This window comes from Tamandua tetradactyla, chromosome 3 (assembly GCF_023851605.1).
Source record: "Tamandua tetradactyla isolate mTamTet1 chromosome 3, mTamTet1.pri, whole genome shotgun sequence".
NCBI lineage: Eukaryota > Metazoa > Chordata > Mammalia > Pilosa > Myrmecophagidae > Tamandua > Tamandua tetradactyla.
The window spans coordinates 63,380,094-63,452,182 of record NC_135329.1 but is presented as its reverse complement, the minus strand read 5'-3'; the positions used below and the strand labels follow the sequence as shown (position 1 = coordinate 63,452,182).

The following is a 72,089-nucleotide window of genomic DNA, read 5'->3' as shown; positions in this document are numbered from 1 at the left end:
GGAATCTAACCAAAAGTTTCCATCTTAAATAACAGGTCTGGTCTCACAAGATTGGGTTAGGAAAAGGACACGGTTTTCTGGGGTGCCATAACAGCTTTAAAGGGGCACCCCAATTATTCTTTTGGTTCCTAATTTTAGCTTCCATTGAGATCATTAGCAGTAGCCATTAGAACTGTGGTGCTGACCCCATGGTGATTTTCCCTTGCCTTCTGTAATAGTTTCTTAGAACTTAATAAAACCTACTACAAAGCAGATAAAAGGAAAAAAAAACAGCAGAAATTTATAATTTAATCTTTCAGAATTCTGAAGCCAGGAAATCATAAATCTAGGTGTCAACAGGGTTGGCTCTTTCTGGAGGATATTTATTGAATTATTTAATCAATATGAACTCATGAGTATTTATGTTTTAGGTTATAATCCAATATTATTGTTATTTAATTATTGTTTAAATTATTCTATTTCTGTCTATTGAAATCTTCTCAAGTTGGTTCCCCTATCCTTTATATATGCCTCTGCCAATTTTGAATATTTCTTTACTTCCCTGTACCTCAGGTCATCCCTTGTTTATCTTGTTCTTTAGCTTCCCATATCTTTTTCCAAGACTAAAAACACCCTTCTTTTTTTAAAGTTGCAGAATCTTGTTTCCAGTTTTAGTGATTGTTACAAGGACATGATTATTCTTAGCTCTATTAATAGTAAAAATTTGAAAATATATATATATATATATATTTACTAATATATGTACACAGACCTACATTAATTTCTCTGTCCATCTGTATATATATTATAAACATGGTATCATAAGATCGAGATACTATTCAACACATCAGTACTTATTTTAACTTTACTCTTTTCCACATTATTTTTTAAATTGTTGACAGAGAAAAATATAAATTTTATGATTCACAATATATTTACTTATTTGTTCTGTTCTATTTTATGCAAAAAGTGATTTCAGACTTGAAAATCAATACTTCTATGAAAAACAGAGCTTCTATCTAGAACACAATGCTTGTGTCCCTCCCTTTGTTTGTTAGCCATAGAGTATATTATAAAAATACTGCCTTCACAGGTCAGTTAGATTTGTTACTTACATTTAAATTCTCTTCTGGGTGGTTATGTTATTCATTTCTAGTAAAGTTAGACAAAATACTAGTTGTTCTTGTATTACATTTGGATTTTCTCTCCTATAGTAATGGATTTTAATTTTTATTCTATGTTTATAATATGTTGAGAATTGCCACATGACTTAGTTTTTTTACCATAAACTGTCCTTAAACAATGTCATTCCGTCCTCACCTGCACTGCTCCATTCCTACTCCCCCATTCTCTCTTCCTGACCTTAACTCCATGTCAGTAATGGATCTCGGTCCTTTCTGGCTATTATTTTTTTAGATTTTCTCTGCAAATAAGAAGATGCTTGTATTTTGTTTTTTATTCCTGTCATTATTCTACTAAATGTATTATAGGTACTTGGTTGCAGTGTGCTTTTTTCTTAACAATATAATCTGTAAATTGTGTAGTTATTCATTAAAATAGTTCCTTTTCCATAGTTTCCTATACTCCATTATGTGTATAACTCATCACCCATTAATCTATTCCTCTTTGCATGGATATCCAAGCCTTTCCAATATTGTGTAATTACAAACCATTCTAAAATGAATTAACTTCCTTATATGTATCTTCATGTTGTGATAAATGTAATAACAAAGCAATTGGACCTTTTCCTGAGCTGTCAGCATGTAAAATATTGTAAATATGATTCAGGGAAACTATTAAGTCTTAATTTCCACAATTAAGGTTAAATTTATTTTAATATTAAAATTATTGCCTGCAATGGGCTATGTTTAATAGGAAAACATCAGCAGTATCACAGCAACATCAGGGGTAAATAGTGCAGGGAGGGGAAATAATTAAGGGGAGAGTAGGCCATTTTGACTCGGTGGCAGAATTCTTCTCACCTACGATGCCAATTCCCACTGCCTGCCCATGAAAAAAAAAAAGAATTATGGGGAGGTTTAGATTTCTTATTTGTTAAGGGTGTGTTAATTGGGTATATTTCACTTGCAAACAATGATATGATTTAAAATTAAGAGTGTTGATGAACTATTGACTTTGGCAATTGTACATGATGCCTAATGAATGCAGGTGGCTTATGTTACACTGAATCAGAAGTAGATTGGTGAGCGATGGTGTATACCTGTAATTGAATATTGTGCTGCTTCCAAAAGGGATGAAGTTGTAAATCATGTAGTGATATGAATGAACCAGTGCAGCATTGGTGAGGCAAAATAAACCAGAAGCAAAACAACAAGTATTATATGGTCTCCTTTAGAAAATGCTTATAAGAAAACAGAGGCGTATATTGCAAGCTTTTATAACAAATACATCTAGTACTGAGGGATAATTATTACTTCTGGATTTGGGGTGGTTGTTTTATATATCTAGAACCTGATAGTTAAAGAAAAGAATAAAGCTGACAGGTCAAATTAAAGTAATTCAGAACACAGGTGTAAGGAAGACATTATCTGTATTTTAGAACTACACCTATTCTTTGAGACCAAAGAAAGAAAGAATTATTTTGTCCTGAATTTAAATTTTCTACAGCACATAATCTAACTCACCCTCTCTGGATAGCTCATTGAACCACTGAAATACAGGGAGTGCAGAATAAGAATGATGGCCTTGGGCGGGCCGCGGTGGCTCAGCGGGCAAAGTGCTTGCCTGCCATGCCGGAGGACCTCGGTTCGATTCCCGGCCCCAGCCCATGTAAAAAACAAACAAACAAACAAAATACAATAAAACAAGAAGATGTTTCCCTTTCTTCCCTCCTTCCTTCCTTCTCTCTGTCTTTCCTTCCCTTCCTCCCTCTTTAAAAAAAAAAAAAAAAAAAAAAAAAAAGAATGATGGCCTTCAATCCAGTAGAGCATAATGCAATGTCTGGATAAATCCCAGAACATATTAAGAAGACAATCAAAAAGTATTGTCAATGTCCCTTGAATGATTGGATAAAAACTATGAAATTATTGAATTTTACCACCAGGGGATCCCCTGATACTGTGTCAAACATTAGGGACACTGAAATCTATAGGCCAAGCCTGCAATCCTGAGTCTTACTCTTATGAAGCTCATGTACATAGCAGAGAATCTTAGCCTACCTATAGTTATGCCTAAAAGTTTCTTCTGGAGGATCTCTTTTATTATTCAAATGTGGCATCACTCTCTCTAAGACCAACCTGCAAGGGAAATCATTGCCTTCCCCCTTACATGGAACATGACATCCAGGGGTGAAAGTCCCCCTGGTGGCATGGGATATGACTCCCAGGGATGGGTCTGACCCAGGCACTGTGGGATCAACAATTCCATCCTGACCAAAAGAGTGAAAAGAAATGTAACTAATAAAGTATCAGTGGCTAGGAGAATTCAAATAAATTCGAGAGTAATCTGGAGGTCACTTTTATGCACACTTCAATTAGACATTGCTACCTATTATAACTTCCCAAATCCCAACCAAAACCATTCCAGCCAATCATAGAAAACATGTAAGCCAATATATGAGATTTTACAGAGATTCCATGTACTGCAGTAAGTTTCCTGAAACATACAGCATCCTGATAGGTCCCTGGACCACATAAGACCTGAAAACTAGAAGGACCAAACTGTCCTCTCCAGAAGATTAGCTAGTAATATCTATATTATTAACAACCCCTTCCAACATGAAAAATCTAAAATGACTATACTTCCAATACCCCTAAAGAGTGGGCTAGATGGAAAATGATGGTGGAGATATACGGAGAAGGTAGAATTTAGCAAATGAGTATGATTGATGAATCATAAAATTGATATTTCTTTTAGTCTTCAGTATCTTAGAGCAGCTAGAAGTGAAAATCTAAAATTGTGGAATTGCAATTGATACAAAGCTCTGAAAACTGTTTTACAAATAATTGTTCCATTGTGCTTTGAAATTTATTGCTTTTTTGTATATATGTGATTTTTCAGAAAAAAAGGAAAAATATCAATTGTGATGATAAAAATATTTATTCCTTCTAGCCTTATATATTCTGGAGCAACTAGAAGGAAAGCTCTGTGGAGAGCATATGGTAGTCCATGACAAACTTTGGGATCAATCATCTAAGTACTTTTTGAAGAGTGCTTATGTATGGAATCTATTTTGAGAATTTACAGTTTTGCATGTGATCTTCTGTTTGTTCTCCTTGTAAGAATAACAGGAATAATTTCTTACATATCAATATCCCCAAGCTGAGTAGCAGATTTCTTTATAATACCTCCAGAAATTTGAAACAACTGAAATACCACTTTCCTAGTTAAGTAGTAAATATATACAAGTATATATATATTTATTGAAATGCTACCTTCAATATCTTATTTCATCAAGGGAGAATAATCCCTATTCAATAATGTATGTAATTAGATCATCTCCCTGGAGATGTAACTCAATCAAGAGTGGTTGGTAAGGTGGATTAGCTGGAGATGTGCCTCCACCCACTTGGATGGGTCTTGATTAGTTTACAGGAATCCTATAAAATCAGAGACATTTTGCAGAACGTGGGAGACTCTGAGAGAGAAGAATGACATAGCTATGAGAAGCAGAGTCCACCAGCCAGTGACCTTTGGAAATGGAGAAGGAAAACACCTCTCAGGGAGCTTCATGATAGGATGCCAGGAGAGAAAGCTAGTAGGTGATGCCGTGTTCACCATGTGGCTTTCCAGAAGAGAGAGAAACCCTGAACCTATACACCATGTGCCTTCTCACCAAAGAGATAAACCCTGCACTTCATTAGCCTTCTTGAACCAAAGTCTCTTTTCTTGGAGCCTTAAATTGGACATTTCTATAGACTTGTTTCATTGGGACATTACCTTGGCCTTAGAACTATTACTTAGCAACTTACTAAATTCCCCTTTTAAAAGCCATTAAATTTCTGGTATATTGCATTCATGCAGCTAGCAAACTAGAACACCCATTCATGCAATTGAGTATCAATCTTGGTGTAAACAACCTGAAAATATGCCCACTTGGCTCAAAAGGCCATGGTTTCAACCCAAGAGTGACAAGATTAGAGGATTTCAGTATTTTCCTGCTCCTTCACCAAATACTTTGTTCCTAGGCTGGAGGTTTTTCTCAGAGTGAGCATGTGCCTTTCCATTAATAGCTTCTTAATTCTGTACTAAGATTTTGGCTTGGGTGAGGGGAAAAGGTGTTAAAATAGGTACTTCCATAGGCAGATACTTCCCAAAGAGAAGGACTTCATTGAAGTCCTTCTAAAGAATTAGTAGAAGCTTGAGTTAAGAACTCTCTTATAATGATGTAGTGAATTGTGGTGAAGTGAATTGGAACAAGCTACTATATCCATTAAAGACAAAGACTACATCAAAAAGCAGTGTTTATAGTTGAATACTGAGAAATAAGACCTTTTCAGTCACAAAAAAGCACCAAATGCTGACTTCAAAATGGATCATCAGAAGTACCCTAAAGTTGATAAGTTTAGAAATTAGATTAATTTAGGACTGAGGGTATAGTTGTAACAAGCAGAGCAATTGACCAAAAGTGATCCATGTTTAATACAGTTTTAATGTGGCCAGTGAAATTGTGGAGACAGAGAATAAACACATTTTCTACTCCCTTAAGTGGAATATCAGAGACATAATAAAGTACTGAAGGAATATTTCGCTAAATTTTTGCAGCCAGTACCTACCAAATATACAGGCAAATGACATGCATCGGTGTACCTGGAGTTGCTACAATACACTACCAACACTGCCTGAATTCCAATGAAATTTTGGGTTATACATAAACGCCACAGAAACTTTCTAAGGAAATACTTACATTTTGTATTTAACAAAGGAAAATAAGAAAGTGTGTATTTTAAATGTCTCCATAAATCTAACGGAAACTTGATGAAAGATATAAGGAAAATGCAAGAAAATTTCCTACCTAATATTCAGTATCAATTTATAGGTAGATATTTTAAGTGAATCAAATTGAAATTCTGGAGATGAAATTTCCAATAATTGATTTTGTAAAATTAACAGACACGTTCAAAAATGTTTTGGAAATGACAGACTATCAGAATGATTAGAAGTCCTAATTAGGTTTTGGAATCCAAGTAAACATTATGTCTTTAATTATGTTTACAAGGATCTCTTAAAATATTATATGCCAATAAATTGGGCAACTTAGATGAAATGGAAAAAAATCTTAGAAATACACAAAACAGTGAACCTAAGTTCAAATTAAATAAATAATCAGAATAGGCATATAAGAATTGAAGAGATTGGGTCACTAATTACAAATACCCAAAAAGAAAAGCAAAAAGGTATATTGCTTTACAGCACTATACTAGCTGCATTTAATATAAAAATTCATCATAATTCTTTGCAAATATATTTTCTATTGCAAAAATTGGAACACTTCCCAACTAATTTTCTATGGCCCATGTATGCTAAAACTAAAACCAGAAAAAATAATCAAAACACAATAAAAGAACATTCCAATATACCCTGAGAATAGGAAACAATATTCTCAACAAACCTTAGTCAAAAAATTTAGTAAGGTATAAAATAATTTTGAGCTATTGATGAATGTTATTTGCCCAGAAATGAGTGGTTGATTTATCATGTATTAATCAATTAATATAATGCTTCAAATGAACAGAATACAAAATAAAATCACATGATTATTTACTGAGACAGGATATGTATGATACTAAAACCAACATTCATTTTGTGATAAAAAACTCAACAAAGTAGGAACAGAAGAAAATTATTTATATTGGCAAAAAAACTGAAAAATGGCAAATAAAATCATTCTTAATGCTGGAAGCATAATGCTTTTTTACCAAGATGAAATTAAATAGATGGTATGTCAGTCCTGTTCATTTCTATTTGACATTGTTTTAAAGGTTTAGGGAAGAAAAGGGGAAGAAGAAAATAAGATGAACACATATTGAAAAGGAGGAAGTTAATGATCTTGTTTCAAAGTGCATGTAAGCTTTTAAGAAAATCCTCAGGAATCCAATAAATCTGTTGGAACTAATAAATGACTTCAGCAAGTTTTCATAAATCAAATTAAATAAATCAGTTGTATTTCCATACACTCCCTATGAACATTGTAAAATTTAAATTAAGATATTTCTGTTCAAAATAGCATCAGGAATAGAACAATAAATACTAAGGAAGAAATTTAATTAAATAGTCTTAGTTTATACTCTGATGTATATAGAACATTGCTTTCTTGTCTTTTCCTCATCTTAGAGGGAAGGATTTTATCCTTTCACCATTAAGTGGATATTCACTGTGTGCTTTTCATATTTGCTTTTTATAATGTTAAGGATGCTTCTTTATCTTCTATTCTGTTAAATCTAGGGAAGAACCATTAGGCATTACAATTAGTACTACTCGTTCTCCATGAAATTAAAGTGCAGGTCCCATTATTCTATCTTTTTCATGTCTGATGAATTAGATTAATTCTTTCCATTCTTGCCAACCACAGCCATGTTCAGGTTATTTCATTCCAAAGAATACCCTTGTCTTTCTGAAAAGTATGTTTTCTAATGTGCTGCAAGTTAGGAATCTCCACTCCATTCACTTCCTTCTCTTAACTAAAGCAAAGTGGTCTTCTATTGTTAGCTCCTTAATTTTTTCTGTCTATATACTCTATTATGTTCTGAAAATTAAATTCAAAAGCACACACACTCAGAATACCTACAAATACAAAAGAAGAGGGAAAAAATCTTTGAAATCCCAAACTAATTTAGTTGAATATTGCTGTACCCTTGACAGTATTTGGGACTACTTATAAATAAATTACATCTGCAGGATTTGTTGAAAAATTACGTATTACAATTACAGGTAAATTTAAATGTATTTATTATGCTCAATTATTTTACAGCTTTTGTGAAATACATGGTATCTTCATTAACCCAATTGCAATGACATTACCTTGGTAATTTTGTTAAGATATATTCATACACAATGCATATGATTCAATTAAGTTTAGAGCATGATTAAGTTTATAACATTTTCATTACTCAAGATGAGAAATAAAAATAAAACATAAAACACAAATCCTGCATACCTTTAATATCTCCACATTGTTCACTTATAGTACTTGTATGGAACTTTTGTTACTGCTGATGAAAGGATATTAAAATATTTCTGGAAAGTCTAGGCCAGAGTTTGCAAGAGGCTAAACCCTCTACTATCCACCCCTTATAACAGTGTCTTTAATTTGTTCTGGTTCGTGAAAGAACTTTTAAATATGTTTTATATTGTTCACAAGTCATAGCCATATGATTTACTATGTTATACATTCCCATGTTTTAACATCCAACTTACATTTAAGTGCTGCATACAGCTCTGAACTTCCTCTATTGGCCACTATCACACATCATTCAGTGTTGTTAATTATTCTCACAATAATGTGCTACCATAACCTCTATCCATTTCAAAACATTTAATTTCAATCTATTTAAACATGTTGCACATACTGAGCAGATGTTCCCCAGTCTTTAGCCTCTTTCTACATTCTGGTAACCTATTTGTGTTTTATATTTGTGAGTTTACATATTATTGTTAGCTCCTATCAGTGAAATCATAATGTAGTTGTGTTTTTGTGCCTGGTTTATCTCACTTAACATAATGTCCTCAAAGTTCATCCATGTTGTCTTATGATTAAGGACTTCATTTCTACTTAATGCTGAATAATATTCAATCCTATATATATATATATATGTATTATATTGTTTACCCATTCATCTTTTGATGTCCATTTGGGCTGTTTCCATCTTTTGGAATAATGCTGCTATGGCATCAATCTTCAAATACCGATTTGTATCCCTTACTTCAGATCTCCTGGATATATCCCAAGTAGTAAAATTGTCAGATAGAAAGGACTGTTATGTAAGACAACCTATATTTCTGAACAACCTACAAGCCAAACTCCACAGTGGGTTAAACATTGTGGATTCCCACCAGCAGTGAGTAATTGTTCCTGTATCACCATATCCTCTCCACACTTACAATGTCCTGCATGTTTATTCACAACCATGCTAGTTGATAAGAGATGCAATCTCATTGTGGTTTTGATTTGCATTTCATTAATTACCAATGAAGATGAGCATCTATTCACATGCTATTTAGCTATCTGGATTTCCTCTTTGGAAAAAATATCTATTCATTGATTTTCCCATTTATTAATTTGGTTATTTGCCCTTTTATTTTTGAGTTACAGGATATTGTTGAATATTCTGATATCAAACCCTTCTCAGATATATGGCTTCCAAATATTTTCTCTCACTACTCCTGTTGTCTTTTCAAGTCTTTTAACAAACTCCTCTTAAGCACTAAACCAGCAAGGACATCCCTTCTTACAACTGCTAATAAGCATTGTGCCAGAAGTTCTACCTAGGTAACTGAAGCAAGATAAGTTTAAAAAAGGCATAAAAAATGGAAAGTAACACCTAAAACTGTCAATATATTCAGATGTCATGTTCCTATATTTAGAAAGTCCAGAAAAGCAACAACAGAGCTACATGAGCTAATAGAAGTGTTCAGCAAGGTGGCAGAATACAGAGCAACACACAAAATTCAATGGTGTTTCTATAAACAAGTAATAAGCTCTCTCAGGAGTTAATCAATGAAAAAAACATATATTCAAAATAAATGGAAAGATATCCCATGTCCATGGACTGGAGGGCCAAATATTGTTAAGATATCAAGTATACCACAACTGACCTATAGATTCAATGCAATACAAAAATAAACTATTTTTTTCACAGAAAATAGACTATTTTACAGAAATTCAAAATCTAATGATCAGTTTTATTTAGAAGGGTAACTGTGCCTCAAATAGCCAAAAACTTCTTGAAAAAGATTAATCAAGTGGGAAGTCTCACACATAGTGAGCTTAGATCATATTACAAAGCCACAGTACTCAAAAGAGCATGACACTAGTCTAAACATAGATCTATTGATCAATGGAATAAAATTGACAGTTCAAAAATAAAACCTCATGTCCATGGTAAATTGATTTTTGAAAAGACTCTCAAGTCCACTCAAGTGGGACAGAACACTGTCTGTCCATAAATAGTGGTGGGAAAACTGAATATTCATAACAAAAGGATGAAAGAAAGCCCATAAATCACAACCTATACAAAGATGAACACAAACTGGATATAATTACCCTAAATATAAACCAGTACTCTAAAAACCTGGATGAAAATTTCAGAAAATATCATCAAGATCTAGTGATATGTGATATTTTCTTAGACTTTATATTCAAAGCACAAGAAACACAAGAATAAATACATTAATGGGAAATTTTCATAGCCAAATACTTCAGTGGCCAGTTGAATTTTGACAAGGATTCTTCATACACACAATTGAGAAAGAACAGTCTCTTCAACAAGTTGTTTGGAAGAATTAGATATCCAAATGTATAAGAATGAAGAAGAATGCCTATTCCTACCATATACAAAAATTAACTCACAAAGGATTATAGATATAAGAATAAGAATCTGGTGTGTAAAATGATAGAAGAAAATGTAAGAAAACATCTTCAAGATCTTATATTAAGCAATAGCCTCTATAACTATACACCCAAAGCAAAAGTAACTAATGAAAAATAAATGTGTGGCATCTCATTAAAATTAATATATATATATTAATCAATGAACTTTAACATAGAAGTGAATGACAGCCTAGTTAATAGGAAAATTTTTGAAACTACATATATTATAAGGATTCAATAACCACAGTATATAAAGAAATCCTCCCACTCAATAATAAACAGAAAATAACACAATTTCAAAATAGACAAAAGACTTGAATAGACATTTCTACAAAGAAGATATATAAATGGTTATAAACCATATGGAAAGATGATAAGCATCATTATCCATTAGGGAAAGGTGAATAAAAACAAAATGAGATGCAATTTCACACCCATAGGACTGGCTTCAATAAAATAGAATATTAAAAGTGTTGTAGAATATGTGGGAAAATCAGAATATGAATTCATTCTTCATAGCTAAAGGAAAATGCCATACCACTTGAAGACAATTCAGTAGCTCCCCATAAAGGTAAGTATAGAATTACTACATGTCCCAGCAATTCCACTACTTGATATACAAATAAAGCAATGAAAGCTGGAGATAAGTAGATATTTACACACTGATGTTCATAGCAGCATTATTCACAATTTCCAAAAGATGGAAGAAAACCCTGTGTATTTCAAATGATGAATGGATAAAAAAGATGTCATATATGCATACAAGAGCGTATTGCCCAGCATTAGAAAGGAAAAACGTTCTGGTACATACACAAACCTTGAAAACAACATGTTTTGTGAAATAAACCACACACAAAAGGGCAAGTATTGTATGATCTCTATGATAGAAAACAATTAAAATAAGCAAGCACATAGAATCAGAATCTAGAATTTAGGTTACTAGGAGATGGATTGGGGATACAGAATGGCAAGTTATGTCTTACATTGTACTTGTTTCCTATTTGGAATAACGGAAGTGCTTTGATAATGAATGGTATTACAACATAATAGATGATATTAAGAGCATAGATGTATTGTGTATATATATATATGAATATGCTTAAATGGTGAAATGGTAGAAATATATATTGTAATAATAATTTTTTAAAAGAAGTCCATGAAACTACCCTATACGAATGGTGAACCCTAATTAAAACATAGGCGTTATATAACAGGTTGAAAATAAATGTGAGCTATCATTAAAGGCCACAAATGTTTCCACCAATCCAAATTGGTGGTGATTGGGTGGTATATAGAAATCTTGCATTTTATGCATTACTGTTCTGTAAGCCCATATCATCTTTAATAAAGAACAATGGAATAAATAAAATGAATCTGCAACAAAATGTATTGCCTAAAATTACATAATTAATACCGTTGAATTAATGTATTATATGAGTACATTTCTGTGCCTCATCATTACAAATTTAGAATTAATATTTAAAAAAAATTGGAAAGAACTTCTTCAATCTCCCTGTATTAGCTAGGGTTGTCTAGAGAAACAGAATCAGCAGGAAATATCCATAGATATAAAATTTATGAAAGTGTTTCACATAACTGTGAGAATGTAGACTCCAAAATCTGCAGTGCAGGTTGTGAAGCTAATGACTCCAATGAAGGGTTTGGATGAACACCATAGGAAAACCTTGTTGTCTAAGCAGGAGGAGAAACTATCTTTTCTGAATCTTCCTTAAAAGTCTTGCAGTGATTAGATTCAGCATCACTCAGTGCAGAAGACATTTATCTTAGCTGAATACAAAGTCTATCAGCTGTGGATGCAGCCGACATGATCACGATTTAATTCTATGTAATGTCCTCATAGCAACTGACAGGCCAGCACTTGCCAACCTGACAAATGTGCACCACTACCTGGCTAAGTTGGCACATGAGCCTGACCTTGAGAGGCCGATCCTTGTCAGCTTGGCAGCTGTACACATTGCCTTAAACCATACTTAATCTCTAAATGCAAAACAATAAAAGACACATTTTTCCCTCCTTAACAACACCCAACTGTCCCACATACAACTAGAAACACACTTAAATAGTGTAACATGAGCAAAACTGCAGGACAGTCCTTCTTTCTGTAACTGCTCATGTTGTCATTGTTCATATTTATCACTAGCTTTTCCACTACCAATTCCATCTTTCTTTTGCCCTCAGTAAGTACTCCAGCTGGTCATGTTTCTTTGCCTGGTGGGGTGACCCAAATCTTGATTCTTGAAGTTTCAGAACCATTGGTTGTCCTGTTTGAATTGGGTTGTTGCAGTTTTCCATTGATTTTAATCACAGGGAAGTAGTACTAAAAGATGCCCTAGGGTATCTCCTTTATTCCAAGAAACTCTTCTTTCTCTCCATTATAGAGTTGCAGTCCTATTTCCCCTTGATAGTTTGGGTCAATCACCCCAGCCAGTAATATAATCCCCTTCTTGGCTTGTTGATCCCGGGGCATGAGTAACCCAAAGTGACCAGGTGGCAGACTTAGATTCCAGTTAAGTGAAATCCCTGTTGTTTTCTGGTGGATGCACTCCCCCTTCTGGAACTAAAACTTGTACACCAGCAGAGCTCAAGGTCACATGGACAGGAAGGAAGTATTTTTCTAGTGGGTCGCTAGGGGTAATAGTGTGTGGTACCACTCCTAGTACGACCCTTTTTTTCCTGGACCCATGGATTCTGGCTATGGCCGAAACAGTACCATACAGTGGATGCTGATTCAGAGCATCCACAACCCCCTGGACAACAGCAACCCAGCCCTGCAAGGTAATGCCACCTAATTGGCACCATAATTGACTTTACCAAAGGCCATTTCACTGTTCTATCAATTCGGCTGCCTTACATGATGGGGAATATGAAAAGACCAAGGAATCCTATGATCATGTGCCCATTTCCACATTTCATTTGCTGTGAAGTGTGGTCCTTGATCAGAAGCAATGCTTTGAGGAATGCTATGATAATGGAAAAGGCATTCTGTAAATTCATGGATGATAGCTATGACAGAAGCATTTTGTGCAGGGAAAGTAAATCCATATGCACAGTATGTGTCTATTACAGTTAGAACAAATTGCTGCCCCTTCTATGAATGGAGGGTTCCAATGTAATCAACCTGCCACCATGTAACTCTCTGGTCACTTCAGGGAATGGTGCCTTACTGTGGCTGAGTGTGGGTCTCTGCTGTTGACAGATTGGGCACTCAGCAGTGGCTACAGCCAGTTCAGCCTTGGTGAGTGGAATTCCATGTCACCTGGGCCATGCATAACCTCCATCCCTACCACCACAATGACTTTGTTCATGAGCCCATTGGGCAATGACAAGAGTTGTTGGGGAAAGAGGCTGGCTGACAAGTTTCCACAGAATGGGTCATCTTATTCACTTCTTCCTCTGCTGAAGTCGCCCTCTGGTATACATTCATATGGAACACAAATATCTTTATGTTTTAGCTCAGATAGGTCTATACACAGACATTTTCCCAGACCTCTTTGTCACCAATTTTTCAGTTATGGTCTTTCCAAGTCCCTGACCAATTTGGCTAAACCATTAGCAACAGCCCACTAGTTGGTGTACATACACACCTCTGACCAGTTTTTCTCCCAGAAAAATCTACAACCAGGTGCACTCTTCAAACTTTTGCCTATTGGGAGGATTTCCCCTCACCACTGTCCTTCAAGGACACCCCAGAAAGGGAATGAAGTGCTGCAGCTGTCCACTTTTGGATGGTACCTGAAAATCTTGCAGAACCATCTGCAAACCAGGCCAGAGTTTTCTCTTCCTCACTCAATTCACTGTAAGGAACTACCCAAGAGGACATAACTCTGGTCTGGGAAAGAGAAGGTAATATCACAAGTGTACAGACCATGGACATTTAGGCTACTTCCTCCTGTAACTTACTTGTGCCTTCAGGACCTTCTCTGGCCCTATCTCATATATGCCATTTTAATTCTATTATGGAGTGCTGCTGCAAATACTCAACTTTATGGTTTGGAGGGACAGACAAAACCCAGCTTGTGATAGACAGCTCAGGTCTCATGGTAACTTGGTAGCCTATGGTTAAGCATTCAGTCCCCGAAGGCCCAGGAGAAGACCAAAAGCTGTTTCTCAAAAAGTTATGTGCTGCAGATGGTATGACTTTGGTCCAAAATCCTAAGGATCTACATTATGATTCTCCTTTAAGGGCCTGCCCACGGCTACAGTCAGCATCTCTCTTTGCCACTGACTTTTCTAGCACCATTGGATTTGCTGGATCGTATGGTCCAAGTGGCAGAGCAGCTTCTGCATTAGCTTGGACCTGTCCCAGAACCTCCTCTTGTTCAATTCCCCACTCAAAAGTTGGCAACTTTTCTGTTCACTTGATAAAAGAACCAGAGTAGCACACCAAAATGAGAAATATGTTGTCACCAAAATCCAGAGACCAACTAGGTGTTGTGCATTTTTCTGATTTTTTAAGAGGGTCCAGATGTAGCAACTTATCATTTTTCTTAGAAGGGATATCTCAACATGCCCCACCCCATCAGACACTTTGAAATATCACTGAGGTGGGAATACCCTGGGTTTTTGTTGGATTTATCTCTCATCCTCTGACACAAAAATGCCTCTCCAATAAGTTAAGCAAAGTTGATACTTCTTGCTCATTAGGTCCAATCAACATGATATCATCAATATAATGAACCAGTGTGATATCTTCTGGGAGGGAGAAATGATCAAGTTCCTTGAGGACAAGATTATGATGAAGGGTTGGGGAATTGATATACCCCTGAGGTAGGACAGTGAAAGTATATTGCTCACTTTGCCAGCTTAAAGCAAACTGCTTCTGATGGTCTTACTAAGAGCTATTGTGAAAAAAGGCATTTGCCAGATCAACAGCTGCATACAAGTTTCCAGGGGATGTACTTATTTGCTCAAACAGTATTACCACATCTGGAACAGCAGCTGCAATTGGAATTACCACTTGAGTAAGGTTACAATAATGCAATGTCATCTTCCAAGACCCATCTGTTTTCCACACAGGCCAAATAGGATAGTTGAATGGGAATATGGTGGGAATCCCCACCCTTGCATCCTTCATATCCTTAAAGGTGGCAGTAATCCCTGCAATCCCTCCAGGAATCTGGTATTGTTTCTGATTTACTATTTTGCTAGGTAGGGGCAAGTTCTAGTGGCTTCCACCTGGCCTTTCTCACCATAATAACACTCACTCCATGATTTAGAGAACCAATGTAGTGATTCTACCAGTTGTTCAGTATGTCTGTTCCAATTATCCACTCTGGAACTGGGGAAATAACTATAGAATGGATCCAGGGCCCCACTGAACCCACTGTGAGACAGGCCTGAGCTAAAACTGCATTGATCACCAAACCTCCATAAGACCCCACTCTTACTTATGGACCAGACTGACATTTTAGGCCCCATGGAATTAACATCACTTTGAACCAGTGTCTAATAATCTTCAAAATACATGAGCATTTCCCTTTCCCTAATGAAAAGTTACCCTGGAAAAACCCATTGTTCTCCTTAAGGAAAGTTTGAAGAAAGATTAACAGTACAAATTTATGGCAGTATAACAAGGTCCTCTCTGTAATGGACCTGGCCTCCTGCTCCTTCAAGGGGCTCTGGGTCTGTACACTGTCTCAAGTCTGGAAATTGATTGGGGGGATGTGATTCTCTGTTTTGTAATTCAAGTTAGAGTTCTGTTCCCTTCAGCTAGAAATCTTTTGTTTATACAGATCAAACAAGAATTTACTGGACTGAACATCTATTGTACTTCTATGTACCCCATGATTTACTAGCTAATGCCCAAGTCTCCATGAGTCAGATTATTTAGACTCCTGCTTTGAGTCAATTATGATAGCCACGTCCACCTTGTTTTGGCAATGAAGTGCTGCTACCTGGCCTCTGCCAACTTGGGATACTTTCATCCCCATTGTATTTAAGGATTACAGCTCAGTGACAGCAGTTCACATAGTAATATCTTACCTACAGAGAAGTGCAACTCCACAGCTCTTCAGGGATGATAGTGCAAGTCTCAATTTTTTTTCTCACAGTTTTTGTAAAAGGTGCCTCCTCTGGACATTCATGGGGTGTAAAGAGCAGACTTCACATGATAAATCCAATCTAACATTACATTCTCTCTAAGCCTCTGGATCCCATCATCTATATTATACCAGGGCAGTTCTTTCATCTCAACCTCAAGTAATATTGGCCACCACTTGACACATGTTTCAGCCAACCATCCAAGCAATCTTTACCCTCAAGCTATAATGTTGAATGCAAATCTCTGCTTAGTGGGCCCATATAAATAAATACAGCAATACAGCTTGATCCAGCTTTATATTCCTCCGACCATTATCTTATTTCACAACCTTAAAATCCATTGAAACACATATTCCCTTGAATTTTGTCTGAATAAATTGTAAAACTCATGCAAATCTTTTGGACTACAGTGTACCTCCATGATTACTCACTCTAGGGCTAATCCATTCAGGTGAACCTAGGGTGGCCAACTGCTCAGGGCAGACTGTAGGTGGGGCAGCTATGTCCTCAGGTCAGACCATTATAGGGTTTTCTAGAGAAGTCATAGCACGACCTAGGGTTTCAACCACTCTGCTGACATCATTATCAATCCATATATCGCTATATCATTTTTCAGGGACCCTTTTTTTTCCAATCAGTGCATTCACTTTAATGGCAGACACAGTGCAATTCTGAAATTTCAGTTTAAGTTTTAAAGCTGCTACTCTAACTATAAGATTATGAGTCTGATTTTCAAGAATATTAAAAGGAGTCCCACTGGCTGAAAGGAAGACTGATGGCGAGGTTTGGAGGGGAGTGCTAAAAGGAAGAGGGCCAGTAAATATAACTAAATGTTTAAAAACAGAGGAAAATAACATGTGACATATGAAAGACAAAGGATAAAATAGTCAAAGTAAGTGCTGCCTTCCTATTAACAGTATTTAATGTTAGCGGATTAAACTCTTCAATCAAAATATGCAAACTGATAGGATAGATTTAAAATAAGGCCCATCTATATGCTGTCAAAAAGAAACTCAGACACAAGAATAAAAATTTATTCTATGTAAACAGTATCCAAAATGAAGGTTGGGAAACTATGTTAATATTGTGTAAAAGAGAATGTACATGCTGAAAAATGTTAGAAGTGATGAAGAAGGTCATTTTATATTGCTGCAAAGGGCAATCCACCAAGAAGAAATAACAATCCTAAATCATTATGCATTTAGCCAGGGGCCCTAAATTTAGAAGGCAAACCCTTGGAAAATTGACATAAGTATTTGCAATAAAAGTTGTAAATGTCAATCCACCTCTCAAAGCCATGGGTAGAATATTTTTTTTCTCAATTTTTTTTCTCACAGTTTTCTCACAGTACATAGCCAGAGAATGTACAAGAAAATAGAAAAAACTGATTAAAATGTTAAATGAACTTGACCTTATAATACAATTCAGAACAATGAACCTCCAAACAGGGTGATATACAGTCTTCTCAAGTGCTCATGGATCATTCTATAGAATTGAACATATGCTGGCTTGCAAAAACGTTTCTAATAAATTTAAAAAAATTGAAATTATATGAAGCAAATTCTATGCTCATAAAAGAATGAAGTCAGAAGCCAACAACACAGAGAGGATAGGTAAACGCACAAATTAACGAGTATAAACCACAAACTTTAAACAATCTTTGCTGAAAGAAAATATGGCAAGATAGATCTTTAAATATCATGATACCTTGAAAATGAGAACACAATGTATCATAACTGATGTGATGATGTGAAGGCACTGCTGAGAGAGAAATTTATAACCCTAAATACATTATTAAAAAACTGCTAAAATCAAAGACTAATGAGCACCTGGAGAAATTAGAGAAAGAACAACAAGCTTCAATTGAAAGCAATGGAAGAATGGAATACTAAAGATTAGAACAGAAATAAATGAAATTCAGAAGTGAAAAAATGAGAGAGAGAATGGACAAAACAAAAACTTGGTTTTGTGAGAAGACTTACAAAACAGTCAAATCCTAAGATTCACTAACAAATTAAAAAAAGAGAAGATGTAAATAAGGAAAATCAGAGTTGAATGGAGGCACATTATTGTCAACCACAATGTAATATAAACATTCAGAAATCCTGTGAAGAATGTGTACACAAACAGACAATTTAGATGAAAGGAACAATTTTCTGGAATCACAGAAAAAGGTAAATTGACCCAAGAAGTAATAGAAGACCTCAACAAACCATTCACAAGCAAAGAGATCAACAAAATCTTCCAATATAGAATAGTCCAGAACAGATGGCCTCAGAGGACAATGCTACGAAACATTCCAATAAGAATTTATACCAAATCTGCTAAAAATTTTTAAAAATCCAAGAGAATGAGATGTCACACAGCCCATTCTATGTACCAAATTCACTATAATATAGTTCACTGGAAAATTATAGACCAATTTCCAAATGAATGTAGATGCAAATATCCTCAACAGTAAACTTCCAAATCAAATCCACTTGCTCATTAAAAGAATTTCACCATGATCAAGTGGGTTTTATCCCAGGTATGTGGGGGTGATTTGATACTTGATACAAAAAATCATTTAATGCAATAAACTAAATTAATAAATCAAAAGAGAATGTCACAATTTTCACAATTGATGCTGAAAATGATCTGACAAAACCCAACACCCATTCTTTATGAATTCACTTCAAAAATAGATATAGAAGGAATATTCCGCAACACAATAAAGGACATATATGGAAAATGGACAGTTAACATCATATTCAATTTTAAATGATTGAAAGCTTTCCTATTAAGATTTGAATCAAGACAAGTATTCTCACAGTTACTCAGCATTGTGCTATCAGTTCTACTAGAGAAATTAGGCAAACAAAGAAATAAAAACAACCAAATCAGAAGAAGAATGTAAAATGATCACCATTGGTTAATATTACTTTAAACCTGGAATGTCTGGGCATAGGTATTAAAAAAAAAACTACTGGAGTGAATAAATGAGATCAGAAAATTGTCTGGCTGCCTATTTACATTCATTAATAAGGAGCAATCTAAGTAGGAAATCGTGGAAAAATCCATACACAATGGCAACTAAAACCATCAAATATCAGGGAAAAATAAACAAATATGTAAAGAATGTGTATTCAGACAACCATGAAATAGTCTTAAAAGGTATCACAGACCAAAATAAATGGAAGGACGTTCCATTTCATTGATTGGAATACTAGGTATTTATAACATGTCAATTATACCTAAATTGAATTACAAATTCAATGCAATCCTAATCTACTATAAAGAATTTGTAAAGCCAATTACCAAATATATTCAGAAGTACAGGAGTCATGAATAACCCAAAACATCTTGAAAAAGATGATTGAAGATGAAGCAACAATGGTAAAATCAGCATGTTATTGGCATAAGATAGACATAATGAGCAATGGAATGGAACTGAAAATTCAGATATAGACACAACTATGACCAGTTGACTTTTGATAAGGCTACCAGGTCCACCCTACTGAGACCAATGCAACTCTTCAGGAAACAATGTTGTAAGAATGTTGGATATCTATATCCAAAATAACAAATCCAGGCCCCTAACTCATATTTTCCATAAAAATAATATAGAATAGATCAATGACAAAAATATAAAACACAGAACCAAAAAAAATTCCTATAGGAAATATGAGGTAAGCATCTTAAATATCTTGTAGTAAATGATGGCTTTTTAGACCTTATTACCAAATCATGTGTAATGAAAGAAATAATGGTTAAATATGATCTCTTCAATTATAAATATGTTTCTACATGAAAGGACTTCATTAAGATGGTTAAAAGGTAGCCTATAAAATGGAAGAAAATACTTTGAAATCACATGTGTTAGTTTGAAGCTATTATGTACTACAGAAAAGGCCATATTCTTTTAATCCATTCCTGTGGGAACAGATTTATTGCAGGTGGAATATTTTGGTTAATTGATTTAAATTGAGATGGGACACATTCCATTAAACATAGGTCTTAATCGTCTTCCTGGAGTCCTTTATGAACGAATAAGGGGCAGAAAAAGCTTAGAGATTTTAGAGAGAAAATTCCTGGATAAGCTAAGAGAGGGTCCACAGAATTGTGGAGAGAAAGCAGGTTAAACCAGAAGCTGAAAGCACTGGGACACACGTAACCCATATGTTAGATGATGAAACTGTGCCAGATCCCACTGGGCTTTTCTCAGTGTCCAGGTATCATCTTATTGATTCCATAATATTCTCATGGCTTAAGAACAGTAAGGTGTAAATTAATAAATCTCTATTTCTTGTATATAGCATTCCAGCAGTTGTAGCAAACTGAAACACCACCTGTCTGATAAGGGTTTAACATCTAGGACATATAGAGATATACTACAACTCAATGATTAAATGACAAACAAACCAATTTTTAAAATGGGCAAAAGACTTAAATAGACATTTTACAAAAGTGTATTCAAGTCACTAAAATTACATGGGAAGAGGCTCAATGTCACTGTCTACTGGTGAAATGTAAATCAAACTAAAAATGAGATATCATAACTCATTTATTATAATTGCCAAATTAAAAAGGATAAAAAACTGCAAGCATTGAAAAGGATGTGGTGAAACAGGAACACTTATTCAACATTCTTGGGAATATAAATTGTACAGCCACTGTGTAAGAGAGTTTAGAAGTTGCTCAGGAAGCTAAAAATATATAATACCACATGATGTGGCAATTACACTATTAGGTATTTAACCAGAAGAACTGAAAGCAGGGTTACAAATGACATTTGCACAATAATCATAGCAGCTTTACTCACAATTGCAGAAAAATAGAAACAATCCAGCTGCCTATCAATTTATTAATAAAAAAAGAATGTGTGATAAAGCACAATTGAATACTGTTCATCTGTAAGGGTAGATGAGATGTTGATACATATGAAAACATGTGTGAACCCTGACGTTATGTTGAGTAAAGTCAGAGAGAAAAGGAAAAATAAGTGAATGAAAAGGAATGGAGTTTGGAAATCCCCTACAAAAAAGAGAAAGAAATAGAAAATATTTGCTGCAGGAGTGTAGATGCACATTACTATCATGTGCCTTGTAGTTTTTAATGGCAGATGTTAATCAAAACCTTTTAGAGAAGCTCACAGTGGCATGAGAGAAAAGAGTCTGCTCTTGAGAGAACGTAGACTAGGCATAGAGGTGTCAGCATTTCAGGAACTTGCAGGGCTCATTGGTGATTGTTCATTTGTTTGCTATCTTTATACATATTTTAATTTCACATTACAGCAAACTTGAGTAATCACTGCATATATACCTGACAAAAATCAGTGGAACAAAGAGAGGTTATTGCATAAGGGTGATGTGAAATTCAGAGGGAAGATCTTGCATCCTGGACTGCTCATAATTCTTAAAAGTGTAACATATTTGTCCTACCTGGGAATTCTACCACCTGCTCTCCTGACCAGTGATGTCTTCCTGTCTTTTCTTCATATGGCAGCTTTTTTTTTGACCCTAAGGTGTGATCTTATCAGAAATGTTTCCATTTTCTATAGGTCACCATTTACCCTCTATTTTTCTCTAGCATGATGTCCTGTTTCTCCTTTCCAGATTTTTTAAAAAGCATGTGAGTGATTTATCTCTTTTCTCCTAGGCTGCTCAAAGCAAGTACCATGAATTAGTGGGATAAAAAATGGGAATTTATGTGCTTATAGTTTTGAGGTCATGAAAATTCAGAAATGAAGTAATAATCAAGGCAGAACTTTCTTCACAAAGACTGCTTGTCAGTGATACTTGGATACTCTGACACATGGCAAGACACATAGAAGCATCTGCTGCTCCCTTCGAGGTTCTATTTCAGCATCTTTATCCTGTGACTTTCATTCTTTCATATCTGAATTCATTCTACTTATAAAAATCTCCAGTAAAAGGGTTAAACCTATCCTGTTTGAGTCGGACCACAGCTTAACTGAAGTTGCCTCATCCAAAGGTCTTATTTACATTGGGTTCAATACCACAGAAATCGATTAATTTTAAAATCATATTTTTCTGAGATGTGAATTCCAAACCATCAGTCAGTGATGATGTGCACTAAGTTTTCTTCATTTCCTCTCAGGTTCCCAAAAGAAAGTTAAGCACTTTTCCCATGACATTTATCCTTGGACACATTCACCATAATCTTGTAGATCATGGATAATTGAATTTAAGAAACTATGTGGTTTGGAATGGATGAAGATCATGATGACCGATTTCTGGGCTAAGGTAACAGTTTCCACATCGTGTGGACTTCATTACTGATCACCTAAAGCACCAGAGAGGAGAAGGCTGGACATGGGTGCAAGTATGATCCCACTTGGAAATCACCCCATGTTCACCTGCACTCTGATATTGCTGGCTACAGTGTGTGACAACTTCCAGGAATCATGTTTTGATTCTGATGGATAAATAAAGAACACATCTGCTCTGCAGCCAGAAACTGATTGAAGCCTGAGGCAAAGAGACTCTATTTAATGTTGCAGGTGCTGATGTTTCCCGATGATTTTACTTTTAAATATATTTAGGGAGAAAATAATTTGCAAAGCGTTCCCAAAATAGCACACATTTCCTGTGGAGACCTCATCTAGAGTCCCATACTGTTAATATCTTATATTTCTATGAGACAAGCCAAAATCACATCATTAATAATAATAATACCATCAACAATAATATTAAACAACAAAATTCAATGAGTTAACAGATTTTCCATTTATGTCCTCTCTCTTCTCCAGTAACTAATCCAGCACATCATGTCGTGTTTAGTTATGTCATCAGGTTGTCTTAGTTTTCTTGTATGAATTGTTCCCCTTTTTCATTTGTTGTTCTTGTGTTGGCAATTTTTAAGAGAACTGAGGAGAAATTTTGTAGAATGTCCCTTAGTTGAAATTTTGATGAAGTTTTTTCACGATTAGGGAGGAAGACTACCAGTACCGTGCCCTTCTCATTGTATCCTATCAGGAAATATGGGCTATAGCTTTCATTAACATGGTGATAATGCAGTTGATCAGTCGTTTGAGATGGTTTCTGACAGTGTTCTCCATTACAAAGTTACCATTTTTCCGTTTTCATTTTATATTATTTGCAATCCAGACATTCAGTCCAGTCAACACAGAAGGGAAACACATTGACATTTTCATGTCAATTGTATTCTTGTTATTTAAATACAACTTAACGCTATGTTATCATTCCTTCATCAATTCAACATTATTTATGTTTAAATATTCAGCTTCAAGTTATTGTACTAATCACTTGTTCTTCCATCTACCACTTTCCACGAAGGATCCAGGTCATATCACTTTAAAATAATTCCTGGACAATGGTGGTTCAGTGGCAGAGTTCTCACCTTCCATGCCAGTGACCTGGGTTTGTTTCCAGTGCTTGCTTATGAAAAAAAAATCCTTTCCTATAGGTGTAGGATAGATATTAAACAATCTAATTTCTTTCTTTCTTTTTTTATATATGGCTTCCATTAAAATACTTTTGTCTCTACAAAAGTATTTTGATGTTTCATTTCATGGATACAAAATTTTAGCCTAACACTAATTTCCCATCAGATTTTGGAATTCTTAATCACTGTATCTACCTATGAACTTACATGCTAGGAAGTGTGATTTAAATACATTTCTACAACCTATTTGAAGTTAATCAATTTTCTCTTAATGCTTGTGAGATTCCCTATTTGGTTTTCTTTCCCACAGTTTTTTACTTATGAATTAAAGAAAAGTTTTCTTCATACTCCAAAATCTATCTTGATTAATAATTAACAAGGCTGTATATTAATATATTATCTCAATGACAGAATCAGGAAAAGCTGTTCCAGTGATGGAATGTATGTTCTTTTCTTAGGGCATCCAATTGTATATGTTATCAAAATAAACTTCTTCTCTATCAGGCATGGGAAAATAGAGGATATGGATGTATCAAGGGACAGACCTTGTCTGCTTCTTATCATTCTTCCCTTTTGTAAGAATGCACACATTCAAATATCTGTTCAAGATACATAGGGGAGGAAGAAACAAAGTTGTTTCTCTAGATTGGGGTTCTGATGAAGCATGTCTCTTCAAGGAGAAAGACCTGCAGTTCCTGTGTCCCCTACATCTGCCTGCTATTCTCATTCTAATCCTCAGGATTTCAGAAACAGGCAAGGACTATAGTACCAGCTTGTTACTCAATAAGGTTCTCCTTGATGCCAGGTGTCTTTTCCCCCGGGGAATTTGCAAGAGGCAGTCACACGACCAGTGAAGGCCTCGCAGACCCTGTCCTTCATCTTTGCTGTTTCTGGTTTCCCCTTCAACAGCTATTACTGCTGAAACTGGATGCATTAGCCCCTGAAAAACAGGTTTCAGTGGGTCATGTTTAAATATTATTCTGGGACATCTACTATAACCCATCTCTGTAAGAGCTGATGGTCCACCTTTTGGGGTATATCCAAGAATAAATTCCTCCTGGAGCTGAATGGGTAGGACCCCTGATAACACAGCTATGTATTACTAGGCAACAACACATAGTAAGGGAAAGTCATCCTGAGACCAAACACAAATTTCTCCTGCAGGAGGTACCAGCAGGGGGCACTCAGGACCCACCAAGCACAGGGACACCACCAAAAACAGGAAGTAAGTGTTTGCTGAGGAAGGATGAAGGTTTTTGCTTTGTTTTTTTTTTAAATTTATTTCTGGAGTCTCTTGACTGTTTTCCTGCTCTGTGAGGAAATGTTATCTCCTGGGACTCTCCTTCATTCTGCCTTTTGTCTTCTATCTTTATTGTAATAAAAAGAAGTGGTCTGATTTCTTTCTTATGAAAAAAGGGTAAAAACAATCTCTTTGCATTGGGAAACACTGGCAATAGAGTCAGAATAGTAGTTCGCTTAGTGGTGGGAATATTATGCTCCATTGTTTGGCTGTGTGTAGTAGTGGCATGATTATTAGCACTAGGATTCAGCAGATTAGGGCGACTACTCTGCCTAGTTTGTTGGGGATTGATCATAGGATGGTGTAGGCAAATATGAAGCATCACTCTGTTTTGTTGTGTGGTGGTGTGCTGAGTGGGTTTGCTGGTGGATAGTTGTCAGGGTCTCCTAGGAGATCTGGTGAGAATAATACTAGGGTCACTAGTGTTGCAGCTATAATGAATAAGCCTAGAATGTCCTTGATGGTGTAGTAGGGGTAAAATGGGATTTTATCTATGTTAGATGAAAGTCCTAGTGGGTTGTTAGATCCTGTTTCATGCAGAAATAATAGGTATTATTTTGTGCAGAAATAATATGTAATACTTGACATATTCTCAAGTAACAGAATTATTAATATGCACTAATTTCTTGCCAGACTTTAAAGACATCAGCCCATTTTCTGCTGCAAACATTCATGACAAGAAGACTTATTTCAATTCATGTCCTGGCCTATTTGTAGACAATGTTCTTATGATTCCTTCAAAAATTGCTCTTTAAGTATGGTTGTAAGACATTTATTCTGTTGCACTGGGGAGATTTTCTACTCCACTCTGCACTTCAACTTTTCCTAGAGTTTTTTGAAATGGTGATCTGGTATGTTTCATTTGGACGTGTTCTTAATGATTACAAGCACAAATATTCTAGTTGAATCATTTGCTCTCTTCTTTTTTTTTTTTTTCTCTCTTATCTTTTTTCAATTTTCCTAACTGAAAACCCCACTCAGGTCAACATGATTTTCCTACGTTCGTTAGTAATCACCTACCTATCTCTTTCTACAATTCATTATAGAAAAAATCATCCTTCATATTTCATGCTGTAATATGCTTTACACATAATGAATCAGAACGTACAATGATGTTTACCAGCAATGAATGTAGGAACCATGAAATGTCAGCTGGTTCTGTAAGAAGTTCATTTGCCACAAACATCCAGATTCCTCAACAGATGCTGGAATCCCAGTGACCATCCAATCAGCCCCAGTCACAGCCCAGATCCCCTTTGCTGTGCAGCTAATGAAGATTTTCAGTTCAACACAATGCACTTCTGCACCTTCTCTGTGGAGAGGACAATGCGTAGCACAATGCTCTGTATAGACGAAAAGTCCCATGGTCCCTGTTCTTCCAACCTGGAGAAAAGAGCTCTCCAGAGTCTCCATATCATTCGCTGAATCCCAGTCAAACAAACTGTGTAAACTCTCTAGATTGGCTCTCTTTCTGTCCATTTCTAAAGGTAACATCAGCGTAGTCTTAGACATTGTGAACTCTGTGTGATTGGTGTTCTCAGTCGTCCTTTCCTGGAATCTTCAGTGCCAAGTGTGATGTGCAGCTCAAAGTGTACGGGAGGGGTTGTGAGTTTTTCGGGGCTTCTGTAGTCTTCTGAGAAGCCTCAAGATTCATGTCCACACACAGTGAGCATCCAGTGGTTTCCAACTCAGGGAAAGTGTCAAGGAAGTTTTGAGCATCCAATGTGAAGGCGTGGGATACACATACATAGGCACCATGAATGGGGTTCACTGTCTCCAAGGACAACAACAGAACCAGTTTTCCCTATTGTTGAGTCATCACAGAAGAGGAGATATGGGTGAGGAAGTCAGTGGGACACTAGTCACCATACAAGGTGTGCTCAGGGCCCATGTATAAGGAGGTCCAACCCTTGGGAAGGTGCATGGGTGCTAGTAAGGAGCTTATTTTAACCCTTGCATGTGTGTGGTTTCTAATCTGACCAAAATTTCTTTCAGATCTGCCAGTTCTGCAGGACTCTGGGGCTTTACCTTGTTGCTGAGCTTCAGAGTTCTCACTTCAATGTCATTGAACAGAGTTCCAGTATCAGTGAGATACAATACCCCTGGGGATAGTAAGCAAGGACACTCAGAAGGACAGGAAGTGAGGGCTTCTGTGAAATTCCAATTCTCTAGACAAGACTATGCCTTTGCTGTACCATCTGATCTTCTTGTTGAACAGAATGAGGGACAATGATTTTCCCAAACAGTAAGATGAAGAAAGCATTCTTTCTGTAGGTCAATGTCTTTTTCCTGTGGGTCACGTTTAAAAATCAGTTATACATGTGTGGTTTTATGAAACCAGACCTGTGAAACACATATATATTTGATAATAAGAATGTAAGGAGGAGGCTTGTGAATGGGGGAGAATCGCTATCTTAAGCAGTTTAGCTCCCTGACTGACATGGACGAAGACTTAGATTACTGTGAAAGGGATAAAGTGAGGGGAATTCAAGGGGAACCCAGACAAAATTCTTCCGTGGAGGGGACAGGAGGGGCTGGGATGTAGGAAGCACTTTAGTCCACCAGGAGGCAATAAGGCCCCCCAAATAATAAGGTCCAACACAGGGACTGGGAAAGACAGTTTGTAGGAAGAAAGAATATTATTTGTTTTCTTTTAGGTTCTGGAAGATACTTTCCCCTGTTTAATCTTGTGTGCCCTAAAAGAAAACTTTCTGTGCTCTGAAAGAAAATCTTAATTTCTGGGGTCATAGTTTTGAGATTTTTGAAAACCACACAAAGGGTCTCACTGTGCAAGGATCAGATTTACAATGAAATTCTCAACCTTGCATGGTGTCTGTTGTTAAAATGATGTTTTGATTGGGAAAGAATGGGATGCTGAAACTTGGGATGGCAGACATTTGGGTTAATAACACTGGTAACGGGAACATGGAATCCATGCATCTAGCTGAGTCTTTGCTAGATAGACGTGTAAGTGTCTGTCCTGAGGAAACAGCCAAAAAATCTCCAGGCCAGCCTGAGTAGTTCACTATCCAACTTCTGTCCACAGAGTTTAACACTTCAGTGCCTGTTCAACCTATAATCAGCCCCTGGGGAAAAAGTCCTCACTCTTCTGTGTAGAGTGATTAATGCTGTTTCACAGGATGAAACTGCAATGCAATACTCTGAGGTAATTGGCTGGAAACACACTTCTAATTATTTGCATGTCCCACCCACACCACTCTTCATTTATTCAAGATTTTAACTACATTAAAGCCCAACAGACACCAAGAGATGAGATGAAATTTGCGACCCATGAAGAGATATGCTAGACTTCAAAACAAGTGCCTGAGTTTTCTAATGTATATAGATGGAAATAATGGGATTTTTGTGGGAATGCATATTAAAAGTTTGGGATAATGGTAGAAGGAATATAAAGTTGGATCAAGCTAAATAAACTTACATAAGCCCACTAAGCAGGGATTGTGAATACAGTCTTGTAGCTAGAAGCGTTAAAAAGGGTGTGAAGGCTTTGAGTGGTTGGCTGAAACACAGGTCAAAAGATGGGCAAGAGTACCTGAGGTTGAAATGGTAGAAATGCCCTGGTATTATGTAGATGAGGGGATACAAAGTCTTAGATGATTGAAATGTCAGAGTACATTTATCATGGAAGGTATGCTCCATATTTCCTAGCAATTACTGTGTAGAGAGATATACTTCCACACTCATGAGCTGATAGTTTATCAATTAAACATAAAAATACTAAACATCTATTAAAAATTATTGATGATTTCATGTATAGAAAGGAAACAAGTGACAGCACTGCGAGATTTATTAAATGCACAAGTATAGTTAGATATCTCAACAATGTTCTTTCCATAATCAATAGACAAAATAGCAGAACTATCAATGAGAATAAAGAAGTCTTGATCATTATCAACCAACTTTATCTCCCTGAACTCCTCTTTTAACACAACCCCAGCCAACCATATGCATTCCTGTAAGCATACGTATTTACCTTTGTATGAGCTAAGTTTCCTTTAATTTCATGTGTTATATTTAAAATTAATTACATATTTCTATTTGCATATCTAGCATATTGGAATAAATTAAATCATTTCTATGAGAAATGTACACCGAGTTAACATACCCAAGTCCTACAATGCACTTATGTAGCTGCTTATGACATCTTTCTACCTGATAATTAGTGCACTTGCTGCATGTAACTGGAAGCTTCCTCACCCTCAGCCACTTTGTTTAAAGCTCAAAGTTTAAAGTGATTTATAAACTTTATAATCACTTATGGAGTCATGTTAAACCTTTCTCATTTTACTTTTTGTGTGTATATGATTTTCCATGATAAGAGGCATACAGTAATCATCTCTAATATTGAGCATTTTTATGCAACTCTGAATAACTCTTTACAGACAACTGTGACCTTCTGAGAACAAACATATTTTTCTTTCTGTTCCCTGCTGACTCCACAATAATCAAACATTCTGGGCCAAAGGAGGCTTCAAATTAGACTTTATAATCAACTCAAGGTTATATTTGAGATTAACACATAGATATAGGATGGCTCCAGGGAGGAAACAACACTGATAAACATAGATTCTCAAACTGAAGACAACTGTATTTCAGCAATTATTACAAGTTCCTTTGGGATAATGCAAGTATTCTGTTCCTCATTTGATGGTTTGCCAAAGCTTGACAGAATGCAATATATCAAAAATGGAACAGCTTTGGAAAAGGAAATTTATTTTAGTGCAAGTTTACAGTTCAAAGTCTTAATAAATGTTCAAAATTAGGCATCCAAGTAAAGATACCTTGACTGAAGGAAAGCCCATAGATACAGAACATCTATGTTAGCTGGGAAGGCACGTGGCTCGTATCTTCTGGTCATTTCACTTCTGGATTCAAACAACTTCCCTGGTTGCAGTTCTTTTGCATCTTCAAACATCTTGGCCTCATGTTGGCTCTGAAGGGTTTTTCAAAAGTTTTCCCCTTCTAAAGTTCTCTAATAAATTAATCAATTCACAACTTGAATAGTTGGAGCCTCATCTCCATATAATCAAAAGTCCACACCCACAAATATGTGTATCACATCTCCATGAAAATAATCAAACCAAAAGTTTCCACCTTAAACAATAGTTCTCAACCCACAAATTAGATTAGCAAAAGGATATGTCTTTTCTGCTGTGCATAACAGCTTCAAACTGGAACACTAATCTTTCTTCGGCCTCCTAATTTTAGCTTCCATTGAGATAGTTAGTACTAGCATTATAACTGATGTTGACATCGTGGTGATTTTTACATTTTCCACTGTAATAGTTTCTTGAATTTAATAAGACTTACTACAAAGTTGATGACTGTAAAAACTCAGAAATATATTCCCTCACAGGTCTGGAGGTCAGAAATTCATAAATCAAGGTGTCAGCAGGGTTGGCTCTTTCTAGAGGATATTTGTTGAATTGTTTAATCATATTGGAATGGATTCATGATTTTTTTTTTGCATGGGCAGGCACCAGGAATCAAACGCAGGTCTCCAGCATGACAGGCAAGAGTTCTGCCTGCTGAGACACCATGGCCTGCCCCATGATTTTTTTTTGTTATTGGCTATATTCCACCATTTTCCTTATTTAATTTATTGCTTAAATTAGTCTTCTTCTGTTGAAATTGCCTCAAGCTGGTTTCCACATCCTTTATCCATGCCCCTGTCAGTTGTGAACACTTTTTACTTCCTTGCAACAAAAGGGATCCCAGGTTCATCTTGTTATTTTTCTTCTCATATCTTTTTCCATGGAGAAAACCAACACTCTTTTTTAATAAATTGAAGAATCATGTGTCTAGCTTGGTGATTGCTACAAGGAAATGATTGGCCCTATATCTTTTAATAGTCATATAGGAAAAATATGTGTATGTATACTAATACATGTACACAGACCTACATTATTTGTCAATCTATTCATCTCTCTATATATATTAAAACAGGATAATATATGATACAGATATCTTTCAACACATCAGGGCTTACTTTAACTTTCTTCCTTTCCATATGAATTATTTTTTAATTCTTTGCATGACAGAGAGAAACCTGGATCCCATCACTCACAAAATATTTAATTATTCTTTCAGTTCTATTATGTGCAAAGAGTGTTTTCAGATTTCAAAACCCATTCTTCTATGAAAAACAGAATTTCTGCCTGGAGAATAATGTTTGTGTTCTACCATTTGTACATTAGCCACAGTGTATATTATCAAAATACTTCTTCAAAAATTACTTGTTAGTTATTTACATCTATATTCTCTTCAGAGTGGATATGTCATTCTTTTTTTTCTGCATACGCAGGCACCGAGAATTGAACCTGGCTCTCTGGCATGGCAGGCAAGAAGTCTGCCACTGCACTACTATCGCCCGCCCTGGTTATGTCATTCATTTTCAATAAAGTAAGATAATATATGACTTATTTCGTGTATTCCATTTGGAGTTCTCATACCCTGATGTATTTTAATTTTTACTTTGTATTTAGGATTGCTGAACATTGCCACATACCTTGGTGTTATTACCATAACCTGTACTCCAGAAACTTACAGCGGCACCTGAACTGACTACTCCAGAACTAGTCTCCCATTCCCTCTACCCAACCTCACTCCCTATAAGTAATGAAACTCAAAATTTTCAGATTATTGTTTTGATAGTTTTTCTCCACAAATAAGAAGACGCTTGCATTTTGTTTTTTAATTTTGTTTTTCTTCTATGTCACGTATCATATATAATAGATACTCCATTTCACTGTGCTTTTTCACTTAAAAAATACATTGTAAATTGTATAGTTGTTTACAAAATTAGCTCATTTTTTAACAGTTTCATGTTGTCTATTATGTGTATAATTCATCATTCATTAACTTATTCCTGTTTGTATGAGTAGTTTCATTGTTTCCATTAAAATTGAATAATTCCAAACAATTCTAAAATGAATTAGCTTTGTGCATATGCATTTTCATGTTGTAATAAAAGCATTAACAGGCAATTAGATTTTTTCCTGACATTTCAGCATGTAAAATATTGTAAATATTGCTTAGGGAGACTGTAAGATTTAATCTTCACAACTTATTTTACATTTATTTTAAATGTCTAAGAGCTATAAGACTCTGATGTATAATCAAATTCAATTCAGTAAGACTTTGTGGATCTTGCATTGCACTACTAATAGGCCTGCCATTCTCATTTACACAGAGAAATGTTAGTCCCTATTGATAAATGGTAACTCCATGTAATGTGAATTGATTTACACTATGAGTTTTTCTGAATTCCCTATATTTCAGTGTAATTTCTTAGTTCTTAATTCCTTTTAGTATTTTTAAATAGATAAGTTGTAGGTCCACAGAAAAATTCTGTAAAATATAACGTTTCCATATACCCACCCTCTGTTGACACTTCACATTAGTTGGTACATATTTTATAATTTATGAAAGATATTAAAATTATACTGTTAAATATAGTCCATGGTTTAGTTTGATGTATTTTTCTAACATCCCACCCTATTTTTACCACTTTCTATTAGTGAGTTACATCTGTTATAATTCATGAAGAAAACACTGTTGTACAGTTAACTATAGTACATTGCTTACAACTGGGTTCACTATGTGATACAGCACAAGATTTTATTAAGTTTTAATTGTAGTAACATACACACAACCAAAAATTTCCCTTTTAATCATAGTCATATGTATAATTCAGTGGTTTTCATTGTACTCACAATATTGTGTCACCATTACCCCATCCATTTCCAAAACTTTAAAATCAACCTAAAAGCAAATTCTATACTAATTAAAAATTAACTGTTAATTTTCAACCAACCCTCGCCCTGTAGTTGCTTATATTCTAGATTCTCACTCTAATTCTAATTAGAATATTGGACTAATTCTAATTAGAATATTCTAATTAGAATTAGAATTATTGGAATACTAATTATTCTAATTATTCTCTAATTCTAATTCTAAATATTTCATATAAGTGAGGTTATAAAATATTTGTCCATTTGAGTATGATTTATTTCACTCATTCTTCAAGATTCGTCCATGTCACATGTATCAATACTTCTTTCTTTTTACACCTGAATAATATTCCAATTGAATGTATATATCACATTTAAAGAATCTATTCATTGTTGAATGAGCATTTGGTTTGCTTACATCTTTTGGCAATTGTCTATAATGCTGCTACAAATGCTGGTGTTCAAATATGGGTTGGAGTTCCTGCTTTCAGTGCTTTTGGGTTCACACTATGCTGAGAGATGGTTATATATTAGTTTGAGCTTGTTCATTATATTATACGAGTTCTCTTTCTTTTTCCCAAATTCTGTCTATATGTTCGATTGCTGAGGGTAGTGTACTGAAGTCTCCAACTGTTATTGTGGAGGTGTCTAACTTCCTTTGGTTTTGCCTGTGTTTGCTTCATGTATTTTGGCATGCCATCATCACTTGCATAAATATTTATGATTGTTATTCTTCTGGTGGAATGTCCCATTTATTAAGTTATACTGTCTTCCTTCTTTTCATACACATATTTTGATTTAAAGTCTATTTTGTCTGATAGTACTATAATTACCCCAACTCTTTGTTGAATGTTATTTGTACGAAATGTCTTTTTACATATTTTCACTTTCAACACATTTGTGTACATGGGCTTAAACGAATGCAAAGTGGATGCTATTCTTTTTGTTCATTTGACCTATCTATACCTTTTGATTTTGAAGTTTGCATCATTAGCATCTAGTGTTATGATTGTAAAAGCAGTACTTACTTCAGCTATTCTCGTCCTTTGGCTTTTATACACCATATTTAATTTCTCTCTCTCTTTTCCTTTATTGAAATGAGTTTCTTCATATAGTTGATCTTTTGTAATGTTTTGAATGTATCATTTTCAGGTTAGTATGTGTCTCAGAGTAGCCCTATTAAGATACATTTTGTTTGGAATATATTGGTACTACTTGGAAATTTATATTTGTTTTTCATAAGAGCTGCAAAGTTGTCAGCCTTTATTTACTCAAACATTCTTTCTGGCTGTTTTAACTTCTTTCCTCCATTTCCTTTTGGGACAACCTTAGTATATATGTTTATGTTCTTCTTGCTTTCCTCATTTCCCTGTGACACTACATAATGTTTTTCATTTTATTCTCCATCAGTTTGTCCGAATTTATGATTTTGATTGTCCAAACATATGGAGCCCTTCACAAACGTGCATGTCCTTCTTTTTCAAGGGACATGCTAATATTCAATGCATCATTTCAAATTTAGTATGCATGCTGCAGAACCAAGAAGAGAATGAAGAAATTATTGACAGAAAAGATAATCTCAATGAAGACTCTTACATTTGTGGTGAATTTCTCAGTTCCCCAATCCCAATACCCAGTGTTTGATGCACATTCCCATTCACATCTTAACTCCCAGAATAAGTCAAATTCAGGGATTTTGTGTTTCCATACTTCTAATCATATGCTGAGCTCCTCTCTCCCAATGGCCTATCCCTTTTGCACACTCTTTTCCAGTAACTTCTGCAATCAATCCCAAATAAATTATTGGTTCTCAAACACTTGCTGTATTAACCACATCTAGTTTACGCAGTAAAGAAAAATGCATTGGTTTTAGTGACTTCCATCTTGCCAGTCCTGCATCACTCATACTGCTTTATACTTCTGCGTCGTCAACCAATAAAGTACTACATGAATTTCCTTCAGTCTAAATGTAATAACTAATTTGCATTCATTTGCAATTATGGAAATAACTTTCATGATTAAAAATCTTTATAAATCAATATTTAGATTATTTTCCATACCTTCAATGAATTTATTCTTTTCTGACAGAAGATTCAAAGAATTGGGAGAAATAATTTCTTTATTGCTCCTTAATGCACATCCCCATCAAATCTTGTGTGCATTGCTGCTTATGCCCAGGCAGCCCTGACCTTCCCAACATAAATTATTCTGAAAAGCCATGGAAAATCCTACCCCTACTCAGCAGCACTTATGTCCTTCATCTTCAGTGGGAAATGGAGGAACAAAAAATACCTTTGCTTAGTTGTATGATCCAGGAGCATTACATTTTTCCATCCATCCTTTGTGACTTCATTGACCAGGTCCATGAACTTATTTTAAGTTTCAGAAATTATTATGTGATGCTCTTACTTACAATGTCTTCACTGAATTACACACACTGATTTTTATGTACATTAATATTAATAAAATATTGCATTAACAGGGTCAGAGTGTCTTACCTTTTACTCTAAGAGCATTTCTGAGACCACTTATAAATGAATACCTTTCCTTTAAGTTTCCAAGCTTACACCAATCACTTATTCCATTTGCTTTTTCAAATCTTATAATGCATTTTAAAAATGTTATAAAATTCTCCCCATTATTGCTTTCTGTGAAGTAGTCAAGGTCAGCAGAAAAAAGTATGACACACTGTTGATCCAGCTCACACATCCACAGATTTGAGAGGACAGAGCTTACATGCATCTTCCCCCAGAAACCAATATTTTCACATGTGTCTGTGGACATTTACAATTGTCCAGACGTGATAGCTGGGTGTAGTCAGGGAAACTGTTGAATGGATACTGCCAATACAATACAATATTCAGGCCATGATACCTATGGTGGTAACAAGATATGTACCTGTGAGAGAAAATTGCCCCAACTCTGCAAGTTGTTCCCTTTTACTTGATATTGAAATTGAGCCTCAAAAGGTAATCCTACCATTCTCTAAATACAGAGGCTTCACCATGTTGGGGAACATGGTAGGACCCATGAATTCCATGGGTGTGTGGTCATTCTCACCCTTAATTTGGCCTGAAGTGTTTTTCTTGATGAGAAAGAAAGCTGAGTAAAATGGCTTTAAGGCTTATTAGCGATTCCATGAATCCACGATTCTGGTTTTGGAAGAAGCATGACATGAACAGAAGCCAAACTCATTTCCACATATGTGCTATGGGTAAAATGTTCTATCTTCCATCATGGCAGTATTTCAATGGGGAAATGGTGGCATCTTAGGGATTGAGTGTTCATCTACTGGAAGATTGGGGAATCAGCTGTGGCTATAAACAGGTTTGCGTTATTGAATGGAAATCCACGTTACTAGTCCATATAGAACACCCATCCCTGATATCATGGCCACGTTGCTCATGAGCCCTCTGGACAATGTTAGGAGTGGCTGTGGAAGGATACTGACTGGTACCCACAGAATGGGGCATCTTATGCACTTGATTATTAAAGTCTTCCCCTGCTGAAATCACCTGCTGGTGAGCATTCACTTGTGATAGAAATATATTCACAGATTTATTCTTTCAGAATGATCTGTGCAATACCTCTTCCCCAGAGTTGTTTGCCACCAATATTCAAATGTTGTCTTTTCTAATCCCTGACCATCCAGCCAAACTAATGCTTACTTTGAATCAGTATACAAATGTATCACTGCACTTTTTCCTTCCAAACAAAATTAATAGAGAGAACTGGAGCCTAACCGGGAGGTCACAGGAGTGCAGTCTCTAGGAAGTAACCTAAGCTGTGTTCCTTAAAACTGTTACCCTCACCAGTGCTGCCCCATGCACCACGCCTCACCCTATACTTCAAACACCTAAACCCTGTCACCTGTCCAACAACCTGGTTTCCAAGTGTCTCAGCCCCATACATGCTGTTGCCAGTGTGTAAAGGCTGCCAGCACATACCCTTATACCCAGGCTACACTGGTCTGAATAACAATAACACTGCCCGCACCCGTCCATCCACCCCCCAGCTCTGCACATCAATTTACAGCATTCCTAGACTGGTGCATGTGCTCGGACAGCAGCCACGCCCTCTAGCTCTAGGAACACTGTGATCTGCACAGCCAAGTCAAATCTGCCCCTAGCTCATGCAGGCATAGTGCAGACCTGCAGCCATAGCTCTGTGCATGTGCACAAATGACCCCGTGCCCTGGAGCAGTGTACACCAGACCTCCCACCCATGTACCCACACAGCCACATCCTTCCTGGCCTCTGGAAACTGACATTTACAGCTACCAGCATACCCATCCCCAACCTTTGCTTATACAGGGACAGCAATGCATCACAGAGCTGTATTGTCCCACCCCATGTCCTGCATTCAGCCACACATCCATCCCACAAACACAAGGTTTCAACTTCTAAAGAAAATCAATCAAAATATTTACATGTGATGAAAACAACAGAAGATAAACTAAATATATCACAATGCAAACAGATACAGGCCAGCCTAAAGATGAAAATAAAACAAAAGTGGAGACACAGAGGTTTGAAAAACTAATGAAAGATATTCATATTGTTCTACTAAATAAAATAAGTGGGATGGCTAATGGCATAAAGGAGATCAAGAATACAGTAGAAGAGCATAAAGAGGAATTTGAAAGAATAAAAAGAAAAATAGCAGGTATCACAGAGATTAAAGATTCTGTTGATCAAATAAAAAACATACTAGAGACACAAGAGCATAAATAAGTCAGTTTATAATTATTATTGTAATAAGTGGTTATTTCTTAAAATAATCAGAATGAGGAGCATAATATCTTCATTAATTTAAGTTTTGTACTCTGTTTACATATATTCAAAATTTTTACATCACCTTATATTCAGGTTTCCTGAAAAACTCCCCTTAGCATTTCTCCAAGTTTAGGCATGCTGGAAATAATTTCTCTCATGTATTGCCTATCGCAGAAACTTCAATTTAAAGGCTCATTTCACTGAATATAGAAATTTGGGTTGAATTATTTTTACAACATCACTAAAGCTATTACCCCATTATTGTCTGGCTTCTACTGTTTTGGTTGCAAGCATGTTGTAATTAGTTAGTTTCCTTGTTCTTCATTTGGAGTGCATCATCCACCACCTTCGAATGTCTTCAAGGTTACCTCTTTGCTTTTCACAAGTTTTGGAATACTATTTTTTCTTTCTCTTGCTGTCTCTTCCTCTCTCCCTGTGTTTGAATGCGTGTGCATGCATGTGTGTGAGTGTGCTTATCATACTTGTGTTTATGAGATTCTTGAATCAATAAGTCACGAAATTTATAAAAATAGTGGACAATATTTCTTCAAGTGTTTCTTTGTCCGTCCATTTTCCCCTTTTGTTATCCTATCAATAACTATATTAATCTGTGTGATACTGAATCAGTATTCTAGAATGTTACATTCTCTTTTCCCCAGCTTTTTAGCCCCCTTTTTTTTTCAAATGGGCACTGGGAATTAAACTCCAGTCTCATAGGCAAGCGAGAATTTTGTTTTTTAATTTTGAGTAACTTATATTGGCTTAAGTTCACTATATATTTTGACAGATGCACTAAATACTCGGAGGAAGGTATTTAGTTTTCATTTTGGTTCTGCATTGGTTTTTTGTATTGTTTGTGGACGAATCTCATTTTTTAAAAATAATTCCTATACTTCAATTTATACTGCTTAATAACTTTCCAATCAGTCTAACTTTGCCTTTAGGATTTTAAACAAATGAATCAGTTATATTAAATTCTTATTTTATCTTTTATTTCCCATATTTTAGTTGTATATTAATCTCATTCTACTAATATATCCATTAAGACTGCAGTCTTGTTCTTTGATTTTTCCCAAATTATTTGTTAAATCTAAACATGTTGCATAGAATACAGACTTTGATTTAATATTTTATTTTCTGTACTAATAATGTGTACATAAATCTTATTTTTTTTGAATAGTCTCATTCTGTGCATTCAACTAGATCCTAAATGTGGGTATTTGGCTGTGTCTTCTCAGAACTGATTTGGGGTTTATTTTGGTCAGGCTACCTTAAGTTGAAATTTTTCTGCATTCTTACCCGATGAGTTCATTTCCTATAATGATAACTTATTTCACTTTGTCTTGCTTGGGATCTAAAGATACTTTCCTCCTTCCTGATACCTCTCCTAGATGAGTTCACCCCTCATATTTATTAATCGTTTTCAGTGTAGCTGAGGAGCTTGAGCTAAGTATGCATTCTATGATCTAAAGATTAATCTTTATTCTTAGGAAGATGTAAACCTGGGTCAGGGGTGTGACTGTCCATGTGTCCCTGTTCATTCTCTGCACAGGCAGTTTTGGAGGAACAGGGCATGAATTTTAACTCCAGAGGGTAGGGTGTTTTACCCCATTGTTTCTACCCTGCAGCTGTATTGTTTTATTTTTACTAGTATCCCCTTCAACTGGTTTTGATGCTCTTCTCTGAAAATGTGGCTTTCATTCTTAAGGGAAGGCAGAAGAGTTGATTGGAAATTTTCCATGTGAGAGAGTATTTCCTTACCAGTTTCTATGGGATTTCAGGTGTGCCTGTAGGACATAAGCTGTGACGGATGTCCCATGGAATGGTAAAGCTACAATGGCACTAGGGGAGGTAGGTCTGGGTACATTTTAGAAGCGGCTGCTCCTCTTCTCCCAGAGACAGCACCAATCCAGAAATCAGTGTATTTCTGTGAATCCTGCCCAATGCTCTAAAACAAAAAAAAAACAAAAAAATATCTGAAAAAGAGTAAGAATCTGCCTACACACTCTGTCCATGGGAGATTCATACTAACTTGCCTTGACTATATTCGGTGTTAAGAAATTTATTAGTATTTTACTTTGATCATTTAATAGGATAAACCCATTCTCCCCCAGGTAAGCTAATGTTGGGATCCTGTTTTCTTCCTTCAGGCATCTGTCACTCTACATTTTTCAAATGTGTTGCTTTTCCTGTGACTCCCATTACTGGAGTGTTAAAGCCAATTAGTTAATTTGCAGATTGTCCATGTTTTCTTGCTGTTTATGTGGTTGATTTAAGAAAAATAGAGATCTTTGCCTCAGCTCCCAAAATTTTCAAGCTGAGTATCACTCCTCTTTCAAATATCCAGAAACTAGAAACAATACATCACAGGTGAATAGGCAAAGGTCTGGAGGCATATGGAGATGTATGCACACATTGGGATATGACTCGGCTTTAGAATAATGAATAGTAATGAATGACTCAGAACAATATGGCTGGATTACAATAAATTACACTGAGTAAGAACACAGACTACATGACTCAATTTTTATGAGTTCTATAAACCTCAAATTAATACAATATAATATAAATAAGATCAGTAGTTGCAGAGGACAGGGTTGGTACATAGAAAATGAGGAAGGGGGAATTACAAAGGACAAGAGAAGTTGTAGGGTTTTGGATTTCCCACTATCCTGACTGTGGTGCTATTCACATACTGTAGTACTTATTACACTGCAGACTATAAATATATGTATTTTATCATGAATCTACTATACTCAGTGAAGCAATTCAAAAACAAAGCTAGACATTACTGGTACAGAAAGAACAGTGGAGTAGAAATAATGCCACGTGATCAGTAAAAGATCCCTGGATAGAATTTTCTAATCCCTCACCCTGCACTTATTACTTGGGTAAACACTATAGTGCAAAAGCACTACACTCGGTTCTCATTACACCAAGGCAGCTGCATGTGGGGATAAATCTCACTAGGCCCTCCACACCCTGTCCTGGAGCTGTTACAGTTTTGAAATTTGGTCCAGTGGTATAAAGCACAGGTCCAGACATGGGTGAACATTTGCCAGGTATATATTCATGCTTAGCTCACACAGTCTCTCTATATGTCTGTTTGTAGTTTGACATCTGTAAAATGAAGGTAACATTAATGCTTTCATCATAACTTTATTGTGTTTTTTAGTGAAATAAGATGATGGGTTTAGTGTTTGCCCATTACAATCACAGCATAAGAAATTACATTTTCCTGGGTGCTACAATTGACAACCAACCCCCCCAGGACACTTATCTACTCTCAGCACACTCCCCTCTGAAGACTCCCATCCCAACACATTGCTGCAGGGTAGGATGAAACAAAAGAGAGGACCGCTCCCTCTTCTGATTAAAACCAGCACATTCCTGACCCTAAGATGGAAGCCCTAGTCCAGGGATCCTCAGTAGTTCTAATTCTGTGACAAGTACAGTCCAAAATAGACTGGTCATGGAGTTTGGGCTGTTTGCCTTTTTGCAATTTTAAAGGAATTTTATGGAGAACATAGGCTTTGATCTTATGACTGCAGATGGGTAAGAAAATGATGGGCGATGCTGGGTTTTCCTTGAATTGTATGACTTTGGACCTATGGGTGTCCAGTATGGGGCACAGATGGCATTGTCTAGGGGAGATGCAGTGCGGTTCGTGTGGTCTCTGAGCCTCTCGTGGGCAGTCTCTGGATTCACGCTTGATTGCTTCTGGATGTGTTTGGGGTGGCAGTTTCCAAGGAGGTGATTGTTGTCATGGAATTAGCACATGCTATGCAGAAGGTTATATTCACTATCTGTAAAGAAATATGCCAACACCATTTGTGACTAAAAGTAAGAAGTCTGAAAGCTGAGGATGCCTCCGTGTATCACTGACTGAGACACAGCAGTTACTGTGAGTTCAGTCAGATTCAATTCTCCCCTGCAAAGTTACCTCCAGGGGTCGTGCGGCAACCACAGCTCCAGGATCATGTTCAGAAAGCGACAGGAGAGGGTGTCTTGCCATCTGGAGTTTCTTCTAAGGGTCTGTGCTTCTCTTCTCTCCCAGTGAAGAATTGTTCTGAACAGTAATAAATGGCCCTCAAGATTCATGGACAGTCTAATAGATGTAAGCACAGTGTGTAGCTATGACGATGACAGATTCCATAGGAACCAACAGGAGTCTAGAATGGGGCTACAGATATTCACCAACTACAACCAGCATATAGAGCACAACTGCAGCTCAGCCATCCAAGGCCAAGATGCCTGCCAAAGATAATTCCAGTTGCAACTTGCAACCATCAACCTGAATGCTCAGCATCAGACATGACATGCTATGTGGGACTCACAGTGCATGGAGGGCAGAAAGAGCCCAAGAACTTTGCTCATTGAAGGGCCAGCAAGTTGAGTGCAGGGAGCTCTCATGACCCAGAAGCCCAACAGCCTGGATTGGGGAGAGGCTCAAGAGGATACAGAACCAGGACAGATGCAGAGAAATGATAAAGGAGCTTCCAATCAGTACCTCTGGTTTCTTCTCATGGCTTCTTTCTTCTTTTTATAGGTAAGCTCGGGATATCCTGCTACATGGTTACAGTAGAAGAGGTGTTCAGTGAAATTTCATTGAAGCATTTAGCTTTAGGTGATTTTGTTAATAAATAAAAGTCTATAAATTTAGGTGAATGAAACAATATGCAGAGAAGTTCATTCCCCTGAATTAATGTAACCAAATACCAAACTTGCATGAAGTATGTTAAATAGGGAGATGCAGTTAAATGTTACCAATTAAATAAGCACTTTGACCTTTAGCACAGCATTCTAGAAGGGATAAAATTTACTCAAATTGTGCATTTGATTTTCCTACCTGCCCCTCCCCACACTGCACCTCTATGCATAGACTTTCTTAATGCTTAATGCACCAGGGCCTCTCTTGGTAAATGCCATATGCTTTTCTCCTTAATCCTGAATCCGACTACAAACTTTGGAGACAGTAGTGTTAGGTCTGAGCCCTTTGACCTCATATTGCAACTTAACCACCTTGCACCCAGGCTAGAGATGAATTTATTACCGAAAGTTTATTTTAATCTCTAATTAATCTTACTGAATCGCCAGTTTGCAATATATAGCTTTCAAGGGCTGTTCTTGATATGATAAGTTAGAAAGAGAAATTCAGAGATGAATAGATCTAAGTAGGTCAGAGTTCAGGTGAGGGTCTGAGTGTCAGTGGTTTTGACCTTCCCCTGGCTGCACAGGTGTGACATGTAGGAGAAGGCAGATGTTCCCTGGAAAATCATCTTGGTCAGAAATGAGTGCACACACAGGTCTTTCTGCCTCTAATTGGAGATTATACCATTAATTAAATACATAACTAATATATGTAATAGCACTGACAACTTAATAAAATTACACACATGAAGTTCCTATTGAAAAATGACATCAACAATGTTGAGAAGGTAAACCAACCATGCTCTTCTACACCGATTCCTCAAAAATCAACCTGAATCCATTATAACCAAACTTGTCATGGGATTTATACATAATATTTAATATATGTGCGTGCTATACATTCCATATATATGGGATATAAATGTACAAAAACACACACACAGATATGCATATATATATAATTATTGCAGTAGGGGAATGAGGACCATATTCCCAGAGCCATTCTCGAAACTTGGTGCCATTTAACTCCTCATCCTACAGATTTCCTGCTTGGAAACAAGGAATCAGGGATTGGTGAAGGGAAACTCAGTGAGAGGACTGTGTTCTGCCAGGGCTCAGCCAGCTTCCTCTTCCTAGAGTAACCTAAGACAAGGACCTCCCCTTACTAGCTTTCTTTTTATATTCATTTACCTCCTAAATGCAAATCACTACATGGGCAAACTGATGAGCATGCTTTTACTTAAATTCAGGTTCCTCCTGAGTCTGGATAATATTTCCTAGGCATTGTGGATCTCACCTATAGGAACATGAAACCCTTGTGGTTCATCTTCTTTCTGGTGGCAGCTCACAGATGTGAGTGTCTCAGGGATGAAGTTAATGGGGATGATGTATCTGAGCCATTGTCTCAAGATTGTTCTGCTTGTTCCCAGGTATCCTGTCCCAGATACAGCTGAAGGAGTCAGGTCCAGGAGTGGTGAAGCCCTCTCAGACCCTGTCCCTCACCTGCGCCGTCTCTGGAGTTTCCATCACAAGTGGTAACTGCTGGAATTGGATCCGCCAGTCCCAGGGGAAGGGGCTGCAGTGGTTGTCATATATATGCTATAATGGTAACACTGGTTACAATCCATCACTCAAGAGCCGACTTTCCACGTCTAGAGACACTTCCAAGAATGAGTTCTCTCTTCAGCTGAGCTCCATGACTGATGAGGACACAGCTGTGTATTACTGTGCAAGACACACAGTGAGAGGAAGTCAGTGTGAGCCCAGACACAAAACTCCCCATGTGGGAGTTGGCTGAGCTGCAGGAGGCACTCAGGATCCACCAGAGCAGGGACCAACCCCAGATACATGAGCAAGGAAGATGCGTGGAAGCAGGGGTCCTCTGTAATGACAGAATATTTCCTTTTCTTCCTTAAAACGATTTAATCTCTGGGGAATCCGAACTACATCTTTTGTAAATAATGTACTATTTTATCCAAGTTTCAAATACAGAAAATATATTTGCAATGCTCCTCTACTTTACATGATATTGTGATCACACACACACACACACACACACACACACACACACACACATACTAGTTCTCTTCATTTTGTTCACCTGGATTAGACAAGAAGTATGAACGGATTTTCATTCAGCTAATATTCAGACTGCAGTGTTATTTCTATGGAATTAATTCTCTATCTTGGCCCTGCTCAGGTGAGTAGAAAATTAAAATGAAAAATAAATATAAAAATAAAATAAGGATAATAGCAAAAGTAATAATAAAAATTGAATGGACATGATTGTTTTTTCACCATAAGAAGATTATTTTTGGTAGAATGATATCATCTGAATTGAAAATTAAAGTCTCCATGTCATTTTCACACTGTACAACCGTGTATGTCCCATATCTTCAAGGCTATACAGATTCTTGTTCCCCAGGCTTAGTTCCACAGTGTATAGTGCCCCATGATCTCAAAGAAAAAGAGCAGAAGCTAGAGCATCACCTTACATGCACCTTCTAGGTACCTCATCTTGACCTCTTCATTGTCGCCATGGCTATTGAAAATGTTCGAGATCCAAGTGCACAGCCAATAGATTTTCACTGGGAATAGATTCTCCATGGGGAGTTCAGAGCCTTATCAGTTGTCAGGAACACTGGAAGCATTTTCTGAGCTGTCACTTCTGGGGAAGATGCTATATTGTCCAAAGAGAAAGAGAAGACTTTTGTGTAATTATTTGCCTGAAACATTGTTTCTTTTTTGACATGTTGGCCACTGCATCAGGAAGGCTTTGGCCTACACCACTCTGGAGCTAGATTTTGTCTGATAGCTGCACATGCACATTCACCTGCCCCATTGCCTCTGAACTGGACACAGAATTGGTAGAGTTTAGCACTTCAGGACATCATCTGGTCAGGACTTGGCTGAGGCAGCAATAACCAAGATCAGAGCAGCCTGTGCTAAGCGTCCAGTCCCCTCCATCCTAGGAGTAAAGTGAACTGACATCCTTTCCATTGATTAAGCTTTGGGAACTCCATGATGTTCCTCAGGTAGAAGGTTTACAAGGAGGTATTTTAGGTCATCCTGCATTGTATTTGGGGACATAAAGTCATGAATAGCAAAGCATAATAGACATGAGAAAATACTTATCTGTGAGTAGTCATCAATGGATTTTTAAGAATGATTGATAGATTCAAATCATTCTTTTCTGAATTTCAAATGTGATGTTAGCATACCTTTACATTTCTAGGTCCAGGGTTTTGAATTTAAGGCGTGTAATTATGAACAAGCATCTGTTTTTATAAACATGTACATAACACTTGACTTTTAATAACTTTTGTCTTTCCTATGGTTTCAACAGGCAATTTAGATTAATTCAATATATTAAAGATAAGGCTCCTGTGCTGGTTTGAAAGTATTATATACCAGCCCCCAAAGTCATTTCAATCCTGATTCAATCTTGCGGATGCAGTCGTTTCTTGCAATCGTAATTCAATAATGAAGGTTGGAAATTTTTATTAGATTATCTCCACAGATATGTGACACATCCAATTGTGGATATAACCTTTTATTAAATGGAGATTTTAGTAGACCCATTCCAGGTGGGTCTTGATTAGTTTACTAGAAATTTATAAATGATGAAATATTTTGAAGACATAAATGACAGAAGCCTCCATGCCCACATAAATGATCGAATTGACAGACAGTTAGCCAAAAGAAGTTTCAGAGCAGAGCTGACACATGCTGACATTCAGAGAACAGAGACATGGATGTTTGGATATCCAGGGAGCACAGCATACATCACGATGAGATGGTAAGTAAGCCAAAACCTACCTTTTGAGAGCCAAGGGAAGCCAAGAGATGAAAGCCATCCCTGGAGAATTGAAGTAAGGAACCTCCACAGAAACAGAGGCTGAAAACAACAGAGCCCAGGAGCAAAGGACCTGCGAGGGATCAGCATGCCTACCCACCTGATAGAGATGTTACAGATGCATTGGCCATTCTTGAATTAAGGTATCTTCCTCGATGCCTGTATTAAGGCATTTCCATAGTCTTTAAATTGTAAACTTATAACAAATTATTTCTGCTTTTTAAAAGCCTTTTTAGTTTTGCTATATTGCATTCTGGCAGCTTGCAAATTTCAACAAGCCCCAATGCCAACAATAATATATAAGACCAATATTCCAGATGAGTGTGGATATTTCTGAGGATGAAACTTCTGAACATTATCTGTCTTGAAAACTAGGACCTAGAGGATGTGATTAAGTTACTGACTGATAAATTATATTATTCTGGATTATCCAGTTTGTCCCTCATGGGAAGGAGGCTGGGGCAGATACAATGTCAGAATATGTGGCCAAAGTGAGATCCTGCCTTGTTGAGTTTGAAGACTGAGATGGGGACAGGAGTCAAGTAACGGAAGGAATAGATTTCTTCAAGTTTACAGACAAGGAAACATTTTTTCCTAAATACTCAAGAGGGAAAGATGCCAGGCAGACCCCTTTCATTTGCACCATTGAAAATAATTTAGAAATCTGACTTCAATAAAAGAAAGATTGTGAATTTGTGTTGTAAATTATTGTGTTTATTTGTTACAGCAGTCATATAAACTGATGCACACTATTTATTGCATATTCGTTTGTGCTGATTCCCCAACTGTTCTCTCACCCAGTTAGAGGACTCCATGGTGGAAGTGTAAGATATTTCTGTCATGATAATCTAGTCACCAAATATCAGCTGAGCCAGAAGTATCATGGTGCCTGTCTTAGAATAATAAAATAACCTGTATGCTGGTCCATGCATAACTGAAAACCATGTTGGATCACAAATGTAAATTTTCTTCCTCAGTAATGCTTTTATAAAATTTCTGAACACATCAAAAATAAATTCACCTCATTAACATTCCCAGAATTTTAACTAATCTCACTATCAACTCAAACCCTAAATCTCACCTAAATCTCATCAATAATAACAGTGAAAAGATAATGTTGGAGAATACAAAATGATGCATAGGAAAGCAGAATTAACTCTAAATTTCCCAGAAATTAGTATGCAGATATAAATACTTTCTTCCTTATGAGCTGACAATTCACTAATTAGACATGCTAGTACTAATGGTGATTAACCAAATACTTGTCATGTGATGTAAAGAAAGCAAACAGCTTACTATCCCACAAGATTTATTCAAATGTGCAAGTATGCTCAAATATGTCAACAATGTTCTCTCCAAAATCAATACAAAAAAACTGCAGAACCATCAGTGAGAATATACAAGACTTGATCATTATCAGTCAACATGATCTCACTGAACTCCTCTGACAAGGCAGCCCAAGCCAAAACATGCATTCCTGTAAGCATACATATTTATCTTTGAGTTAAATTAATTTAATATTTTTCTTTGAACATCTACCATATTTGAGCAAATTAGTCATTGCCATTGGAAATGCACAGTCAGCTAACAGATCTCAATCCTACAATGCACATTTATTGTGGAGGTGCTTATAACATCTTTACACCGGATTCATTAGGGCACATGCCTGCATGCAGATGGACTCTTCCTCACACTCAGCCTCTTAAACCTCATTCTCTGGTGAGGCCATGGCAAATCTTTCTCATTTGCCTTTTATTTCAATATGATCTTCCATGATAAGAGTCCTACTGAAATTATCTCCAAGCTTCAGCGTTTTTTATGGTGCCCTGAATGAGTCTTTCCAGACAACTGTGACCTTGCATGAGCAAGCATGCTTTCATTCTTGTTCACTGCTGACTCCCCAGCAATCAGAGTTTCTGGACAGAGGAGGTTCCAAATATACATTCACAGCTTAACATCAGTTCATGGTTATGTTCACAATTAACAGATGGTCATAGGATGGCTCCAGGGAGAAAACAGCACTGAAAGATGCAAAACCTCAACTGGAGACATTTCTTTATTCCAGCCACTATTACCAGATACATCATATAAAACATTGAATAAAAGCTTTCAGAAAGTAACAGATGGGGTCCGAGGGATTCTGTAAAAATTGTTCTTTAAATTTTAAAATGTACAAGGATAGCTACATCAGAGAATTTCCTCACTTTCACTCAAAACAAGTGTTCCATCACTCAGGCTGTTTCAACTATACTAATAAGAACTCTTAGGCAGAGTTACATGTTTCCCACACACTGTAGTAGGCAGAAAGGTTATTTTTCCATTTTTTTAAAATCCTATTTGACCTGACTTTAGATATATAGAAATTTGTCTAAAAAATAGTGTTCTCATATATTATTTATCCAGCTTTTGCTCATGTTTTTTGTATAACTCCAGTATACATCAAAATCAGGAAACTAACATTGATATACTATGATTAATCAATGGAACTGATTCGAATTTCATAAGATTTTGCACTAATATTCTTCTGATGTATCCTTCCAGTATCTGGTGTTGCATTTACTTGTCATGTCCTCTCAATCTCCTCCAGTATGTGAGGGTTTTTCAGTCTTTTTTTTTTGTCTTTTAGAACTTCATCAATTTTGAAGAGAAATGGTCAGATATTTTGCCTTTTTTGTTTACCTAATGTTTTCTCATGATGAAACTGAGATTTTCTATTATTGGATAAAGTACTAAAAAATGAAATTTACCCTACTTCTTGGATCATGTGAAAGGAAATATAATATTGATATATTAGAACTTTTGCTTATTTTTATTAATTAGCTAATGTGTGTCTGTCATACATCTCCCAATAAGACTGTGAGTATTAACTTTGTGAGTAATAGCTATCATGTAGGGAGTTTCTTTATCATAATACAAATATCCTATTCCTCATTTTTTTGTTTTGGTAAAGCTGCCGGAATGCAATATACCAGAAATGGAAGAACTTTTAAATGCAGAATTCATTATGTTGCAAGGTCACAGTTGTAAAGCCATAAAAATGTCTAACCCAAAACATCCAAGGAAAGATAACTTGACTCAAAAAAAAAAGAAAAAGAAAAAGCCAATGTGTCCATAAATTATTCTATTTATGAGAAAGTCACATAGGTGGCATCTGCTTGTCCTTTAGCTTGTAGTTTCAAACAGCTTCTCTAAGGACATTTTCTTTCTGAATCTCTTAAACATCTTGGTCTCGCATTGGCTCTAAATCTTTTACTAAAGTGTTTCTCCTTTTAAAGAATTCTAATAATCTAATCAAGTCCCACCTTGGCACATAGAGTCATATCTCCATTTAACCCAAAATCCATAACCACAAAGGCTGTGTCAAATCTCCATGGGAGGAATTTAACCAAAAGGTTCCATCTTAAATAACGGGTCTGGTCTCACAAGATTGAATTAGGAAAAGGACATGGTTTTCTGGGGTGCCAAAACAGCTTCAAAGGGGCACACCAATCATTCTTCTGGCTCCTAATTTTAGCTTCCATTGAGATTGTTAGCACTAGCCATTAGAACTGTGGTGTTGACCCCATGGTGATTTTCCATTTCCCTCTTTAATAGTTTCTTAGAATTTAACAAAACTTATTACAAAGCAGATAGCAGGAAAAAAAACAGAACTTTATGATTTACTCTTTCACAATTCTGGAACCAGAAAATCATAAATCTAGGTGTCAACAGGGTTGGCTCTTTCTGGAGGATATTTTTGAAATATTTAAGCATAATAATATGGACTGATGAGTATTTATGTTTTAGGTTATAATCCACTATTATTGAATATTAATTTATTGTTTAAATTATTCTATTTCTGTCTATTGAAATCTTCTCAAGTTGGTTTCCCTATCCTTTATACATGCCTCTGTCAATTGTGAATATTTCTTCACTTCATGTACCTCAGGGTATCCTTGTTTATCTTGTTTTTTAGCTTCCCACATCTTTTTCCAATGATAAAAACACCCCTCTTTTTTAATCGCAGAATCTGGTTTCCAGGTTTAGTGATTGTTACAGGAACATGATTGTTCTTAGCTCCATTAATAGTAAGAACTGGAATGTATATGTATATTTACTGATACATGTACACAGACCTACATTAATTTCTCTGTCCATCTGAATATATATTATAAACATGATATTATAGGATCCAGTAATTATTCTAACTTTACTCTTTTCCATATTATTTTTTAAATTCTTTGACAGAGGAAAACCCATATTTCATCATTTACAATGCATTTATTTACTTGTTCTGTTCTATTTTATGCAAAGAGTGATTTCATACTTGAAAACAAATACTTCTATGAAAACAGAGTTTCTATCTAGAACACAATGCTTGTGTTCCTCCATTTGTATGTTAACCATAGAGTATATTATGAGCCTTCACAGGTTATTTAGAAATATTTACATTTAAATTCTCTTCAGAGTAGCTATGTTATTCATTTCTAGTAAAGTTAGATAAAATATTAGGTCTTCCTGTAGTACATTTGGATTTTCTCTCCCATAGTGATGAATTTTAATTTTTAATCTATATTTATAATATGTTGAGAATTGCCACAAAACTTAGTTTCATTAACATAAACTGTCCTTCAAACAGTGTCATTCCCTCCTCACCTGCACAGCTCCATTCCTACTCCCCCATTCTCTCTCTCTGACCTTAACTGCCTGTCAGTAATGCATTTCAGTCCATTCTGGTTATTATTTTGATATATTTTTATGCAAATTAGAAGATGGTTGTATTTGGTTTTTTATTCCTGTCTTTCTTCTATTAAAGGTATTATAGATAATTGGTTGCATTTTGCTTTTTCTCTTAGCAATATAATCTGTAAATTGTATAGTTATTCATTAAAATAGTTCCTTTTCCATAGTTTCATATTCTCCATTACATGTATAACCCATCACCCATTAACCATTTCCTATTTGCACGGGTATTCAAATTTTTCCAATATTGTGTTATTACAAACAATTCTTAAATGAATTAACTTCCGTATATGTATTTTCATGTTGTGATAAATGTAATAACGGGCAATTAGATCTTTTCCTGACTGTCAGCATGTAAAATATTGTAAATGTAATTCAAGGAAAGAGTTAAGTCTTAATTTCCACAATTAATATTAAATTTATTTTAAATCTCCAAAAAATATGACTCTGATATATAAGCAATGTTAATTCACATAAGACTCTAGTGATCTTGCATTTTATAATGATACGCCTGCCATTAGTTCAAGAATGAGAAATATTGACTACCTGTTCATAAACAGTCCTTCCATAAAATGCAAATTGATATATAATATGATTTTTTCTTAATTCTTTATACTTCAGTAGAATTTCTTATGGCTTAGTTGTTTTTCATGTTTTTGATTAGATAAGTTGTAGGTTTACAGAAAAATCCTGTAAAGTATAGCATTCCCATTTATCTAAAAATTGTTGACACTTTGCAATATGTGGCACCCCTCTTCCAGATGATGGAACTCTTTATTGGTTACTATGTGCATGGAATATATGTTTGCATCCTTTCACCTTCAACATATTTTTATTTAGGGGCTGAAAAAAATGTAACATTGGATCATACTTTTTTGTCCTTCCTACCAATCTATGTCTTTTGATTTTGTAGATACCTCAGTAACAACCAGTGTTATTAATGCAAATGCCATACTTACTTCAGCTATTTTACCCTTTGGCTTTTATATGCTATGTAAAATAGTTTATTGTACTATTAACTATGGCCTATAGTTTAAGTTGATGGATTTTTCCTATATACCACCCTATTTTTAGCCCCTTCTATTACTGTGTTATATTGATTTTAATTCATAAAACAACACTTTTATACTTTGACTATTAATTATAGTACATTTTTTACAATAGGTTTCACTATATTATTCAGTCCTCCATTCTCTCATTTAATTTTATTCTAGTAACATATACATAACCTGAATTTTCCCGTTCATCACAGTCATATATATATATATTCAGTTCTTTTAATTGTACTCAGTATTTTATCACCATCACACCCATCCTATTCCAAAACTTTAAATCAACTTAAATGGAGATACTGTAAAATTAAATATTAACTCCAAATTTTCAATGAAAATCCAGCTTATGGTAACTTATATTCTAGATTCTGACTCTGGTTTTCTTATTCTAATTATTTCATTTAGGTGAGATCATAGAATATTTGTCCTTTTGTGTACAACTTATTTCAATGTGTTTTCAAGTTTCATTCCTGTTGCATATATCAGGCTTTCCTTCTATTTATGCTTGAATAATATTTTGTGGCATGTATGTAGACATTTTAAAAATCCATTCATTTTGTTTTTATTCTCCATTCATTCTTTGATAGGCATCTGCATGGGATGTATGTTTTCATCCTTTCACCTTCAACATATCTGTGTCCTGGGGCATAAAAAATGTAACATTGGGTCATACCTTTTTGTCCTTGCAACCAATCGATGTTTTTTGGTTTTGTAGGTACCTTATTACCATTCAGTGTTATTATTGTAAATGCAGTTCATCAGCTATTTTGCCCTTTGGCTTTTATATGCCATATCATGTTTCTCTCTTTCTTTTCCTTTATTGCAGCCAGCTTCTCCACGGGGGTTGATGTTTTGTGATGCTTCTAACTTATAATTTTTGGATTAGTATTTGCCTCAGAGAAGGTCTATTAAGATTTGCTCTGTGTGGAGTGCTTTATACTTCTCAGGCATCTATAGGTCTTTTTAAGAGTTTCGGAATTTCATCTTTTATTTGCTCAAATATTCCTTCTGCCCCTTTCCCCTTCTCTTCTTCTTTTCCTTTGGGACATACTTAAAAATTGTTTATGTAGTCTTCACAATATCACTCAAAGCCCTGAGACACTGCTCTTTTTTTTCTATTCTATACTCTATTTTTCAACTTTATTCAGAATTTTGGTGGTTGAAACATATGGACTACTTCATGAATGTGCATGTCCTTCTTTCACAGGGGCCATGCTAATCTCCACAGCATTCCACATTTAGAGTATGTGCTGCAGAAGGAACAATATAATGAGGGAGTTATTGACTGCAAAGATAATATCAATTAGACTCTTGTATTTGAGTTGAACTTTTCATTTTCCCAAGCCTGATGCCCAATGTTTGATTTAGATAAAAAATTGTAACCTGAGTCCCATAATAAGTTGATTTCAGGGATATTCTAAACATTAATGTATATGTTATCAAATAGTGAATTTGTTTCTTCCAATGGCCTATCTATTTTGCACATCTTTTTTCCAGTCACTTCTAGGATCAATCCCAAATAAATTACTGGTTCTCAAATACTTAATGCATTTCACACATATGGACAATTTAGTAAGGAAATATATATTAGTTCTATTGGTTATATCATCTTCCATCTTTCCAGTCCTGCATCCTCTCACAGTATTCTTGTTTCGACCTCTTCAAGCCAGTAAAGTACTATATGTCCTTTGGTCATACTAAATGTAATAAATAATTTGTATTTATCTGTAATTCTGGAAATAACTTTCATGATAAAGAAACTTTATAAATCACCCATGACTTTATATTCTCTTCCAGTTCCTCCAATGCATTGTTCTCTTTGGACCAAAAATATAGAACGATTGGCAGAATTCATTTCCTTATTCTTCCTCAAGATAGCAACAAAATATTTATCACCAAGTTCCATCAAATTTTCTGTGAGCTCCTGCATACCATGCAATGCAGTCCTTCTCAATGTAAATTGTTATTCTCAAAAATCCATGAATATTATGACCCTCACTCAACTACAGTAATACGCCATATTTTTAGTGGAAAATGGATGAAGCAGAAATGCTTTCTCTCTTAGTTACAGGACCCAGGAGCATTACATTTTTACATCTGTCTTTTGTGACTTCATTGACCAAGTCCATGTATTTATTTAATGTATCATAAATTATGTTGCTCTTGCTTACAATCTCATCATTGATTTATGCAAACTGATTATACATATATGTATAATTAATATGAATAAAATTTAAATATAAAATACAATTAGGTTGATAACAGTACCTTAGGATTTGATGCAAGGAAGACTTCTGAGACCATTTACAAAGTTAATGCAATGTTCCAGGAAGATGGCAGGGTAGGATAGATTGAGTTCAATCCTGCTCCTATGGATAGCTAAAGAAGGGATGAGAGGGTGACTGAGAAGGCAATTCCATGGTGTAAGTACCTGGGAGGATATTCTGCACCACATGGGGTGGTCCTGATTGCAAAAGCTGAGGAATTGAGAAGCAGAGAACCAGAGACTGTCTGGTTGATGCAAAGAACCTAATGCAGAAACTTGGAGCCCTTAGGAGTGCACAAACAGGAGAATGGGACAAGGAAGTAAGCCAAGCCACATTCCTTGAACTCGTTACCTTTCCAGAATTGCCCTGTGACCCACGACTCACGACACAGGCCACAGACCTGAGCTCTGTCACTTGTCCTCATTCTCTGTGCTCTAAGCACTTCCAACCTGCCAACACCTCCCATATCGCCGCCTCAAAACTCCATCTCAAGTACAGCCCAACTAATGTTTTTGGTGAAAGCACATTCTTGATCCGCCTCTCCTGAGCACTGCTTTCCAGTCTCTGCAGGTTGCAAGTAGTCACCAGCACATAAAGGCTGCTGGCATTTACCTCCATAACCAAGTTGCACCTGCCCAGAGCCCATACAGTCATGCTGCTCCACCCCACCCATCCTGAGCTCTGTGCATAGGTACATCAGTTTACAACACTCCCAAATCCCCACTCACACCCTCCAAGTTTGGGAAAATGCTGATCTGTGCAGTCAGGTCACATCAATCCATAGTCCATGCAGGCACAATGCCAACCTGCTGTCATAACTCTGCACATGTGCACAAAGGGCCCCATGCCTTAGACAAGCACACAACAGGGCCCTACCCTACAGACCCATACACCTGCACAGCGACCCCCCACCCGCAGCCACTTGGCACCCATGCTCAAGGACACCACCTTAGAATCCACAACCTGCACCTATAAATATGCTGCAATACATCATTGTATTTTTGTGTCCTACCCAGTGCCCTGTATTCAGCCCCATATCAATTTACAAATACAAGCCTTTAGAATACCGAACCAAATCAACTTCCAAAATAAATCAATCCAGATATTTAGGTGGCACAAAGAGAACAGACAATCACTAAAAATATTATGATACAGACAGATGTAGCCTAGCTTAACAACTAAATTAAAACACAGGGGAGACACAGACATTGGAACAACTAATCAAAAATATTCATTTAACTCTACTAGATGAAATAAGTAGGATGGCTAATGACATATAGAAGATCATGAGGACAGTAGAAGAGCATAAAGAGAAAGTTTAAAAAATAAATGGAAAAATAACAAATATCACAGAAATTAAAGTTTCCTTTGACCAAATAAAAAACATACCCAAGGACACAACAGCAGATTTGAAGAGACAGAAGAATGAAAAAGCAAACTAATGGGCAGGACAACTGATTTTGAACAATCAAAACAAAGTAGCAGAAATAAATGTGTAAAATTTGAACTGGATCTCAGAGAATTAATGAACAAATCAAAGCATGCAAATATAAGAATCATTGGTGTTCCAGAAGGAGAAGAGAGCAGTAAAGAGATACAAGGAGTGGTTGAAGATATCATGGGGGAAAACTTCCAAACTCTTATAAAGGACATTAATATCCAAGTCAAAGAAGCTCAATGAACTCCAAATAGTATAATTCCAAATAGGCCTTTCCCAAGACACATGGTATTCGATCTGAGAAGGGTTGAAGAAAGCAGAATATCCTGAAACTGGCAAGAGAAAAACAGTCTACTATATACAAGGGTAACCATGTAAGACTACGTTCAGACAACACAACTGGCACTATGGAAGCAAGAAGGCAGTTGCATGATATATTAAAGATTCTGAAAGAGAAAGGCTTCCAACCAAGGATCTGAACCCAGCCAAATTTTCCCTTCAAAACTTAGGGAGAGATTAAAATTTTGACAGACAAACAAATCCTCAATGAATTTGTCAAGAAGAGACCAGCCCTACAAGAAATGCTCAACAGAGTTCTGCCAGATGAAAAAAAAAGGGAGAGGGAAATCTGGAGGAAGCCACAGCATTGAATAGTACCAGTGAGGGTAACATAATGGATGAAAAGAAATAGAGGGAAAAGAGTATAAAGATCTGACAGATATAATCCAAAAGATAAGGTGGTAGATTCAAGAAATGCCTTTTCAAATAACTTTGAATGTTAATTGATTAAAGTTACCAATTAAAAGATAGAGATTGGCAGAATGGATTGAAAAATATTATTTAGCTATGTGCTGATTTACAAGAAGCTCCTCTTAGACGCAAACATGCAAATAGATTTAAAGTAAAAGAGTGGGAAAGATGTTCCACACAAATTGTAACCAAAAGAAAGAAGAGGCACTGATAATAATATTGGACAAAATAGACTTTAAATATAAAGACATGATAAGAGACAAAGAAGGACACCAAATATTAATTAAAGGGAACTTCACCATGAAGAAATAGCAATCACAATATTTATGCTCTTAAACAAGGTGCATCAAGGCACATGAGACAGACATTGGTAAAACTGAATGGAGTGATATAAGCTTCAAAAATTCTAATAGGAGACTTTAATACACCACTCTCTTCTACAGATAGAACTACCAGCCAGAAGATCAATAAGGAAGTGGAGGTGTTAAACAACTTGATAGATGAATTCGACCTAATAGATATATATAGGTCATTATATCTCAAAACACCAAGATATATATTCTTCTCTAGCGCTCATGGAACATTCTCCAATATAGATCATATCCTGCAACACAAAACAGGTCTTCATTAATTTAAAAACATTGAAATTATTCAAAGAGTTTTCTCTGTTTACAATGGGATGAAGCTGCATCTTCATAACCACAAAAGAACGAGAACATTCACAAATATATGGAGATTAAATAACACACTCTTAAACAACCAGTGGGTCAAAGAAAGAATTGCTAGAGGAATCAGTAACTATACGAAGATGAATGAAAATGAGAATACAACTTATCAGAAGTTATTATATGTGGCAAAGACAGACAGAATGAGAGGGAAATTTATTGCTCTTAATGCCTATATTACAAAACAAGAAATAGTGAAAATTGAGGACTTAACTGCTCACCTGGAGGAATTTGAACAATAAACTAGCCCCTAAGCAAATAGAAGAATAAAAATAACAAAGAATAAAGCAGAGTTAAATGAATGGTAGAACAAAATAACAATAGAAAGAATCTATAAAACTAAGAGTTGGTTCTTGGAGAAAATGAACAAAATTGATGGACCATTAGCATGACTCACAAAGAATAAAAGAGGATGCAAATAAAATGAATCAGAAATAAGAAGGGGTTCATAAGAGGATACTATGAACAAATATATACCAACAAACTAGACAACTTAGATGATAGACAAATTCCTGGAAACACACAAACAAGCTACACTGACTAAGGGAGAAAGAAGAGATCTCAACAAACCAAGATCAAGCAAAGACATTCAGTCATCCAGAATCTTCCTGCAAATAAAAGCTCAGGGTGAGATGGCTTCACAAGGAAGTTTTAGTAAACACTTCAAAGAGAACTAACACCAATCCTACTCAAACATTTCCAAAAAAATAAACAAAGAAAAAAATGAGGAGAGATGAACACTCCTAACCCATTTTATGAAGGTAATACCATTTTAATGCCAAAATTGGGTAAAAATGCTATTAGAAAGAAAATTATTGGCCAATAATTAAAAATCAAAAGGGAAAAATCACATTATCATCTTGATTGATGCTGAAAAGTATTCTACAAAATTCTACATCCTTTTAGATAAAAGCACTTCAAAAGATAGGAATCAAAAGTAATTTTCTCAGTATGATAAAAGGCATACATGAAAAATTGACAACCATCTTTTTACTCAATAAAGAAGGAATAAATGGTTTGCCCCTAAGATCAGGAATGAGACATGCATGCCCATTGGAACCACTATTATACAACATGGTGCTAGAGGTTGTAGCTAGAACAATGAGGCAGGACAAAGAAATAAAACACATACAAATTGGAAAGGGAGAAGTAAAGCTTTCATTATTTGCAGATGACATGGTACTAAACTTGGAAAATCCTGAGATATCTACAACAAAAACAATTGAGCTAATAAAATAATTCAGCAAGGTGGCAAGATATAAAATTAATGTGTAAAATCAGTTATGTTTCTATACACAAGGAGTGACCTAACTAAGGAGTCAGTTAAGGAAAAAATTCCATTCAAAATGACAACTCAAAGAATCAAATACTTGGGAACGAACTTAAATAGGGATGTAACTGAGCTGTAAATAGAAAACTATGTAACATTGTTAAAAGAAATCAAAGAAAATCTAAATAGATTGACAGACGTTACCTGCCCATGGATAGGTAAGTGTAATATAGTTAAGTTATCAGTTCTTCCCAAAATGATCATCAGATTCAATGCAGTGCCAATCAAAATACTACCAGCCTAATTTGAAAACTTGGAAAACCTAGTTACTAAATTCATCTGGAAGGGAAAGAGAACCCAAACAGCCAAAAGCATCCTAAAAGAGAAGAACAAAGTGGGAGGCCTAACACTTCATGACTTTAAAACTTATTATAAAGCCACAGTGGTCAAAAGCACAGGACAGGCACAAAGAAGGAAGTATTGACCAATGGAATTGAATCAAGAGTTCAGAAATAGACAACCAATCAATGGTCAAAAGATTCTTGACAAGACTCCCAAATCCTCTGAATGGGACAAAATAGACTTTTCAATAAATGGGCATGGGAGAACTGGATATCAATAGCCAAAAATTGAATGATGAATCTTACCTTACACATTGTACAAAAATTAAATCAGAGTGGATCAAACATAAACATAAAAACTAGTACCATAAAACTTCTAGAAAAAATGTAAGGAGACATCTTCAAGACTTAGTCATAGGAGGTAGCTCCCTAAACTTTGTAACCAAAGCACAGACAGCAACAACAACAAAGTAGATATATAGAAATTCTTCAAAATCAAATTCTTCTGCACCTCAAAGACTTTGCCAAATAGGTGAGGAGACATCCAAGTTAATGGGAGAAAATATTAGGAAATCACACATCTAACAAAGATTGTTATCCTGTATACATAAAGAAATCATACAATGCAAAAACAAAAGAACAAACAATCCAATTATAAAGTAGACTAAAAATATGGATGGACATTTATTTGACGAGCAAATGTGGATTGCTTAAAAGCACATGAAGACATGCTCATTTTCATTAGCTGTAAGAAATGCTGTACAAGACTACAATAAGTTACCTCCTCAGACCTATAGAATGACTGCTATTAAACAAATAGGAAATTATACATGTTGGAGAGGATGTGGAGAAATTGGGACACTTATGCACTGCTGATGGGAATGTATAATGGTGTTGCACTATGGAATATAGTATGGCGGTTCCTTAGGAAACTAAATGTTGAGTTGCTCTATGAAGTAGCAAATAGCACTTCTTGGTATATATCTAGAAGAGCTGACAGGAATGACATAGAAAAACATTTTCACACCGATGTTTATAGCAGCATTATTCACATCACCAAAAGATAGAAACAATCCAAATGCCCATTAACAATTTAGTGGATTGAAAAATGTGGCTATATTCATACAATGTAATATGCAGTTGTAAGATGATATGATGTTCTGAAGCACATGACAAAAAAGATGAGCCTTGAGGACATAAGGCTGAGTGAAATAAGCCAGACGCAAAAGCATAGATACAGCATGGCTCCAGTTCTATGACTTTGGTAAAGGTAAAAGCCGAAGCTCTTAATATAGAATATAGGGGACTTAGAGATACATCGAAGCTAGAGATAGACGAATGATTAGCTAATGAGGCTGAACTCAAATGTAGGGGAATACATAGAAAGGAAAGTTATTCTCCAGTGTGTCTATAAGTAATATTACCACATTGAAGATAAACAAAATTAAAAGGGTGTTTATAGGAATATACAGCACACTGATTAACACTAGAAATAGAAATTAGTTCTTGCAAGAACTGCCTCAAAGATCTGATTCATGTACAAAGCTAGGGTACCAGGAGAGAACTCCTATTGTCTGCTATGGGCTATGTTTAGTAGGAAAAATCAGCAGTATCACAGCAACAGCAGGGGTAAATAGTGGAGGGACAGAAAATAATTAAGGGAGGGTAGGCCATGGTGACTCAGTGGCAGAACCCTTCTCGCCTACCATGCCAAAAACCCAGGTGCAAATCCTGGTGCCTGCCCATGAAAAAAAACAAATAATTAAGGAAGGTTTAGATTTCTTATTTGGTAAGGGTGTGTTTATTGTATATATTTCACTTGGGAAAAATGATGTGATCTAAAATTGAGAGTGTTGATGAACTATTGACTTTGGGCATTGTACATGATGCCTAATGAATGCAGGTGTCTGAAAGTTTCACCAAATAAGGAGTAGATTGGCGAATGATGGTGTATATATGGGGTTGACTATTGTGTTGCTTCAAAAAGGAATGAAGTTGTGAAGCATGCAGTTACATGAATGAACCAGTGGGACATTGGTCAGGCAAAATAAGCCAGAAACATAAGAACAATTCTTGTATGGTGTCCTTTAGAAAATGCTTATAAGGAAACAGAGGCCTAGATTGTAAGCTCTTATAACAAACACATCTAGTATGAAGGGATAATTATAACTTCTGGATTTGGGGTGGTTGTTTTATTGGTCTATAACCTGATATTTAAAGATAAGAATGAAGGTGATCAGGTCATATTAAAGTAATTTAGAACACAGGGGTAAGGAAGACATTATCTATATTTTAGAACTACACCTACCCTTTGAAACCAAAGAAAGAAAGAATTATTTTGTCCTGAATCTAAATTTTCTGTAGCAATAATCTAACTCATCCTGTCTGTATAGCTCATTGAACCACTGAAATCCAGGAAGTGCAGAATAACAATAAGGGCCTTCAATCCTGTACAGCATAATGTAATGTCTGGATACATCCCAGAACATATTAAGGAGACAGTCAAAAAGTATTGTCCTTGTCCCTTGATGTATGGACGAAAAATATGAAATTATTGAATTTTACCACCAGGGAATCCCCTGATACTGTGTCAAACATTAGGGACACCCAAATCAATAGGCCAAGCCCTTGATCGTGAGTCTCACTCTTATGAAACTTATGTATGTAGCAGAGAATCTTATCCTACCTATAGGTATGCCTAAGAGTTTCTTCTGGAGGACCTCTTTTACTACTCAGACGTGGCCTCACTCTCTCTAAGACCAACCTGCATGGGAAATCATTGCCTTCCCCCCTACATGGGACACGACACCCAGGGGTGAATCTCTCTTTTGGGATATGGGATATGACTCACAGGGATGAATCTGGCCCTGGCACCATAGGATCAACAATTCCATCCTGACCAAAAGGGCGTAAAGAAGTGTAACTAAAAAAGTATCAATGGCTGGGAGAATTCAAATAGATTCGAGAGTAATCTGGAGGTCATTCTTATGCACACTTCAGTTAGACATTACTACCTATCATAACATGCCAGATCCCAAACAAAACATTCCAGCCAATCATAAAGAACATGTAAGGCAATATATAAGATTTTATAGAGATTCCATTCACTGAAGTAACTTTCCTGAAACCTACAGCATTCGGATGGGCCCCTGTACCAGATAAGTCCAGAAACATAGAAGACTCAACCTGTCCTCTCCAGAACATCAGTTAATTCCATCTATATGGAAAACTATAGGAAAATTTTTCCTTCCAAAAGGAAAAATTTAGAATGGCTAAAGTCCAAATATCCCTAAAGCGTAGACTAGATGAAAAATGATGGTGGGGTTATACAGAGAAGATGGGATTTAACAAATGAATATGATTGATGCATCATTAAATTCATATTTCTTTTAGTTTCCAGTATCTTAGAGCAACTAGAAGTGAAAATCTAAAATGTTGGAATTGCAATTCATACCAAGCTCTGAAATCTGTTCAACAATTGCATTGTTCTTTGAAATTTATTGTTTTTGTGTATATGTTATTGTTCACAAAAAAAGAAAAAAGTCAATTGTGATGATAAAAATATTTATTCCTTCTAGCCTTCTATATTATGTAGCAGCTAGGAGGAAAACTGTGAGTAGATCATATGGTAGTCTATGACAAACTTTGGGATCTATCATGTAACTACTTTTTGAAGAGTGCTTATGTATGGAATCCATTTTGATGATTTACTTTTTTACATGTAATCTGTTTGTTTTAGTTGTAAGAATAACAGGAATAATTTCTTACATAACAATATCCCCAAGCTGAGTAGTAAATTGCTTTATAATACCCCTAGAAATTGGAAACAAATGAAATGCCACTTACCTGGTTAATTAACAAACAAATACAGGCATATATATGCACTGCCTCTTCAAATCAATGATTGAGAGTCAGTAATACATAAGAATGGATAAAAATAAATAGGCTGAGTGAAAGAAGTTAAACAAATAAAACTACATCATATATTATTCCATTTATCCAAATTTTAGAATGATAACTAATCTCAAGTAGGATAAACATCAGGGTCAATCTTGTAGTGGAGATTGGTTTCTGCCACAAAACATACAGACTTGATCAGCAAAATTGTAGATGAAACCAAAAAATTATTCAATAAATCCCACAAAACTATTTAGTGAAATTGTCTTATAAACAAACAGCAAATGACCAAACATTTGTGAAAATTTGGTAAAAATAAATATCTCTGCTATTTGAATCAAGAACATCTCTTTCTGCCACTAAATTAATAAAGTGATTAAGGAATAGCTTCCTCCCAGATTGTTGCCACCAAGTCACAGGGCTCCTTTTCCCATTCTGTGCCCCGAACAAGAGGTCTTTTTTCCAGGAAGATCAGGATATAGCAGGTCTCATCCTGACTTAGAACTCTGAGGCCAAGTGCAGAGTGAGTATGAGCAAGAAGTAGTTTTTCCTTTACTCACTCAAACCCATTGTGTTGGTTTGAAAGGATCTATGTACCTTAAAAAGCCATGTGTTAATCAAAATCCTATTTCATACATGCAGAAGAATCCTTGTTCAATACTGTATGCTGGTATTTTTAATTAGATCATCTACCTGGAGGTGTAACTCAATCAAGAGTGCTTGTTAAGGTAGATTAGGTGTACACGTGTCTCCACCCATTTGGATGGGTCTGGATTAGTTTACAGGAATCCTATAAAAGTGGAAAAATTTTGCAGAATGTGGGAGAATCTGAGAGAGCAGAATGGCATAGCCATGAGAAGCACAGTCCAACAGCCATCTTTGGAAATGAAGAAGGAAAACACCTCCCAGGGAGCTTCACGAAAGGAAGACAGGAGAAAAACCTAGCAGACGATGCTTTTGTCAAAACAAGGCTTTCCAGAAGAGAGAGAAAACCTGAACCTATTTGCCATGTGCCTTCTCACCCAAGAGATAAACTCTGAACTCCATTGGCCTTCTTGAACCAAGGTCTCTTTTCCTGGATACCTTAGATCGGACATTTGTATAGACTTGTTTATTTGGGACATTTTCTTGGTCTTAGAACTGTAAACTAGCAACTTACTAAATTCCCCTTTTAAAAGCCATTCCATTTCTGGTATATTGCATTCCAGCAGCTAGCAAACTAGAACATCCATTCATGCAATTGAGTATCAATCTTGGTGTAGACACCATGACAACATACCCACTTGGCTCAAAAGGCCATGGCTTCAAGTCAAGAGTGACAAGACTGGAGGATTTCAGTATTTTTACCCTCCTTTACCAAATACTTTGTTGCTAGGCTGGCGGTATTTCTCATAGTGAGCATGTGCTTTTCCATCATCAGCTTCTTAGTTCTGTTCTAAGGCTTTGGCTTGGGTGAGGGGAAACAGGTATTAAAATAGGTGCTTCCATAGGCAGATACTTCCCAAAGAGGCTGACTTCATTTGACCAGAGTTGGAAAAAGTTTAAATTAGGAACTCTCTCAGAAATGATGTACATTGTGGTGAAGTTAATTGAAACAAGATACTGCACTCAATAAAGGCAAAGACTATACCAAAAATCAGATAGGTTACAAATGAAAACTGAGAAAAAAAAAAAACTCTTGGGTTAGGAAAAAGCACCAAATGCTGACTTCAAAATGGAACATCAGAAGCACCCTAAATTTGTTAAGATTAGGATGCAGATTAATTTAGGACTAAGGGTATAGTTGTCAAAAATGGAGCAATTGACGAAAAGTGACCCATGTTTAACAACGTTTTAATGTGGCCAGAGAAATTGCAGAGAGTACTCCTAGTAAAGCTGCTATGTGAGGGAATAAACAGATTTGCAACTCTCTTAGGAGGAATATCAGAGCCATAATAAAGTACTGTAGGAATACTTCACTGAATTTTGCAGCCAGTACCTACCAAATATACAGGCAAACAGGATGCACAGGGTGTACCTGGAGTTGCTCCAATACACTATTAACACTGCCTGATTTCCAATGAAATTTTGGCCTATACATAGATGCAATAGAAATTTTCTATGGAAATACACATATTTCATATTTAACAAAGGAAAATAGGAAAGTGATATTATAAATATTTCCATAAATCTAAAGGAAAGCTTGATGAAAGATTTCAGGAAGATATAAGAAAATTTCATACCTAATATATAGTATCAATTAATAGGTAGATATTTTAAGAGAATCAAATAGAAATTCTGGAGATGAAATTTCCAATAATTGAATTTTTTAAAATTAGAAGACATGTTCAAATATGTTTTTGAAATGACAGGCTATCAGAATGATTAGAATTCCAAATTATGGGTTGGAATCCAAGCGAATATATTACATCTGTAATTATGTTTACAAGGAACTCTTTAAATATTATATGCCAATAAATTGGACATCTTAGATGAAATGGAAAAAATCCTAGAAATACACAAAATAGAGAAACTAAGTTCAAATTAAATAAATAATCTGAATATGCATATAAGGACTGAAGAGATTGAGTCTCTAATCACAAATACCCATAAAGAAAGGCAAAGGTGTATATTGCTTCACAGCACTATACTACCTGTCATTAAAATAAAAAATCATCACAATTCTTTGCAAATATATTTTCTTTTGCAAAAATTGGAACACTTCCCAACTAATTTTCCATGGCCCATGTATACTAAAACTAAAACCAGAAAAAGTCATCAAAACAAAATAAAAGAACATACCAATGTATCCTAAGATTAGGGAACAATATTCTCAACAAAACTTTTGATTGAAAAATTTAGTTAGATATAAAATAATTTTGAGCTATTGATTAATTTGCCCAGAAATGAATGGCTGATTTATATGCATTAATTTAATTAATATAATGCTTTAAATGAATAGAATACAAAATAAAACCACATGATCATCTACTGAGACAGGATTATATGATAATAAAACCAACATTCATTTTATGATAAAAATACCAAACAAACTTGGAAGAGAAGAAAATTATTTAGATTGGCAAAAAAGCTGACAAAAACTGGGAAGTAACATCATTCTGAATGCTGGAATGCATAATGCTTTTTTCCCCAAGACGAACAGGAAAAGATGGTGTGTCAGTTCTGGTGACTTCTATTTGATATTGTTCTAAAGGTTTAGGGGAGGAAAGGGGAAGAAAAAGAAATAAGATGAACACATATTGAAAAGGAGGAAGTTAAATGATCTTGTTTCAAAGTGCATGTAAGCTTTTAAGAAAATCCTCAGGAATCCAAAATATCTGTTGCAACTAATAAATGACTTCAGCAAGTTTTCAGAAATCAAGTTAAATAAATCAGTTGCATTTCCATAGACTCCTTATGAATATTGTAAGATTTAAATTAAGATATTTCCATTCAAAATAGCACCAGGAATAGACCAATAAATACTAAGGAATACATTTAATAAAGTAGTCTTAATTTATATTCCGTAATCTGCTGAATGTTGTATTCTTGCCTTGTTCCTCATCTTAGAGGGAAAGATTTCATCCTTTCTCCATTAAGTAGGATATTCACTGTGCTTTTCATATATGCCCTTTATCATGTTAAGGATGCTTCTTTATCTTCTATTCTGTTAAATCAAGGGAATAAGCATCATGAATTACCCATAATACTACTCATCTCTGTGAAATTAAAGTGCAGTTCCCATTATTTTATCCTTTTCATATCTGATGAATCAGTTTACTTCTTTCCATTCTTGCCACCTGCAGCTATGTTTAGGCTATTTCATTCCACAGAACACCTTTGTCTTTCTGAAAACTATGTTTTCTTCTGTGCTACATGTTAGGCATCTCCACTCCATTCAATTCATTCTCTTAACTAAAACAAAGTGGTCTTCCACTTCTTAAATTTCCCCTGTATATGCACTGTATTATGCTCTGACAATTAAATTCAAATGTACAAACACTCAGAATACCTACTAGTACAAAAGAGGTGGGAAAGAAACCTGTGGAAATCCACTGTATTTTTGTTGTATTTATCTCTCATCCTCTGAAACAAAAATGCCCTTCCAATAAGTCAAGAGTAGTTGCTACTTCTTGCTCATTAGGTCCAATCAATATGATATCATCAATATAATGAACCATTGTGATGTCTTCTGGGAGGGAGAAGTGATCAATCTCCCTGAGGACAAGACTACGATAAAGGGTTGGAGAGTTGATATACCCCTGAGGTAGGACAGTGAAAGTACATTGCTGACTTTGTAAGCTTAAAGCAAACTGCTTCTCATGGTTCTTACTAAGAGCTATTGTGAAAAAGGCATTTGCCAGATCAATAGCTGCATACCAGGTACAAGGGGATGTACTGATTTTCTCAAACAATATTACCACATCTGGAACAGCAGCTTCCATTGGAGTTACCCCTTGGTTAAGCTTACAATAATGCAATGTCATCTTCCAAGACCCATATGATTTCTACATAGGCCAAATAATATTGTTGAATGGGGATATGGTGGGGCTCACCACCCCCGCCTCCCTCAAGCCTTTAAGAATGGCAGTAATCCCTGCAATCCCTCCAGGAATCTTGTATTGCTTCTGATTTACTATTTTGCTAGGTAGGGGCAAGTTTTAGTGGCTTCCACCTGGTATTTCTCACCATAATAGCCCTCACTCCAAGATTTAGAGAACCAATGTAGGGATTCTGTCAGTTGCTCAGTATTTCTGTTCCAATTATCCATTCTGGAACTGGGAAAATAACTTCAGAATGGGTACAGGGCCCTACTGGACCTATCATGGACAGGCCTGAGCTAATCGATCACCTAACCTCCATAAGACCCCACTCTGACTTGTGGACTAGAGTGACATTTTAGGTCCCATGGAATTAATGTCACTTCTGAACCAGTGTCTAATAATCTCCAAAATACATGATTACTTCCTTTTCCCTAATGAAAAGTTACCCTGGTAAAAGTCCTCCAGTCTCGTTGGGGAAAGCTTGGAGAAGATTAACAGTATAAATTGGTGGCAGTTTAACAGGGCCTTCTCACTAAGGGACCTGGCCTCCTGCTCATTCAAGGGGCTCTGGGTTTGTAAACTGTCTCAATTTGGAAATTGATTAAGGGGCTGTGGCTCTCGGCTTTTGCAATTCAAGTTAGAATTCTGTTCACTTGACCTAGAAATCTTTTTTTATACTGCTCAAACAAAGATTTAGTGGACTGCCAGTCTATTGTACTTCTACATACCCCATGATTTACTAACCAATGCCACAATTCTCTGTGAATCGGGTTATTTAGACTCCTGCTTTGCATCTGCTGCCTATTATGGCAGCCATGTCCACCTTGTCTTTGGTGATTAAGTGCTGCCACCTGGCTTCTGCCAACTCAGGATCCAGTCATCCTTACTGTATTTAAGGTTTACATCTCAGTGACAGCAGTTCCCATCATAATATCTGACCTACAGAGAAATGCCACTACACAGCTCTTCGTGGAACTGCAAATTTATTTCTCACAGTTCTGGTTAAAGGTACCTTGTCTGGACATTCATGGGGTGTACGAGCAGGTTTCGCATGAAAAATCCACTCTTACATTCCAATCCCTCTAAGTCTCTGAATCCCCTCATCTACATTATACCAGGGCACTTCTGGCATTTCAACCTCAGGTAATGTCAATTCCCTTTTGATCCATGTCCCAGCCAACCATCCAAACAACCTACTGATGCCTTTTCTAACCCCTCAAGCTATAATACTGAATGCAGAATCTCTGCTTAGTGGGCCTCTATAAACAAATACAGCAATACACTTATGTCCAGATTTATATTCCTCCCACCATTATCATTATTGCACAATCTTAAAATCCATTGCCACACATATTCACCTGATTTTTGTCTATATGAATTGAGAAACTCATGCAATTCTTTTGGGCTATAGTGTACCTCCATGATTACTCACTCTAGGGATAATCCCTTCAGATGAACCTACAGAAGTCAACTCTTCAGGGCAGGCTGGAGGTGGGACAGCTATGACCTCAGGTCAGACCATTATGGAGTTATCTTGAGAAGTCTCAGCATGACTTAAGGTTTCAATCTCTCAGCGGACAATTTTATCAATTCATATATCGCCATACCATTTTTCAGGGTCCCTCTCTTTTCCAATCTAAACCTTCAATTTAATGGCAGACACCGTGCAAGACTGAGACTTCAGTTTAAGTTTTAAACTTGCTACTCTAACAATAAGACTCTGAGTCTGATTTTCAGAGATCTCAAGTCTTTGACTATAGGAAATAAGATTTTCCCTCAGGATACTCAGACACATTTACATCTGTCAGATGGCACATAAGCTTCTTGTTTGCAGCCTTAAGTCCATCTCTTTCACTCAGCAATGCATACAGTGTATCTAACAACTGCCAGTCCACAGCTCTGTACCTCCAAATTCCAGAAAACTCTGTAAAAGTGTCAAAAACATTATCCCCAGAGCCTTGCTTTGTAACAGCAAAGCATTCGAAGAATCTAATGGTGATATTTTGACTGTCTCTTTTGCCAACTCATCCCATGGATTGGAAATATCATTCTGATTATGGGAACCAGAGTACATAGAGTCTTTGAGTCCAGTCAGAATAGAAAACCAATCATAATAGCTGATTTTTAAGATTCTGTCCCTTAAGAACCAGTCCCGGTACCAAACTCAATTACCTAGGGTTCTCTAGAGAAACAGAATCAACAAGAATATCCATAGATACAAAATTTAGAAAAGTGTCTCACATAACCATGGGAATGTTGAGTTGAAAACCATAGGGCAGGCTATGAAGCTGATGACTCCAGTGAAGGGTCTGGATGAACTCTACAGATGAGGCTCTGCTGAAGCAGGAAGAGAAACAATCTTTTCTGAATTCTGCTTAAAAACCTTCCAGTGATTAGATTAAGCATCACTCATGGCAGAAGAGACTCCCCTTAGAGTTACAAATGTAATCAACTACGGATGCAGCCAATGTGATCATGAGCTGATTCTATGAAATGTCCTCACAGCAACTAACAGGACAGCCCTTCCCCAACCAGACAAACTGGCATCATCATCTGCCCAAGTTTACACAAGAACCTGACCATGACACTCCCTAAGGAAGATGTAATATATTTTATGTAGTTCCTATACTATATTAAAATATAAATAGTAAGTATTTTTATGTTAAAAACCAACTATCTTCTATTTAGAAGCAAAGAAAGTTGGAAAATACTTTTTAAGATGTGAACATTTAAAAATAATATTAATATATCATAAAATACCAAGAATGTATTTTTAAAATGCTGACCAAGTCTTCCATACTGAAAATTACAATGCATTATTTACAGAGATTTTAAATACCTGAATGAAGGAGAACTATATCTTGGGCGTGGATTGGAAGAATCACTGTTATTAAGGTGATGATTTTTTATCATAAAAATGTTCTAAAATTAATTTTGGTGAAGAAGGGAGAACTCTCTGATTATACCAAGAGTCACTGACTGCATACTTCAAACATATTGCATGTGTATGATGTGTGTATAAGCTAGCTTTTTTGGGAATACAAATAAAGACACAAATGAAAACATTAACACAATATAACAAAATTAATTGGATGCACTTAAAGCACTACTGAGAGGGTAATGTACAGCTTAAATGAGTAAGTAAATACCACAAGGGGCTAATTTTGAAGACATAGCTTCACAACTATAGTAACTATAAAATAATAGGAAACTATATCCAAGAAAAGCAGAAGAAATTATATAACAAATATTAGTCCAAAAAAAGATAAAAGGGGCAAAAAAAACAATAAAGAATCCCAACAAAACCAAATATTGGTTCTTTGAGAAGATTTGCAAATCCTTAGGTAGAAAAATCAATGAAAGGGAGAAGATGAAAATAAATGAAACCAGAATTCACAGCTTGGATACTACTATGGAACCCACAGAAATAAAAAGCATCAAAAAAGGATGCTATGAACGCTCTTAATACAGGAAGACAGATTTTGGGGTGTTAGGCAGTCTATTCTCCTGCAACACATGTAGTAATAAACTCTCCCTCTCTTGGAAACCCTGGTGTCTCAGGAATTGGCAATTGTGTATCTTGGGCAGAAAAACCCACAGCCTTTGTCTGGTAGCAATTTGATGACACAGATGGGGTGAATACCTGAACCTCTGGAGCCCCAGCAGAGCAGGTGAGCAAGGTAACTGAGCCTTTTGTGGACATTGGAGTTTTTCTGTTTGGCCAGCATTCTAGAGACTTTTGGCTCTTTAAGAAAGTCTCAAAGAAAGAAATCATTTCCAGATCCAAGCCCGAGGAACCCGACTGGAATTGGAGACATAGTCTGTGAATGAAGGAGAACCACCAGGAGTCCAGTTCCTCCTCCAGAACAACTACTAAATAACCAGACACAGTACAGAAAAGCTCCTGGAGAAAGAACAGAGACTGGACACACAGCATACCCCAGTCCGGACTGGCTGGACCGGCTGCAAGACTCCACAGTGGTGAGTTCCCCGAGCAGCACGTGCTTCCCCAGGCCACTGCAGCTGGTGGTGGCGCCCCTCCCTCATGGGCGGCTTCCTGGACCAACTGAGAGTCTCGGAGAGGCGAGTTCCCCAAGCCACGGTGGCAGGAGACTGGCGCCCCTCCCACACAGGTGGCTTCCCGTCTGGCTGCGAGGCTCAGATCAGGGAGTTCCCCAAGCCACGGTGGCTGGTGACCGGTGCCCCTCTCCCACAGGTGGCTTCCCAGAGAGAAAGGAGTCTCCAACAGTAGCAGGGAAAGAGTCCAACCAAACACCAATATTTGCATTAATAAACAAATTCTGACTACTAAAAATAGGCCCCCAACTAGGCGAAACTGATCAAGGTAGAAGTCGCCTATTGGGCTAACTGTAAAAGAGGGACGGGGTGAAACAGAGCCTTCTGCAGCTGTTTCTATGGAGGCTTGGTCGACTCTGGACTCAGCGCCAGAATTACACAGGTTGCAACTGCCCCAAACACAGATGCAGGCTGCTTTCAGGGCTCTCTACCACCTGAACCTTCCCCACGGGAGGGGTGAAACGCAAATCAGGTGGAATCCCTCTCTCAAGGAATTCAGATCCCAGGACTTCACAATCTGAAGCAATTAAAACCAGCCTACAACCTTTCCTCTGTCTCCACCACACACCCAGCAGGGAGAGCCTTCCAAAGTTAAAGGAGCCACAACATCTTTTGCTGGTGGGACCCTCAGACGGACAAGTGCCACATACTGGGCAGGATAAGAAAAACAGAGCCCAGAGACTTCACAGGAAAGTCT

The 72,089-nt window shown here is 36.2% G+C and overlaps 1 long non-coding RNA gene, 1 other non-coding gene and 1 pseudogene across 4 annotated transcripts; 1 reads left to right on the top strand and 2 right to left on the bottom strand.

The window, feature by feature from the left end:
- Positions 1–27,114: 27,114 nt before the first annotated feature.
- On the top strand, positions 27,115–31,699 carry LOC143676113 (uncharacterized). 3 transcript variants are annotated; one of them, XR_013171828.1, is made up of 4 exons: positions 27,115–27,169; positions 27,291–27,540; positions 29,161–29,271; positions 31,621–31,695. It is a non-coding gene; the product is annotated as an uncharacterized LOC143676113 (long non-coding RNA). The 3 variants fall into 3 exon arrangements; XR_013171827.1 differs by having other exon boundaries at positions 27,291–27,565; XR_013171829.1 differs by lacking the exon at positions 29,161–29,271 and having other exon boundaries at positions 27,291–27,565; positions 31,621–31,699.
- Positions 31,700–34,488: 2,789 nt separating this feature from the next.
- On the bottom strand, positions 34,489–34,591 carry LOC143678546 (U6 spliceosomal RNA). Its single transcript, XR_013173336.1, has one exon. It is a non-coding gene; the product is annotated as a U6 spliceosomal RNA (small nuclear RNA).
- Positions 34,592–53,266: 18,675 nt separating this feature from the next.
- On the bottom strand, positions 53,267–53,367 carry LOC143678545 (U6 spliceosomal RNA; annotated as a pseudogene).
- Between the last annotated feature and the right edge of the window lie 18,722 nt (positions 53,368–72,089).